At 40.0% G+C, this 72,089-nt stretch overlaps 1 protein-coding gene across 6 annotated transcripts; it reads right to left on the bottom strand.

Moving 5' to 3' along the window:
• Positions 1-16,639: 16,639 nt before the first annotated feature.
• LRRC28 (leucine rich repeat containing 28) lies at positions 16,640-68,242 on the bottom strand. 6 transcript variants are annotated; one of them, XM_032122594.1, is made up of 10 exons: positions 68,143-68,242; positions 65,672-65,889; positions 61,883-61,923; positions 59,256-59,293; positions 58,352-58,489; positions 36,303-36,509; positions 29,985-30,087; positions 26,366-26,541; positions 23,996-24,155; positions 16,640-21,133 (listed from the first exon to the last, which is right to left on the bottom strand). In XM_032122594.1, the coding sequence occupies exons 2-10, from the start codon at positions 65,852-65,854 to the stop codon at positions 21,061-21,063; spliced, it is 1,119 nt and encodes a 372-aa protein (XP_031978485.1). In that variant the 5' UTR covers positions 65,855-65,889; positions 68,143-68,242; the 3' UTR covers positions 16,640-21,060. The 6 variants fall into 6 exon arrangements, with proteins under 6 accessions (XP_031978485.1, XP_031978486.1, XP_031978487.1 ...); XM_032122595.1 differs by lacking the exon at positions 68,143-68,242 and adding an exon at positions 65,986-66,089; XM_032122596.1 differs by lacking the exons at positions 59,256-59,293; positions 68,143-68,242 and having other exon boundaries at positions 65,672-65,704.
• Between the last annotated feature and the right edge of the window lie 3,847 nt (positions 68,243-72,089).

Below are 72,089 nucleotides of genomic sequence, written 5' to 3'. Positions count from 1 at the left end.
TTTCCTTCCCAGGTACCTCAGAGATCCTTCAGTATTGAAAACGATGGTTTGCCTTTCATGAACTCAAGTCTCAGTGGCTGCCACCAACGGAGGAAAAAGCCAGCATTTACCACACAAGGGTTTTCCTATACTAATGGCAGGAAATACCACAAATACCAGGATGAAATAAAGATCCACAGCCCCTCCAAATGCCACATGAATTAGCAAGGTAAGGGCTTAGAATTTCTGGTATTTAGATGTCAATGCTCCTCTATGTGTTTGGAAATTCGGGGGTTTATTACCGCTTTTTATCCACAAATATAAATTTGGCTATTTTTGCCTCTTGATCACAACAGCAGTGCTCTCAGAATTAATATATTTCAAAAATATGCAATGGAAAGATATGTCAGGAAAGAAGAAAACACAGTTTTGGCTGTGCCCCTGCTCTGCAAGAGAGGAAAGAAAAATCCTTTCCTTTCTGTGGGGACTGAACTATGCTGGGATATTTGGTCCATTTACTTTACCAACTCCCTGTGTTTCTCTCCCAGGGCTGGGAGAGCAAAAACATGATGAGAAATTTTACTCCAATGTCAGCTGGCCTGAAGACAAGGTAGTACAGAACCCTCTGAGGGAAGGCAGTTCCCAGAGGCTCCACACCTAAGAAGTATTTCAGCTGTAAAAGCTTTGCTCTCCCCATCAGCACAGCCATGGCTACTGGACGTGCAGCTGGAGCTCAGCCCCTGTGAGCTGCACGGACAAGGATGGACAGACAGCCCCTTTCATTCCTCACACCCCAGGATTACTGACCATTTGTCTGGCTGTACATCCTAAAGATGGAGTCTGAACCCTGGTGCAGGCACCAAAAGCATAAATGTCCTCAGGCTAAACAAACCCTTTAGACCACAGCAAGTTTCCACTTTTTCTATTACTTCAAGACTTATCACCTAATCTAAATGATACCACCACCAATCTGATTTATTCTGCGATCACCTCTCACTTGGTCCAGGGGCCAAATACCACTGGAGTGTGACAGAATGTGCCAGCAATGAGTCCTGGGTCCACCCTGTCCCCTTACAGGCCCCTGAGAGCCCCTACTCATGCTGCCAGAGCCTGTTGGCCTAACCTGATACAGACATTGCTTCATTCCAAGCAGTCACTAAAACATCTCTTTGTAAGGGATTTCCAAAGTATATTCATCACAAGGTGTTCTCCAGTCCTTCACCCCTATGGGGACATTCTTGGAACAGCCAAAATTCAGTTCTCTCTACGCCTCAGAGTCCGGATGCAAGTTAGTTGGCTTGGAACTTGTATGAATAAATCAGCTTTTAGAGGGAATAAAAGAAAAGCGTGACAGAATTTGGTCCTTCTCATTCAAAAGACCTTATCTAGCAGCAGAGGGAGCGAGGAGGGCAGATTCACCTTCAACATGATAATCTCCTGCTAGCTCTACTTACAGCATTCCCAGCTCCTGCCCTTCACTGGATGCTGAGCACGAATGTAGGAATGAATCACTGCTGATCTTGGCAAAATACCAGTCTCCCTCCCTTTGCTCCAGCTTGGAATAATCCCAATTTTCCAAATGGCTTCAGTGAATCCAGGATTTAAGTTCAGCTATTAAAAAGTAGCGGGAACCCATAAATCACAGCTTTATATCAGTGAGCTCTTTGATGCATTTAAAACAATTACTGGGGAATATATGATCTTCCTAAAAATAACTGTTTACGTGAAAACCAAGAGAGAAGCTACTGTCAAAACAGAATACATGGACAATCCAATCTCCACCCTCAACCCTGAAGGCAGGCACGAAGACTCTCTTCACTCTATTTTGCTGCTCACAGCTGTATTAGAATGGATAATACGCCGAAATGACACATGCTTATGATGATGTTAGAGCAGCATAAAAATTATGCAGTAAATTAATGTATGCAGCAGATTAATGTATGCAGTAAATTAATATATGCCTGCTTTCAAGGCCAAGAGGATGGAGATCACCAGCCCATAGGAGGTCATTTTTTTCACCCATCATATTGCTCACAATATGGCTTGTAATTATAGACTTTTACACACCAGGCTTGTATCAATGGTGACATTTCATTCCTGCCATGCGTATGGACACAGGAGTGCTGGATCAGGCAGAAAGAGCTAATCTAGAAGCAGCTCAAAGAAGAAAGGAGATTAATTCATTCGGCAGTCCACACCTTGCCAGAAATTTTTACCAGCAGAACTTTCCCAGCCTGCAACCCACAACATTGCTCTGCCATATGCAGTTTTCAGCTTCTGCTGTTGTTGTTTTCAGGTTTCCACTAATGCTACTGGTCTGTCACCAGAGCGTGACAGGGTCTGTGTATCACATGGATGTGGCTCCCACAACAGTAGAAATGGGAGTTGCCAGCTCTGCTGCACATGTGGTGACAAAATATGACTTGTATTAATTAGGTTTTGGAGCAGAGAACAGGCTTTTATAACAGCTGCCCCACTGAAGAGGTTAGAGCACACCAACAACCGACCAGAGTTAGGACAGGGCAGGAAACCACACACCAGAAGTACATCAGCTCCAGGTCACAGGAAGCACCTGTGGCACCAGATGCTGCTCCTGAATATCTGCAGTGGCAACAGGAACACAGAACCTCTCTGCTCCCATCAGCTCTTTTGCAACAAGACAGGGCCAACACACAACTTCCACCACCAAGGTGACCCCTGTCATTAAACCCACCCAACCTGCACCTCAGCTCTGAAGCCCACCCCATTAGTGGTGGTGTGTGATGCCACAGAGCTGCTCTGGTCAACCTGCAGAGAAAATCCACACTGTCCTGGGGATCCTCCAGGTTGCAAATCCATGCTGGAAGAAAAACCCTACCTCATGGACGCCAGGACCACGGAGACACTCCAGCCTGCAAGGAAGGCTTTTTCCACAATGGTTAGAGCAGGCTGGGACAGGAAGAGGGAGCTCTTCCACTGTCCCCTGCAGAAACCCAAACACAAGGACCTTCCTGAGTTTTGTCCTCTCCTTCCCAGTCTTTTGTCTTTGCTCTTACAGCCCCAGATCCCTTCATCTTCTTTTGCTGCTACTTCCACCACCCCTTCCCCAAGAAACGGCACATTGCTGCCGAGCTGGCAGTGCTGGAATCCAGCGATTTGCACTTCTGAGCCTCCCTGATCCACCTTCCCAAGGCTTGCTCTGTGGTTCTGCTGGCAAGAGGCTACCAGTGAAAACAGGCATAGAAATAACCTGGTGGGGGGCATCCAGCTCCAATTGAACACAAAGCTGGGAGTAGGATTTACTGCACAGAGCATTGAAAATCTTTGGGTTTGGCTTCCTCATGCATCAAACTCTTGACTCTGCTCTGTGTGCACGAGATGAATGTTATTGGTACAACCCACTTAGGAAATCTCTGAAAAAGATTCAGCCACTGCAACATGATGAGGGAAGATGTCTTGATTTAAGAACACAGACATTACTAGAAAGGGAGAAAAAAAATAAAAGGGTCTCTTACTGTTCTGACATATCAAAAGGAGACTAATGAACCACCAGTTCATAGAACGACCCTGCTCTTCATTTCAGAGCCAGGCTGGCCTTTTGTGTTAAGGACACTGAATAACAAGAGCAAGAACAAACAGAAAGAACCCTTTCCCCCTGCCCAAAGTAAATCCTGAAATGAAATAATTTAAAAACTACACCCTTCTGCCCTACTTTAAGGTCCACATAAGAACAGATGAAAAGTTTTGTTCCATTGGCAAAACTGAATCAAGGCTTTTGATCCTCAAAGATCTCTTAATCGCTTTGCACATTGGTTCTTTTCATTATTTCAAACATACTTGAAGACAGACACTTTCCTCTCTCCCTTTTTTCCTTCTTTTTTATTTTTTTTTTTTTTAAAAGACTTCTCTGTGTTTGGGCCATTTCCCAGCCAACTCTGTCAGGATGGCAGACAGCTGTTTGTTCTTTGCTCCCTGTGAGTTTCAACATATACACACGTTGATCTGCATTAGCAAAGTCCAAAAAAGCAGGATCCTTGCCACCAAAAGTGTTCTAGCTCACAACATCCACCTCTTCACCCTTCTGGTGCTTAAGAAAAGTTCCAAGGAAGATTATATGCTTCTGGTTAAAAAAAGAAGGTAGTTGTTGGTGGGATGATTGCTGGGTTTTTTTTAAAGCTCGACTCAGAATTGGAGTCTCCGTCGCATCAAACTGAACTTAAATCAAGGTTTCTCAGCAATTTCACATCTCTGCAATTCTAGGAAGTCAAATCTAGCAACAAACCAGCAATTCTTAAAAAACCACAGGGATAGAATTTACATTAACACAGGGCATCTTAACACCCCTGTGAGATAAGTCCAGACAACTGGAGTCAGAGTTTTCCAACAAATATACATACAGTTACCTTTGGGTTTTTATTAAAGTCTTAATCCTGCTCTTGCACTCACCGCCCAGCTGAATGGGCAGAGACATTTCCCGAAATGAAGACCATTCCCTGCTTGTGAAAGACTTTGCAACGAGTAGGTTCCCAAAAATTAGACAATGAATTATGGACAGGAGAGATGGGAGGTGGAGTGAGAATTGCCCAGCTCACGAGCCATCAAGGGGGATGGATAAGATCAAAAACAAACTCCACCTGGAAAGCTGCATGTAGGCAGCAGAGTAGAGCAAGTTTAATGCGTTCAGAGCCTGAGGCATTGTTTAGCAAGTGGGTGGATGCTTTTTGAGCCAACTTCATCTACCCAAATGGTGTCAGAGCCATTGTAAACTGCCTTGTTAAATTATGGTCACAAAGCAATCCAGAGCTGAGGAGGGCCGGCAACAAAAGGCTGCACAACACAAAACAGGCACATGCCTTGTTGTGCTACAGGAGGCAGGTAATGGCAGCACCTGCTCTGCAGGAAACCTTCATCACCCAGTGCAGGCAACACAACCAGCCTGAGCCCCCCAGGGCTTCGGGAGGACACTGTCTCTATGTGATCTGGACTCACCTCAGCCAGACTTCCCTCCATGTTTTCTTGTCACTAACAAGAGGAAAGAGTCTTTCTTGCTGGATGTCAAAGATCTGACTTTAGACTTTTCATTGCAGCTGTCAAAAATAGCAGCCCTCCCTCAGCCTCCTCGTCTTGACTCCCTCTCTTTTTTTCTCATATATATCACCTAAAGGCAAGGGAAGTCCTGTAAATAAATACGGTACCTAGCCCAACACTGCTTGTACTGATTAGCCAAGCTTTCAGATTACAGCCACAGTAAAGCAACATTTAGACACTGCTCATTTATTCCACTGCACCAAATGAGTCAGATGAAACACAGCTGAGACCACACCAGCACCATTGGCCCACAAACCACTTCAGTGGCCTCAAAGCAGAGATGAAAACCCCAGATCCCTGCCTGACAAGTGTCCTGCCTGCAGCCCTAGGGGTGTCTGCAGGGAGAGAGCAGTGCCCAGCCCAGCCCACACAGACCTCATGGGCACTGGACACGTCCACACAGCCGGAGGACAAAGTAACTCCAGGGAGATGAGCTTTCCCCTCATCAATTTTTAGGAGCAAACCACTGCCCATCATAACAAGCATGTTTTCCAGTGGTTCACCAGAGTACAAAGCTTGACAAGAGAGGACTAAAAGGAAAACCAGGGATTCGAGCCACCTCCTGACCATAATGGAATGCCAGACATGGGTTGGCAGCCTGGAGCGTGGCAAGAGAGTAGCGCTCCGTAGTGGCCCTCCCTGAGGACACAGCTCCCTCACCTTCACAGCCATGGGGGTTTCTCACTGTAGGTGCCTGACATTTTGCAACACCTTCCTTGCATATCATGTCCCACAGCTGTCACCAAGCCACAGCCAAGTTCTGCACTTCATATGGATTCTAAATATCATACCTACAGTGTCCTGCTGCTGGCAGGGTTAATTTCCAGTTCTGCCCTTCACCAGTGCACGTTTGTAACATTAAACTTTATTTTACTTGGCAGCCAGAGCTCACTTTTTTAAACAGCTGTGAGCAAAAGACCCCTCAACTGGTGCAAATAAACATGGTTTTTATTTTTAATTTCGTAAATTAAAACAAACAACTTGTGTTCCAGTCAGTGCAGTCCACATCTATGGATCCATAAAACCCCACACAGAGCAAAGGAGACCTTTCTGGCCTCTCCAGTGCTCTGAGTGGCGCCTGGTTTTTACCCTTAATATTTGCACATTGAAAGGATAGAAAACTTCTGAGGCATCTCTGAGTCCTTTTTGCATAACCCCCTGAAATCTGAGGCCTGCTGTGCAGACTACAGTTTCCACTGAAAAAATGTCCAACTGAGCAGGAGATAGGAATTAAACCTAGAGGCATAGGTTTAGCCTACAGAGAACTGAAACTATGGAGTAGATTTTGACTAGATTTTGTCCATGGTCTTATTTCTCATGGTAAGGGCAGGCTTGTAAAGACCACATTTGGGAAACTAACTCCCTAGCAGCAGCAATCTGCTGTTTCTCCCAGGAACAGCAGGTCTGAATGCCCAGTAAATTTTTATCCTCATTGCTGATGGAAGTAGTTTTATTCCTGAAAAACTTAAACCACTGAAGCCCAGCACTTAAAAGCAAGTTGGTCATACCTCACCCAGCCTGGCTCCCTGGAAACACAGGAGTGACAGAGAGACTGAGGCAATGTCTGCAGGCCTGGCGTCACTGTGCTGCCACTCCACACCACAGCTCCAGGAGCAGGAGCAGCAGATGGACGAAGGATTGTTCAAATGGCAGAGCTGGTCCTTCCTTCGGAGACATACGGCTCTTAGCAACAGAGGAAAACAACCAGTGAGGAGGTTTGAGGAGAGCAGTTCTGGAACACATGTGAGAAACAAATGCAAGGCTGAGCAGAGGCTCTGGAGCTTTTGCTGTTCCTGGCATGGCACTGTGTTGGATACACAGGGTCTTTTTCAAGTAGGACCAAGTTTAAATGAAACACCTGATGAGTGAATATTTCAAACTACATCCTCAAGATAGAGGAGATTGCCAAAAGCCTGGGTCCTGCAGTCTCTGGCACGGCACAAGTCTCTGCCACGAAGTAAAACCCAGAAGGTGAAGATGCATCGAGCATGCACAAGGCTTCCAACCTAGATGTGCCCACACATGCTGCTGTACTACAGAGAGATGCCAAGAGCAGAGCTTTTTGAGTTAGAAAGGCACACAGGCAGGCAATGAAAGAACTTCAGATTTGTGCTAAGTTCCCTTAGCATATAAACTATATCTACTATAAATATACACATGGTTTATTTATATGTAGTAAAGGCAAAAGGGCTCAGGAGCACTTGGCTCAGTTTGAGTTTATGTCCCTCCCACAAGCTTTCTGCAAAGGTTTAGGAAACCTTCTGCTCCTGTCTTCCTCTGGGTTGGGTTGTTACATTTGTAAAATAAAAAAGTCAATCCTTCACCTGTTTCTGGTTCAGATCCACTAGCATCAGCATCGGTATTGACGGAGCAATTCAGATCACTAATTTCTCTGTGAGCTAAACGTTAGTACTAGTCCCACTAGAGCATGGTGAGGGGCTGCTATTCTGCTACTGCTCCTTGAGATTGGTTTGGGTTACTGTTATTGGGGAAAGAAGAGGAAAATCATACTGCAAAATTCACCAAGCTTCAGGATGTCACGGTATTCTGAAGCGATCAGTGTCAACTGGGTGGGTCAAACAGCTTCACTGTGGAGTTCGGAGATATGAGGCCAGAGTTTTCATTAGTTCCTCCTGTGGATGCTGTAACTTGGAAGATTGTTTTCCAGTACCTCTGCCCACCAGCTTTTCCCCAATTCAGCCCGTTACTTGTGGGAGATTTGGTGCAAGAAGCCAATCTGCTATTCTAATGCCAACTCAAAAGCCAACTCCTTTAGTGGACAAAATACAGTCAGAGCAAATTTTGTATCTGCTTTCCCAAGGTCTCTTCTCTCAAACAAATAAACAAACAAAAAAAAGTTTATTTTTATAGAGCTTGGCTTAAAAAGCCAGACTTGGAAATGTACTGAGTGGAGCAATTCTCCAGCACCACCCAAAACTAGCCAGCAAAGGAAATCTCGCCAAGGCCTGTTAATTTGACGTCTGGGGGGAAACGAAAACCTATTGCTGCCATCTGCACAAAGGAAACAGAGGCAAAGCAAACCCCCGCTGTGTGAGCAGAAAGAAAGGTTCAGCATAGCAGAGACAACACAAACCATATGAGACACTTGTTTAAACCTCCTTCCTCCGCTTCTTTTTCCAACACTAAATGCTTCAGGACAATGATCAATCTATTCAATAGAAGCTTCAAACAAGACCCCAGGACCATCAGTGGTGCAGGTCTGTTTCCTACAGATTCTGGCACATTGAGACCCTGCTCCCTGGTAAATCTTTTAAGACAACATGAATAGTTTGCATACTCTGAGCCCCACAGATGGTTTGGATCTAAAGACCTTGTGCAGACTGCAGGGTCATGAAACTCATCCTCACAGGGAGAATTTGGGATGCACCACATTTTTACCTGTTGCTTGTACTTGCTCAATTTGTGAAGCAGAATAAGTAAGTGAGCTTTTAAAAAATAAAGGTAGTTTGAAAAGAGCTTCATCTACTGTGACGTTCTGGTTCAGCTCATTTCACTCCAAAGATAAGCATGACTCTAGTGTGGGCTATTGCCCAGGTGAAGAAAACCTCTCCCTCAGTAATCCTGCTCTGGTGGGGGTTAATCTGCAATCACCTCTGTCTGTGGACAGGGCCACCTACAGCTGCACCAACATCTTGGGCTGGAAAAACTGGCAGGAATACCTTGGTAGTGCACCAGGAGACTCTGGGAATTTCATTACATTTTCCACTCACCCAGCGTGTCTCCGGAAGGCCATCTACGGAAGAGAACAGAACCAGCGTGTTGCCGCCCAACCCTCTGGAATTTCTCCTTTCACACCCACTGCCTAAGCACAAAACACCCTCACCCCAGGCCAGATTCTGATCTTCTTTTATATAGCAAAACCCACAATCTACTAATATCAGCTACAGGCTCTTGCTGCAACATCTACTGACCAGCAATCCCAAGGGGACAAGTCCTCCCTCCTGCCTCCAGCAGTGCTTAGCACTGATTCTCCACTGCTTCCAACTGAAGTTACAAGAAAAAAAACCACATCCCAGCACTGTGCCTGGAGTAGAGGGACTGGCACCCCCCTTTCCAGGCTGAACAGTGGCTCTGGTACATGTTCAGGCTTGTTGCAGCCTGTCCCTCAAGTGACCCTTGCAGTGGTGCTGTGGCACTCCAGCACTTTTCACTTCAGCTTTGGAAGAAGCTGCAATTCACAGAGCCAGCAGGGCAAGGGGTGAAGAATTTATCAGCTCTGCAGTTCATTTGGAGAGGGCACAAATGCAGCTCAGCTGGATGCATTCATCTCCTCATTTGAGCAGATGTGAGGATATCCAGTGACCTTGTTGAAAACAGACCTCACCTGGAGAGATTCAGACATTTGTACTGAAACCAGAGTTCTTCCAGAGAAAGTTTGCACTTGGTGATTGCAAAATTCTCCTTTGCAAGCAAAAATCCTCCTGCAAATAACAGATCACCAGCAGGGTCTCACACACAGAGACATCTCTGTGCTCACAGGATACACAGAATTTCCATAGGAGCCAGAAAAGAGGAAGAAAAGGTGTAAGACCCGGGAGTCCTGACTCCATGCCTGGTAAAGACCGTTCCCTCCTTACAGGAGGACGTATGTCACTTTTTCAGTATGTTCACAAGACCTAGGGGACAATCAAGCAGACATGCTGCCCCAGGCATCAAAATGTCACTTGGCAAACTAATGAGGGGTTTGGAGTGTCCCCTCCAGATCTGTCCAGGAGAGACGTGGCACCCCCAGGGCTGCGGTGCACGAGCAGCCTCAGTGCTGTGCCCCGAGGTGATGGACAGCTGTGGTGTGAGCAAACCTCTCTCAGCAGGACTAACTCCAACTTAAAAATTGAGCTTCTGTTTCAAGTCAGATTTTCCCCTGATGTGCCTCATCCTGCCCAGAGACAAAAATAGAGGAAGTTGAGAAAACAGACCCTTTATTACCAACTGCAATCCCCACTGCCCAGCAACCAGTTCTACGCTCCCCGTCAGCCTTGCATAAAGACAAAATAATAAAACCAACAGCCCGCACTACCCACAAAATAAAATATAGACAGCATGAGTCTTTATGCAGCTCAGTCACCACGTGTCTGCAAGCAGAGCAGAGGAGAGCTGCAATCCTTGTCCTACACACTGTCCAACCTCTGCTCCAGCTCTGAACGTGCTTCAGGAGGGGACCACAAGCATGTCGTTAGGTAAACTGGGTCTCCTGTCTGTCCTGCTGGATAGGATGATCCCTTTCCAGGATTCCTCATTATTTATCTATACATAGTAGACCATTTGTAATTTATTTTTTTCCCTGCTGGAAAGGAAAACAAAAGCCAGTGGATTCAGTGGTGAGGATAATGCAATGGTTCCATCAGGGTTAGGCTGCCAGGCTGTGTGCAGTTGTGGTGGGGAACATGAGGAGGGCTGCAGGCTGCTCCTGGCACTGCCAACCATAATTACCCCTGACCAGATCATGGTTACACCCTGTTCCCTGCAACACTTGGGACTTCCAGACTGAAACACATCTCAGGCAGATACAGGGGCTGTTTCTATCCCTCCTAATGTCCATAGTGAGGCTCCAGGGGTCTCAAGTCCCCACAGGACTGCTTATGCAAACCTGGTATTTAACAAATGATTTGGATGAGCCAAGGTAAATAGGCAATGGGGACACCATGGAAAACAAAGGAGCAGTTTTAGCTGAAGGAGCACGTTATGCCTTCACAGTATTTTATGAGGAACACATTAGCCCTGAGAGAAAAGTGTGAGGAGACAAATCTCAAGTCACTATATAAAAAATACATGAACAGCTCCCCAGGCCATCAGAGACACCCACCTTCTCCACATCCATGGATTTTAACGAGAAAGGGCAAAATGTCTTTAACTGTCTCCCATCCCTTCCCATCTCCTACTTCTCCCTACCCTGCAACAGCCTAGGGCAGCACTGCAGTCTCCAGCGCTGCAGTTCCCTGGAGGCAGCCAGGAAGCACTTGGACGAACAGCCACACTGCTGGATCTCAGAACATCCCCGGGGACAGAGCAGCACCTCCCTGCTGGGCACTTCGTGCGACACTGGAGCCCCAGAGTCTGGGCTCCGGGGAGCACGTTCAACCTCTGGCATATAACCCTGCAATCCGATCTCCCCTGTTCCCATGTGGGCCATCCCTTCCCGCCCCCCAAGGCTCCCTACCCGGGGCACCAGCTTAACCCACCTGCTCTGAGTGGTTAGCTGGCCAAGTGTGCTCCTCTAACATGGAATTTATCTGCAGTTTCTGGGATGCTGGCACAACCTGCCTGCCTAGAATAGGCAAGGTCAGTAGGATGAGAGCCTTCTGGAGCTGCAGCAATAACAGGCCACAGTCCAGTCACGCATTAACCCCCAGAACCGCTCCCAAACCCAGCAGCAACAGTCCAGCCAGGAATTTGAAAGGCAGTGAGATGTTCCCACAAACAGGCCAGCCCTTTGGCAGATGGGGGCAGGAGGGCTAGGGCAGCACACAAACACAAGCTCTCATAAGGCCATAAAGAGCTTCTGTTTCCCGACATACTGCAACAGCGGGAAGGCGGAGGCAGGGAAAGCAGCAGTCCCGGGCCACGTGGCAGGTCAAACCACCGCCCAGTTTGCTGGCATCCTCCAAAGTTTAAATATGCTTTGAGCCAGCAGTGAATCATCCCTGGCAGGTAAGAATGATATTAATTTATGACATGCCAAGTGCATGCAGATCTTTTGGTGTCAGTCCAATGGTTTTAGCCTTATTAACACACGGCGACGCTCAGGTTGCAGCTGTGCACATTAAACTCTGGCAAGTGGCATTTTAAACAATGACAAACTTCAGAACAATCACTCCACACATGGAGCCAGGCCAGGCAAAACTGAAGGGTGGCAGAATAAAGGTCAAGGGGGGAACCTGTTTGTCTGGGAGAGAACAGGTGGCCTGCTTGGGTTGCTGCAGGGTCTTTAAACTGTCTGAAGGACACAGTCAGGGATCATTTTAACCCATTAAGCTGCTTAAGCCTTCCCTTACACTGGTTTGAACTTCGAGAAAGCATTAAATCTTAAACAGCTTGGTAATACATCTTTAGGAAAGCTCTCCCCTGTGCTTATGCATCCAGAGTGCACATGCTGCACTGTGGACAGGCACATCCTTCCCATAACAGCAGGACCCCTCTCGCAGCTGAGCCACATCCGAGCAGCTAAAACACAGAAAGCTCTAAAGTAAAGCCCTGCACCAGAGCAGAATGTCACACTGGGACACAGACAACAAGGGGAACATGTCCCCATCACCACTGTGCCACTCAGCAGGTCCAAGGACACTGTCAGAGAGAAAAACATCTCCTCACCAGCTCCTCCCTCACCAGCCTCGCATGGGACATGAGCGAACTGCGGCTGCCAAGACCTTGCGTTGTGCCCGTGGAACTCAAACCACATCCAGCAAGGAGGGCTGTGACAGACAGTGACTTCTGAGGATAGCTTCTTACCTTGACACCCAGGCAGAGCAAAGTCAGTCCAAACCATTCCAGCCAGCTGTGCTTGCACCAGAAAATAGGATGATGGAGACATAAAAGATGTTTTCACGGCAGGAAATGTAAATATTCCAAGCCATGTTTCAAAGCTGTACTTCTCAATTTGAAAAACATCAAAATAGATTTTTTTAAAGTGTCAAAAGCCAGATGCTTCAGAATAAAGCAGCAGAATAAGACCTGACATGTAACAATGTTTTCCAATGCAGTGCTTCCAAACCAGTTGTTTTCAGATTTTTTCATTTGCCCCCTCTCCACCCAATCTTATCCTTGCAAGCAGAATTTTTATTTTCCAAACAGGTACTTCCCAAAAGAAAGAATTTTGAGCAATAAATCAGATCTTGTTAAATAAATACTAGAATTTAGCGACAGATGAGATCTCATCCAAAACAGAACAGGATGTAAATTTATAAAGAAACAGTTCCCTCAGATTTAAATACCAGGTGTGTGGATATATTTATTCCCAAACGAAATTAATGGAATTAAATTCTTTCGTAACAAGGCACTTTTATTCTGGAATAGGAGCATCCACATATGAAATTAATCAAGAATAGCTAAAGCCACAGTAAGGTCTCAGGCTACTGACTCTTAAGTGAAAACAGTAAATTCATTCAGCCTCTTACAGTTTCTTCCTACATAACACACCAGATCCCCCTGGATAAATGTTCTGTAAGTAAACAACCAGTCCCAGCATGGCTGCAAACACCTCATGATAATACTTCAATGAGATGGACTGGAATCAATATTTTTCATCTTGGCAGCTTGGGGCCAGTGAGCAGGAGCTGGGCAGGGCTGGCAGCCAGCGTGACACCGGCGCAGCAGGGAGGGCAGCTGGCACAGCACTGACCTGGAAAGACATTTCTAGCTAGGAGGTATCAGTTCCGGCACCATCTGAGCCTCCTGGAAGGAGGTGGGAAAAAGGAGATAATTAAATAGAGGTTTTCAATTTGAACCTTCTCCCAAGTATCTTTATAGGGATCAGACAGAAGTTTGGCTACAGTTTAGACTGAGCTACTGGAGAAATGTGAGTCCCCATGTTTCATAATGGAGGCTTAAGAGACAGGATTAGATACTGCTAGATCTAAAAACCTGATACGACGTACTGATTTAATATACATTAATTAATTCAAGTTTGATATCCCTAAGTTCATCTGCAGCCAGAACAGAACACGTATTTGTGATCCAGATAATTGTGCAGAAATGTGATTAGGTGGTTTTGTCTGATGGAGCACAAACCTGTGTCACTGTGCAGGTAACAAACTGCTTTAATATTGGTCATTACAGGACCACAGCAAGGGTCTGTTTTCCAACCAGAGAATAGAACAACATTTTCTGGTCAGGAGTGAGGACCGAGGGAGGAAACAAGGGCTGTTATTTACAACTATACAGGCAGAGAAACACAAGAGGCATTACACTGTGAAGAGTAATGAGTGTGTCAGAAGTATAAAATCAATCTTAATTCTACAAAGATGTAAGACAACTCCCTATCGGGCAGTTACTCAGTTTTTATAGAAACAAAGATATAGAACAGCAAGGTGTGAATATAATTAATCTTGGCACTTTTAGACATGGGGTTCTCTGCTGCCTGGACAACTGTTTTTCATCCTACTTTAAAAGGAGCACTTACCTGGAATTCATATAGGAGACCTTGCCATCCCTATTCTAAGCCAGGCTTTCTGAAGAAAGTTATAGCTGTTTTTCTTGGTAATTCTTCTCTTCATTATCATCTACATTGATTCAGCTTTTTGCAAAATGAAATTGGAGAGTCAACAGAGACACGGCAAAAGCAAAGGCAGCCAAATTCAAGTCCATGCTCAGACTGCTTTGGAACTTCAGTGCCAGCAAAGCAATCGCAGTTATCACAAACTGACCTACAATATTCAGCCTGATTCTTCTAATTGGTTTAACAATAAAAATCAATGGTTAGAACTCTGTAGTATAAAGGAAACGTAGTAAGATTGAAATAATAGCTACACGTGCAGAATTTTAGGAGTTCAAAGCAGAAAAAAAAACCAGCACAGGGCATATTTGATACAATTAGTTAATATTCATCCCAGAAGAAACACTGGTTATCTTCTTAAATTTATTCTTTCATGAAATCTAGGCAATGTCGTCAGCATCTTCAGACCATACCTGCATTTTATGATGAATTATGAGTTCTCTTTCTCATTCCTAAACAGAATGTTAGTGTTCCCAGTGGACCCTACCTGCACCAAAATGGGATTTAACAATGCATTTTCTTGCTTTCTTAATAAAATAGCTTGATTTGCTGCTACAATAGTGCACTTACAGAACATTCATAGTGCTGATCAATAAACACAGTATTGCATTTTTTATCACAAGAAAGCTTCCTCAACACATCTTGAGAAAAAAAAAATTAACCCTCCCAATAACTTTGTGAGGTTCACAGCAAATGACAGCAGAACACCTTGGGGTGTCCTGTGCCAGGGCCAAGATTTGAATAATCCTGACAAGTCCCTCCCAGATCAGCATATTCTGTGATTTCATGGCCAGTCCTCATCACATGACCATAGTCATATTTAGCACCAGGACAGGGCTCCATGAGCGGCAGCTTTCTCTGGCAGAAAGAGCCAGTCAATATTTACATTCCCCATGAACATACAAAAGAGCATCAGGGTACTTGAGAAATTAGCCCTTGATTGCCACTTGGAAGGCATCATCAGAAAGTCAAATCACTTCAGCACTTCCAACAACAGAACAGCTTTCATTCTTGAGACTCCCGATCTCTCACAGATGTGTCAAGGTCTTTTCCTGGGAGCAGGAGATGTCTGAAGGGCATAATGGGTGCTGAAAGAGCCTGATGTGAGGGGTTTATTATTTAAAATGTGAAAAGATAAAAAAAAGCATATGGTCAGCTCTTGCTTTCTTTCTTGCTGAAGCAGCAGACAGAAATCTGATAGTCCTGAGCCAGCTACAGGGAATACTGGTAGGATTCTTCAGTGCAGGACAAAGAGAGTTCTGCTGTAATATTAAATGATTGCTGAAGTTGGGGGACACAGATTCAGTGGGTTCAACTCGGCTCTCGAGTTCCCAAAATGTCACCACATCAACAGTCCTACATCTTGGCTTAAAAGTCACAAAACATCCAGTGCCTTTCCAAGTGAGCTCTCAGCTCCTCTCATTTCCTGCATACAATAGCATTATTCAGTCACTGAAGTTTCCACTTAGCCTGCATTTATGCCAAGTACTTTTAATTGCAAAGGAAAAGGATGTTAAGATCTCCCATTTCTTCTTTCTAATTCATAAGGGACACATCAGTGGTTGGTAAAAGTTATAGGTTAAGGGTTGTTCTCCCATTTATTAAAGGACTCACATCCTCCTCCTGCTGCCAGGCAAGCAAAGGTAAGCTACCTCTATTGCAAGGGTAGGAAAAGTTACTTGTAAAATACAAAAAAGGTGAATCACGGTAAACTAACTGCCAAACACGCTTCAGGCAAGTCTGGACAGCACCTAAACCTGCAAGGTTTACAACTGATCTGAGTCACCTCGACCACCACAGGTCTTAGTGCAAAACGGTTAGTGAGTATTCACTCAAAACACTTACAGAAATCCAGACAGAATCCAGCTCAAAGAACTCATCACAACATGTAGAGCAGCAGCTTTGACCGAAGCAAAATGCTGCATAGCAAGGACTGGAACAACTGGAAAAACAGATGCTTAATTTCTACTTATTTTTGGCAGCCTTGTTCCTATGATATCTGTTAGATGAGGAAAAAAAGCTGCTGAATGGTGCTTAGTAAGAAAGCTATGAACCACAGCCTCATCTATGGATTATCAGGGTGGCAATACAGCTCTACTGAAACTTATTTTCCTTTTGATCAATCCGTAGAAGGGTCTCAAGCAACGTTCCCATATGGATTTTGTTCCTATTATGCAAGATCTGATGAACTACATTGTCTGAGACAAAGGGATTAAGTGAATTGAAGTGGTGTTTTGGGCTTGGGAGTGTTTTAAGTGTTTTCACCCCACCTCTTCAGCCTTGGGACAAGAGACTTATTAGCTAGTTATCATGCAAATGAACTGAAATGTAAATTAAGTGCTACATTCTAACATAGCTTAATAGTCCCAGGAGCAAGAATTTAGTTAATTTTAATGAACGGTAATTCTATCCAAAAATATAGTTTATTAACAAGCACATACAATAAATCGCACCACTAACTTTAAATAAACGATCTAGCAAGCTCACCTTCACACTAAGTGACATTTGGTTAATACAGAGCAAGAAAGCAATGCACATGTGCTTTCCACAGACACAGAATGGACTCAGTTGCAAACCAAATTCAAGTTCTAATCCAAAAAAGGGCACATAAAAGCAAAAGCAATGAAGACTTAACATGAACATTGCTATTTCTTTCCACCAGACCTTCGTTCTCTTACAAAATAGGTCTGTAATACAAAAAAGTAATAAAAACTCTGGATTCAATTTATTCAGCCTCTTCCATCACAAGTTAACTGTAACATTTTGCAACAACATGAGCAGTATTAAGAGGGAGGTGAAGAGGCAAAGATGGTTACATTTTGGAATTATGGAAGCGCAGCTACAGACAGAGCAGCAGCTGTGGATTCTGGTGTCGTCTCAGTTTTTGCAAGAAATACAAAGATAGTAACACACATTCTTCCCTCTCATCAATTAAAACTTGACCCAACGCCCACTGACATCAGAGCAGAAGTTCTTCTCTTATCAGTGGTACTCTGGTGGGGGCAAAGGAGCCTTTGAAAACCAGTTGTCCTCTCTAGTGACAGGTTTGTCACTCTCCAGTCTTCAGCTGGGCTGTGATGTCAGTAGAACCTGACACACTGCTACCACACGGGTGTTAGAACAGTCCTGTGCTCCCTTCATGCCAGAAGAAGGGATTCAGCAGAATTCGATCTGCAGGAATTGAAGCCAACTTGGCAATAAACAGCACCGCTCTGCTCAGAGCAACATCTCAACCTCACATCACAACCAAGTAAATAGAAGGTTTGTAACGAACCTTGGTAAGAGCCCAGGAGAAGCATCAAAACAGAAGAATACACATTTCTTTATATTTGACATTGCTTTCTGCATAGGAAAGTGCATTTCTAATCCTCTGAGGGATGATCAGGAAGGTTCCCAAGAACAGTGCTCCAAGTGTAACAGCATCCATGGCAAAACCACTCAAACAGGATTTTTAAACAAAGCCAGAGACTCCTCCATTTCCTTCATGGCAGAACAAAAAGCGACCTCTATATAGGGTTCGAATTTTATTAGCATGGTGCCTGTTATCACAACTTAGACAAAAATTATGCCTGTGATCCCTAATTATTACAGGAGTTAATCTTGGGAAAACTTTATAGCCGTATCAATGGGCTCAAGACTTACTTTATCTCATTCCCCTCCTGCACCTTGCTCTTTATAATGACTAGAAGAAAAACCCCAAAGCTTTTCCTGCTCCCACTGTTAAGATCTGCGACAAAAAATTTTTTTAAATGGCCATTTTTTTCAACTGCTGGAAACTGATTTTTTGTAGTACACAGAAAAAATTACCTCAGTGGGAACTAACCTGACAAACCAGAGCAAGCAATCAAAAATTACCCAGAAATAAACCCACTAAAGAGAAGTCCAAGCGTTGTGGCACCTTGAAAAACCAGTGATGCACAGTTCAATCAGCAACAAGCTCCCTCTCCCCTCTGCAATTTGCATAGCTGGCTCTCATGCTTGCTCGTTATGAAATACTCTTACAGCAGAACAACTTTAGAAAAATTTGGACAAGTGAGAATGGAGTTATTTTAATCTAGAAGAATATCACCCAGAGATATAGATGAATACAAACACTGTTCATATAAAAAACCCCAAAACATCAAATATGAGTTTAAGCTGCATTCTCAGTGTATATATTGGCTTTCCCCTTCTTTGTTTTATAAAAATAGGGTATGACATTTCAGCTTCAATTGCATGTTTAAGTCATTTATTTATTGAACATTCCATTCTTGAAATATCATCTATTAAAGTGTTAGATAAGATTCATCCTGCTTATAGAACAGGCTAAATTTCTTCTGAACTGCACTTGGAGATAATAATAAAGAGACTGATACAGACTCAATAAGAAATAATTAGATTATGGGAAGAAGAAAGAAAATAATAAATAAATAATTATAATAATAAAATCAAGCTTCACTCTTCCTATCTGACTCCTAATAAAACAAATGCTAATGTCTTTTAGGTGATCACAACAAGGTTTAACTCCAAAATAGTATTTACAGACTGAATTCAGATATAAACTGTGATTTCAAGTCTACAACTTGCTATAAAAAGAGGACAAAAACTTCCAAGAAAACATCTCCTTCAAAGACAGAGGAAGCCACAGTAAAAATAATACTGAAAATTCCTTATCAGAGTATCGTATAAAAATTAGTATTTGTAACACTACCATAGCTTTTACCATCTATTTTTTAAAAAAGTGGATTCTGTCCTACACTTGCACATTTCTGATACAGATATAACTGTACATGGGCAATTTACATCTCAGCTCTGAGGTACAGAAGGAAAAGGAAAAAGCTGAAGGTGGATTTTGCTGCCTCAGCAGTGAACCCTGTGGGGTTGCTGGGCCTGCTGGGATTCCAGCATGGAAACAAACCTGGGAGACGACACAGACAGAAATCCAGCAGCACCAAGGCTGCTTGGACATGGCTTTCCCCTACTCCAAAGCAGATTTAATAAATAGGATTTATTTTAGAAAGTTTCACAATTCTTAAACAGTAGATGATACTTGCATTCCTAAAGGATTAAGTTCTACATTTCTTAATGCTAATTCAACTCTCCAAAACCAACCCAATAAAACCAGGAAAGATTTTTACAAGTAACATGCACAACCTAAAAATTCCACCCTCAAAACTGCCTTTTTGGTACTCTTTTAAGCTCTTAAGATACTCTATTTATTGAAGAGATGCCAGGAAGCCTGCAGAGGGAACAAATGCTTCTTTGGCAACAGGAAAACATTTTAATGCCTCCTGCCTTCAAAGTACGCACACCTCACCACAACATATGCTAATATACTACCAAGTAAGTCTCTTTATCTTGCCATTTTTATAACAACTGTTTCATTCATATCTATTTCAGCTTGTAACTACCTACTGCACAGAGCAGCACACTGTGCTAAATCAACAAGTGGTTTATTACCTAAGAAATAGAAAGTAAAAAAACAACAAAAAATTGTATTAAAAAATATATTTAAAAAAAAGTCAAGAGGGGCTAATCACCTATAAACTGTTTCAGTATAAAATCAAAATGTTAAGTCACGTAGGCATTTTGGGCCTTTTTTCCATCCTTTGTTCTTTATTTAAAATGAACAAGATGTAACAAAAAGAGATTCCCACGAATATGATAGTGAGTGGAAATTTGCACCAAACCTGCCATTAATGTATGAAAACAAATGCCCCAGCCCTTCTGTGCAGATATCCATGTGTGCAAATATACCTGTGCATGGAGATACACACCTGCTCCTGGATTTCCAGCCTTCTCCAAGGCACACAATCCACTGACACACTTGGACAAATCAGCCAAATGCTGTATCTAGAAAAAGATCAAGACCGGCTCTTTGCAGATCTATAGTCTGCAACCGTAAAAATATAATAACTATAAAGATTTTCTATCATATTACTAGTTGGGTTTTTTCCAAGGGAAGTTGAAACTTAGAGTTGTCTTCTTCCTGAAGAACTCAAAGGAACAAAAGGAGACCTATTTCTGAAAATAAAAATCTCAAGCAATAAAAATAAAGAAAACACACCCTCAAACATGCTGGAGCAAGACCCCTTAGTATAGGCATCACTACCAGCCTTCACTGAAACAGGATCTTCAGTCTCCAGACATATCGTAGTTACTCCAATTAAATCACTGTGGTATTTAATGATACTAGAAAGAAAAACCTGCTTTTAGTATGTGGATTTAAATACCACAGAGAACTGTCAAAGACTTGGTATACAACTGGGATAACTCTGCTGGGGTAAACATTGAGATGAGAGGGAAAAAAATAAGGCAGAATTCTATGGAAAAGTCACTGGGATCCATCAAAGGTTTCTGCAGGCTTACAGCAATATGCTTGATTCCAGCTGTAGAGGGGAAGAGGATGGGGATGAATAAGTGAAAACTTGTTTGTCATAACTGAACTTCTTTCTCCTGTTAGAGGAATGCAACTGCCTCAAATGATGCAACGGGTCAACCTGAAATCAGGCACATTTGAAAAATACTGGAAATCCTGAAGTCAGAGCTCGTGAATGTGTTTGGTTTGTGTGCTGCCTCGGAGGAGAGAGAAGTTAATACTTTTAAAAGCTCGGTATTTACACTTCTGAGAAGTTCCTGCAGTTCATCCAGATTTGATAGGGCAGGGTTTAAGTGCCTAAAGAGTGTTCCTTACTGGGCACTTCTGCTGCTTTGGCACACGCACACACGGTATTCCAGTACCAATGGGACACAGCATCGAATGCAGCTTTACACTGGCAGCACTCCTGAGGAGGTGGAAATGTTTATCAACTCAGTAGGTCAAAAGTCTGCAGACACTGGGTGGAGCAGCAGTATGCCACAAAACTAACAGTTGTCCTCCTAGGAGAAAAAAAAAAAGGGGGGGGGGGGGAAACAGTTGTCAGAGTTGTCAGTAAAGATTAAAGCTCTTGGCTCCATCCCACACAATGTGCTGGTCTGTAAAATACAGGATTAGCCCATCTCCACAGTCCAGAAAAAGCACAGGTTCATTTGCTCTCTGTGAGGGCCTGACACCAAGGCAGGAAAATACTGCGGGTGTTCTCTCAAAACGTTCCTGGTTTCTATGCACTGGGTTTAGAGCAGCAGCGTGTGGTTTTTCTCTCTGAGCAGGGTGTGGCTGAGTGTCACAGCCAGCAGGTTTAGCAGCTGACAAGAAAATAGCTGGGCAGCCTCAGCCCTGCTCATGTGTTTCTTAAATTACTGCTTGTAGGCATGAAATGACTGAAGGCCAGTGTCCTCCCTGGTCAGCAGAATGAACAAGCAGATCTTCAGAAAGGATGAGTGACAGGCAGTGATGTCACACCGTGCCACGCGGTACAGCAGGGATGGCACTGTGCAAGTGGGATCCAAGCCTCACACCCTGCTCCTGGCCCCAGCCTGGCAAGGGCCGACATATCTGCCTTAAAAGTGTTCAGATCTATTCTTCACTAACCCAGAAATCACACTTTACCCAGTGCTCATGGCATCTGTGCTTTTTCAGATACAGAAATCCAGTCCAACACTTAACTCCCCTTTCCTCTAAGAGGATACAGAATGCGATACGGAAATCCAGGCAGGAGTTACTGGCATGGATGTGGCATGTGCTAATCAGTGCTGTTCAAACACCCAGGACTCCTACCCTGTGTGTTTTCATGGTCACTTTAAGCTCTTTAGAACAGAAACCCTGTACGTCACATCTTTCTAAAGCAGCTATCATACCTCCACAATTCCACATAATCTTACCATGTCAAGTGCACGAGCTATAGAGATAAGGATGACAGGCTGCCCTGTTTAGATCTCATTTACTGTGGATTTGCATCAAATGTCAGCTACTTAAGACTGGATTCATTAAAGGCATTTTGCACAACATAGTACATTCTTGCCTAAGGGAAGGAATGATAACTGTTTTTGAAACAAGTGAACACCACGCAGAAATAAGTATTTTTAATTATTATATTTTAGAATGTTAATATAGTGTTCTTCCAAAACAGTTCTAAAGTATGTTTTTGTGGAGTCTTAACTTTAATAATTCCTAAAGGTGTCTACTGATATCATCTATCATCCTGTAACTGTAACTTCTACAAAGAGCAGTGCTTAACAGTTAATTGTAAAGTAGTCCAAACTGTCACACTGTTGAATTATTTTGGGTAATATATTGATTTAGTGACCAGCAAGTAGTTTTCCATCTTTTTTTAGAAAATGATACTGTTGAATGTTTGAAAGAAGTTCTTTATAGCATGATTATAACATTTTATGCCACTAAGAATATTATGACTGTAATATGGAAGCAAATTATTTCACTCAACATGAAATCCACTGAATTTCAACATATGACTGCAGTGTAACAGAGTGGCAAATTGAAGTGTGCAATCTCTGCAATCAGAAAAGATGGCTTTTCCGAAATAGCATTCATGCAGCCCTCTGGCTGTTGCCCAGATTTGGCATACCTAAGTTTTTCATTTCATAAAGCTGAATTGCTTACAAATCAGATGCTTCTTAAGTCACAAACTCACAGCAAAACAGGCTGTGATACAGCTGTGTAAAACAGGTACCATCAACCTGAATCATCCATTAGTCTGTCTCATTAAAGATCTTCCTACTGAAAAGCAGTTTCTTGTTTTTATGGAAGATAGCTATCAAATCAATGGATTTCAGCAGAACAGGAACCAAGTGGTGTTTCAGCATTATATAGACACCAATAAGTAATCTCAAAAACATAACTTTTTAGAGCATTTGTCTTTTCTGCTCCCCACCTTCAGGTATATGCTTTGTAATTAATAGCTTGACTTTAATTCTCTAACAAGAACCTAACATCACCTTTCTTGCTTAACTCCAAGTAACTTAGCTTTAAACCTCCTTTATTATTTTTCAAACAGTACAAACTGAAATTTCTCAGATGATGCTTTTCCATTGCAGAAAGTGGATTCGTTGATATTATGGCTCATGGAAGGCTACTCAAGACTAGTAGGTATTAGGGAAAGAATCATTGCACAGCAATCACGGCTCACCTTAAAGGTATTATATATCTTTATCTACATGAGAGCAACATTCCCTAAACCATATCCCCGTTCTGAGTCCCTTCTATGACTGTACTGTCCAGCAGGTCAGGAAGTCTGTGTGGTCTTGTTTGCTTGACTTGTGAATCCTGCAGACACTTTCACAACTGCTACAACCATAAAATGGAAGTAGTATTAAAAACATGTATTGCTACAAAATGTATGGTCCTATGCAGAATGCTTCCACAGCATATCTCAAGTTAATTAGTGTGGAAATTAAAACAAGAGTATTTTACTGCAGAACATTTTAATTAAGCTCCAGATTTACAACTTTTCTCCATCTTTGATCCTGAAGCACTTTTTGTTTGGTGGTGGCAATCTGAAGTCAGGGTTGAGACCATCAGGGCAACTACTCGTGTTAGGTACCACTTCCTTTCCAGGGCACAGAAGTGCTGCACTACCACAAACAGGTCAATCCAATCCTAACCAAACCCCTTCCTGTCTTACACCAGGCTGAAACAAGCACATCTGAAGACCCTTTTAACAGTCTAACAGCAGTACTTTGGTTGACTCATGAATAAAGTATTTGTCAACTTATACATGCAATCACAGGCCAGGAATTTTGGATATGAAATGCTAAGTTAAAAAAAAGAAATCTAAGAATACGCTTTGTTCCATAAGGTGTTTTCTTCCTAATGAAACCCAGTGCAATTTCCTGTATAATTACCCTTGATGCAATCCTGCCATTGGAGTTTCCCTCAAGGGAAAGAGCTTTGGGTAGACAATGGTAAACATAGGCTGGCTGCAGCGGTGGCAATGTCCCAAGGGACAGTGCAGCAATTCCAAGAGGCTTTTGGGTAGTGAGATTGGAGTCAGAAAGTTTACATCTAGAGAAGAAAAGAAACAAAAAAAATATTTATAATAAAATGATTGCACGATAAAGTCAAACAGAACAAGCATGATCCATGAACAATTCAGAAAACAGCTGCCTCACATTCTTAAGGCTTTGTCAAAACAACGAGGTAATACAAATTACCACAATTAGAGCGAGGCACATGGTGCTTTCCATTTCTAAGTTCAAAAAGTTGAAGTTAAATATACAAGTTTACCATCTGTGGGCATAAGTTTAACAGGGCTAAAATACCCAGGTGAAAATATTATAGCTTGAGCAAATATTAAAAAGGATTAAAAGATCATGAAGGATTTTTAGACACAGATAATCTAGACAGATGTTTAGTAACTAATAACAATACAACATTTTGAAAAGGACATTGGTAGTATTTTACTAAAATATTTCAGCAACCAATGCAGCAGGATAGTTAACCTCACTACAAAGCCCAAACTCCACCATCAGCAAAAAGGGATCTTGCGATATTTGGAATTACTTGAAATTCAATCCAGCCCAGCATAATTCTCACAGGTCCAACCAAAGAGACCACTCTAAAAAGATCAATACATTCCTCATCTGTTAAGTGTTCCCTCACCGCCTACAAGATGCCATCATTTTCACCAAAAGAGACTAGGGTCATTTCCTGGGAAAGAGCCATCATTTTCCCAGGCCTGGCCCAAGCCACACAGTGTTTTATAAATTAAACCCCACATGCTAATCTCCATCTAGAAACTGAGAGACAGCCAAGACAGGTGAGTGAGTTTAGGTGCTGAGTAATCAAGACAAGATGCAGTACCTGATAAATGAGTTTTACGGAATCACACTGGTTTCAGCTTTCAAACACTGCAAGGTTGAACCCCAGACACAACGTACCACAACAGCCCCAAGGAGGGGACAAGCAGGACATTTGCGTCAGAAAGAAAAGGTCACACTCTGCAGCCAAGCAAGGATTGAGAAAAAGTAGTCCAGTCACTTCTGCCACTTCCCCAGCAGCCGCCAAGTATTTAACATCACTCTTGAAACTGCAAATTTAGGCAGTGACAGATGAAATCTGCTACTTTAACCATATGTGCCACCTGCTTCCCCAGCACAGCATTATCGTACACCTGTCTGACACAGGCACTGCTCCTGCCTCACTGAAATGGGGGTGTTGCTGGTGGTAATGACTACCGTCTTTAATAAGGTCACTCAGAATAGGACATATCCCCATATGTGTGTATATGGATATATAAATCCATCCTTTTCAGGTTCTGCATCTTGGCTGAAAATAGGTATAATCCTCACAGCCTTGTATAAAACCATTTACAAACCAGTCCTGAAACTGATTTTGCAATACCACCTTTCCATTCCCAACCAAACTTCACTGGCATCTTCAGGAACCACATTCACACAGTTGGGATTTCAGAAATTACGGTACAAGTCACAAGTGGGTGAGGAAAGACAGACCTCCTTGTACACATTTCCTGGCAAAGCAGTGAGGACTTACTCTAGTGACCAAGGTACAATAGACCCTTTCCATAACCCCTTCTAATCTTCCCACTGGTGCTCTCTACTCTTCACTTTCTCCTTTTGACTTTAAAGCTGAGAACTCCCAAGATAGCATCAACAGTGGGGAGTCACAACACATCCATATCTGAGAGGATCTGCAGGTTATCATCAGATATTGCTAACTCATGTGATTGCACGATGCAGAACCAGATGAGCCAAGGGCCACTTTAGAGCAGAGAGCCTGAACTGGGGCAGAACTAAAGCAGCTCAGCTGTCACACTGTGCTGAAATGGCTGAGGGCCGCTCGCATTTCTTTTGCCTTATGTATAACAAGTCTGTGAGTTTAGGAGTGTGCTGCCTGGCAAGGAGTTGCATTGTTGGCTGATGCATCTGATCTTGCCTCAGGAACTGTATTTCTCATCTCCTATTTCCATTAAAGAGTTTCTCCTGAAAAAAAAAAAGGGTCCCTCTTCATACAGGCTTCAAGTAAGAAACCATTTATAAGCACCACTTGACCTTAGAAATAGTCTTTGGAACTCTCATTTTTGATATTGGACATTTTTGTTCTAATGCAGCATTTCAAACATAATTTGATTAAATAAATCTTTTAAAATATGAATCCTTGTCCAAGCCTTTGAAGAACTGTTAGAAATGTTCCTATCACTGCCAGAAAACACTTTCACTCTTTTCTGTAATCTGAAGAATGCAGAAATTTCATACCTTTCAAAAACCTGTAGTAGGTGTTATAGAGGGTCCTCATGGCCAGTTCTTGCAAAGGCAGCACATGATCTGTTTCTGTCCCTATAGATTTCACCTCTGCTGGCAGGAACACAGTTAACTGGCCTGATGAAAAAGAGAGCAGTTTCACCTCTGAAACTTGAATTGGAGAACCACAACTAGAAGGACACAAGACATTTAGAAAGTGGTTAGAAAAAAAAATAATAAAAGTAACTTTATGGGGAAACCCAGATGACCAACCCACAGTAAGCCTGATACTGTTCTGCAGTGCAGCACCCCTCAGGGATTCCTAGCAGAGAGCAGTGCATGGTGGGGTTGACCTTTAAAGGTCCCTTTCCATACTATTCTATGATTCTGTTTCTACAGATTCCCACCTTCTGTGATGTGCTAGACATGGGACATTTGGCGGAATTACTCATCAAATAACATAAAGAAATGAGAACACAATCCCAAGGGGGTGAACCAAGTATGCTATGTGCCCATTACTTTGCCCAGTGACAATCTCCTTTAGCCTCTGAATGCCATTGTAGTAAATACTTTACTGAGGGGAGCCATTTCATACCCAACAGTTTTCCTTCTCGTGTCTTGGATCAACGAGCTGAAAACAATAATGGAATTACTCAACTATAACACATGAGGCAAATTCCAGCCACAAAAAAAATGTATTTTAAGTGCCACTGGGTGATTCTGTACTACACCTTTCCCCATCCCACAGAGCTCCCTTGGAGGGTATGGGGGGGAGGTGAAGGAAAAATAAAAACAACAGCCATGCTGTAGTGGGAGGATATCCTAGTAAGTCTGCTAGTCTTGCCCTTCCCAAATCATATATGGAAAGGGAAGGTTATTTGGATCCAAGGAGAGAAACTTAGCTTGTAGTAAAAATAATAACTCTATGTGATCCCTGTTGCAAGTGATCATACCAGAGAGACACGCATAGGAAAATTCTACTAAGAGGTTGGGGAAGTCAACAGGGGAATTGGAATTGTTTATGACAACTGAAATTTGAAGCCAAGAGCAACTTGTTGGGGCCAGTTCTAACAAATGGAACAGAAACACGAATTTGTCAGCCGTCCCAGACATTAGACCTAAAACAGAGGTAACCGCTCTCAACCTTATCAAATGTGAAAGAAATCTCATAGTACTTCTCTGACAACAGAGAATCTCATCTCTTCTGATTAAAGGAGAAATAGCCCAGAGAAACAACCAAGAAAGAGCAGCATTAAACAGCAAGTCAATAAGCCTCTTGCTACATATTTAATACTTTCCCACAACCCATTAGTGAGGTTAAAATATAACTGGGAATTCAGAGATCCAATATTCCAATTCCATATCCAATGAGTTAGTTATCACAAGAAATAAATCCATAATGTTGTATTTTCAAGCTGAATAACCCCTTACCAACCCCACTAAGGAAAAAAAAACCATAAACTCACTACAGTCTCTACAGTTCAGAGCTGGGACATTTGGTCTACTTTATGTAAAGGGTGAGGCTATTAATGCCCACACACAAAATCCATGGAGGTTAAAATCTGGAATAGAGGATGGTCTAAACAGCTGGGGAAGAAAATGAGCTGCAGAAGAAGCCTGGTGAATAAATAAGTGAGGAAAAAAAAGCTGGGACCACCTATTGGCTGACTTCAACAAGACTGACAGATCCCTAACTGGGGACTATGAAATCCAATCTGCAAAAAATAAGATCAAAATTTATTTTGAGTACTGAGATCATCACCTCTCATATAAAAGACTTTTTTCAGTCAGTCTGACTGCAGGATGCCCAGACAGAGATTCAATACTTACACAAGGCAATTTATATTCTATTTTCAGAAATCAAGCTTTATGTTAGTAACAGCAGCTTGTCAGATTTTATTCTCCAGTGGAGGACCAGACAGAGCACTAAAGCCTGATCTTCAACTCTTGCCTGACCCATGAAACCTTAGCCTGGTTACTAATGCTTTCCTTGGAAAGAACACAGAAATTCTTCACATGACCATTATTACACAATTTTAAAGTCTCTCAGCACATTATCAGATAAAACCTTTAGTTTCTTAATAATATGTATGTGCTCTTCCCACACTTAAATTTTTTCTTAAAATAATCTGTGATGTTTCAAGACAGTTTGACAACAAAGACAAGGATCTGTTTGGTGCAAAAATATTATTTTTCTTACTAAAAATTATATTCTTTTACTATTCATTACTAAGGAAGAAAATAACTTTCATTCCACAGAAGCATTACAAGAATCGATTTTCGTCGCAACACTTGCAACTCTTTAGTCTCTTCTATACTAGATTTTTAAGACTAGATTCTATAATTCTGTACTAGATGTATAATATCAGAGATACTAGCAGGTGGTCTCACCAGCACTGTACATGTAAGAACAGCAAAAAGAACTGGTAGGATCTTCACAAAGGTCAGTGCAAAGATAAAATTATTTTAACTGAGTATAAAATGAAAACTTAAAAAAAAAAAAAAAAAAAAAAGAGACATGGTTGGTTGTATAAAACCACCTGAAATAGGCAGGACAGTTGGACCTAACTTGATGGACCATATCCTGCATTATCATTAATGTTTTTGGTAACAATCAATACAATTCTGTTAAATTTAAGGTCAAATTTAATGTCTGTCTAACAATTTACAATCAGTTCTGAAAGAAAAAACAGCTAGAATTTATCTCTCCTGAAAACCAAAATTAGTAAAAGCTTGCAAGTCACACAGTTTCAGCAGAACTGTAATCCAACTGCAAGTATTTTAAATATCACCAACCAGCTGACACGGGAATATTAGAAAAACCTTAAAATGCCAAGACTCAGCATCTCCCATATTGCAGCAGAGTGCAGGCTGTAGAGAGAGAATTTATATTTAATGCAAGATCTGCTGAGAGTGAGCATACCAGAAATTTATAATTAGATGGTAATGGGGACAATCCTCTTCTGATCAGTTTTACACCAGTAAGGCTCCACTCATCAGGGGCGCTGATCCTAATTTATGCCAGTGTCAGGGCAGAAAGAATTAAGCCAGTGTCCTACACAGACCACTTTTTTCTTGCATCCTAACCACAAACATGAGACAGCCGAGGATATTTTTAAAATCCACATGTAAAAATAAACCTGTCAATCCGTAACTCCTAAAAAAATCACTTTAGTTAGTAGGTACCAAGACCTACAAGAAGCTAGTACTGGGATTAAAATGAGTGAAGGAGGTGCACATGACTTCTCAAGATATAGCCACAAGTTACAGAAATGTGATCACTTAGAAACAAAGAGATGCTTCAATATATTAAAAATTATTTTGTTCTTTAGTTCTGGAAACTTCGTGAAGCCTACACTTTTGGCCAACTTTTATATTCAGCTCTAGGCCTTACATTATTATTACAAATTCTTTCAGAGTAACTTCATTGTTATGCCTTAATACTAAAGTAGTCAAAAGTTAGCAATTAACACAGAAGATTTATTACAAAAATAGAAATGTGAGCTGGAGTAATCCCCTCCAAGTAATACCAGCTCTGAACAATCACAGACACAAAAAAAATAACCAGTTGTATCATACAGGAGAATTTTTACAAGGACAGGTACACAAGACATCTCAATTAATTCATACCTACCCACTGCAACCAATGACTTTATTATACAGATAAGATGGTAGGCCTTTCAGGTGAATATTGTTATCCACATAAACATACTGGAGCTCTCGAGAACGACCTAAATCTGGGTTTAGAAAACAAGAAAAGTCAAGGAGAGAAGGGATGACATAGTGACAATTACAAGCAAAGCAATTCTCTTTAATTATAAATAAGCTAATCAGACTCAATGTAAGCAAACATAAATTAGTACTTCTCAGCTGTAAAATTTTAGCCAATGGTTTTCTTATAGATGAGCTGAAAAGCTGTTTAGAAGCAAGCATTTCAAATTACTGAAACAAAACAAAGCCCCCTTTCAGAAGCCCTGAAAATCCCATTATAAATAATTAAATTTTAACATTGACAAACTCTGAAGTCAGTTTGAAGAAGCAAAGGGACAATTGATTTCAAATCCTCAGTGCATACTTCAAGTTCACAAGGTCAAACCTGCTTTCATTAACTGGTCTCACATCACTGAAATCACAGCTTCTCTATCTTTGGGAAAGTGGGCAAGACAGACACAAGAACGTGCTCTGTCCCCCTCTTTCTCTTCTCCAAGGAGGGATCCTTGCTGGGATTCATTAGCCTTAACCAAATACAAGTGCAGTCATTCAGAAACGAGTCCGTGTGATGCAGTGAATTACAGAGCCCAAGAAAACAGAAAGCATTGAACTGCAGAATGTTAGACATCAAAAGTTGTGGCTGCAATAAATGATCAATACTTCTGGAGGTGTGCTGCTTGCATTATTGCTCTTAAAATATTCATGGCTGGTAGTCAAAAGAAGCAAGCACAGCATGATTAAGTAATGCCTTCATGGACTAGAAATCTATTAAGATACCTCTAGATAGAAGCACATCGGTATGGAACTATTTTATTTTGCTTAGAAAATTAAAAGGGAAAATTCAGATTTCTTGGAAGAATTTTCAGAAATAAGAATTTTGCTTATTTACAAGATCTAGTCAGTGGTAAAACTGTCTGCTATTAAAAGAAGTGAAAAACATACTAATGAGAGACATTTAAAAAGACACCAAACTGAACTAAATAGAATGGTCTGAAAGAGTTTTGGACTAGCAAGAAATATGATGTGTAGGATCAGCTGGGCAGCCCACCTCATCTATCACTCCCATGCCCTTTGAGCCACTGGGACAGGAAAAGATTTCTGAGTTTAGTGAAAAGGACAAACCAGTAGAACAGTCTGAAAGCCTCTGCCTAGGAGGGGAGAGCTGCAACCCGGACAAACTGCATCATGAAAAAATACAAATAATCTGTGTGCCCCCCACTTGTTAAACTTTCATGAGTACTTCAGAGAGACTAAGATAAACAAACATTTGGCTGCATCAGCCACAGCAAGACCATACTAATATTGACTAATTCTGACTTCCATCTTTATCAGTTACCTTGGCTGGCAGAAAGATAAGGGTAACTGGAGAAACAGGCACAGCTTCTGTCCCCTTTGTAATCATGGCAAAGAACAGAATAAAAATTAAAACAACTTCCATGATATTTCTATTCAGGAATTCTATTTGGAATACTGATCTCTTCTCATTCCCTACTACAACAATACGTAATACAAACCCTTCTTTATTACTGACTAGCTTTATTATGCACAAGAGCTCTAAACACCACTTAGTCCAGATATTTTGAGTGATCCCTCCCCAAATGTGTGTCCATCTTAAAATATACTGAATGTCTTCAGCTGTCACCCACTTGAATGGCAGCTGTGAGTACCAGAAACCTTAAAAGTTCATGCTGAGGAGTGACACATTATCAAATCTTTGATATAAAGAACAAGTGATGATATCAACAGAAAACGAATAGATTCCTTTTCTAAAATAAGAGTGTTAACAGAGAAAAAATGAGTTTTGGGGTTTTTTTCCTTTTAACACAGGCCCTTGCTTTGCAACAGTCTGTGGAGGTTTCAGGGACCATAATCTGGGCTTTGTTCAAATCAGAGTCACTGGACATCAAGGGACATGTTCAACCATCACATGCTGCTTTGACCCTGTCCCAGAGACATTCCAGTTCAGAGAACTATCTGCTGCATCCATCAAGTGTCCTGCCACAGGATGGGAGCATAAATGCCTCTGCTGACTGATGGGCACTGCTGGAGATGCTGCTGAGCATCACCTCAATGAGATGATTTATTTGGGCTCAGTATTGCAGGGCTGAAAATAGTTTAGTAAAGTTCTGGGATATTTTTAGATGAAACAAAACCCCATTGTTAGCCTACAATGAATAAAAATACTGCAACACTGTAACACCATAAAATGTTGTAAGGCTGCTGAGGAATCAGCCAATACAAATAAAGCAGGTAGCAGGTGGATGGGACATCTAATGTTCAGAAAATGTTCCCTTGTGTTGCAGAAGCCAGTTAGACTAAAAGCAGCAAAAAACTATGGGTTGCTGGGGTAGCTTGAATGTGCCACCGTTTAACTTATTAATTTAGAGAATGGCAGAAAATTTTTAAAAGAGGCTCATCTTGCTGGTTTCTACACAGATGTATGCAAATGGGCTGAAAATCAGGCAAGTCAAAAAAAGCCCTAAAGCTGTTCTTTTCATATGCACTGAGAGGGGGGAGTGAGGCTGCATCTCATCTCTTCCCTCTGTCTTTATCTTATGCTATGTTTAGATTCTAAGTTCTGAGTTGACTGCATTTCCTAGGTAATTAAAGCAAATTTTTGGATGTTAGACAAAATATCTCAGTAGGAAAAATTGAATTCCCAAAGCCAAATAGCCTGTAACTATAAATGTTCCTTTGATATAGTTTCTTTGCATTAAATAACCAAGCATCTTCTAGACTCCAAAAGACTTCTTCCCAGTTTCAAACGTTATCCATAAAGTTTAAATTTAAATAAATCATCACTTTGAAAGGCTCTTTGTATCCCATCCACATTAATTTTTATGTCTTATATCAGTCAACAAATATTGTTAAAAGTTCTCTGAAAACCATGCTTCTGAAGAACTTTGTGCAGTAAGGAAGCTGCCCATCTCTGAAAAGGCTAAAGCTACAAAGAAGGTTTTCATGTGGCTTTTGCAAGCACTGTACTGTGTCTAAAACATTTCCACTTTCCTCCTTCCAGGCTCCCAGATCAAAGACCTTTCTCCCAGAAAGGACCAAATGCCATGAGTCCTGAACAAACCCCAATTCTATTTTTTTTTTCCTCCCTCTTTTTTTTTCTTTTTTTTTTTTTTTTAACCTCAGGGCCCTGGCATATGCATTCCACATGGCTGAAGATGGAACAAAAGCTCTTGTGTGGCTGCACTGATGCTCTTTTAACCATACTGTGAGGGCAAGGACACAAAAGCAGCATATACTGAGGTAGAATAAGACCTTTGTTTACTGTGCACTGATAATTACTAGACACATTTTCTAAAGAAAAAGTGCACATAAACCCTCAAATAAAGTGATATAATACTGAGTATTTGCTGTCATAACATCCCCAGTACTGCCAGTACGCTTGAGAATTTATGGCCTATTTTAATTATATTTGGACTTTATTACATAAATGATTTTTATTTTTGCAGTGTCATCAGATTCACATTTCTGCTTGCAGTGAAATTTGTTTTCAGGCACTGGAGCATTCGCTAATGCTAAAAATTTAAAGTTAATTTTCTGTCAAAAGATAATTTATGTTGTATGTGGATTGATATACAATGATCAGCAGATTTCCCAAGACCATCTACTAAGGGAGCATGAAATTACCATGACAATAATACAACTGTTCAGGATGCAGCTTCCAGTTCAACTTATAGGTATAATTTCTGGAGTTACTCTTAAAAATTATTTTATGAGGAAGGCCTAAAGGTTGAGATCCATGGTGTCTCATTTCTTTCAGTATAAACTGTAATACAGCTGAAAAATAATTTTTATAAAACACTGGCATATCCAATAATTACGTGTATTCTGCAGAACAAATTACTATTTCTACAGAATAATTCACTATTGTTTACCCATCTGCTTGTTTATCTACCAGTTCTGAAAGTCAGGGAGTGGGATCAGGTATTTTTACTGTATTTTGTACAATTGATTAATAGTGTTACATTGTTTTTCTCGAGACACAAGAGCCTGCAAACTTCAAAGAATGTACAGGGCAAAGAACTACCCAATCCCTGTTCAGCAGTGCTGTGCTGCTGCTGGAGTAAACCTTGCACAATCCCTGTTCAAGGATCCTTTCCTTGTTCAATCCAGGAACAGTAAAATACAGATTTCCATTACACTTAACAAGAGGCTCTGCTGGCAGCTACAAGGGACAAACTTGGACAGGCAGAATGGATTCCTTGTTGACATAGTAGATGTCACCCATCATGTGAAATAAATGAAGTAAATAACACTTTAAAAAACATTATGCAATTTGTTTCAAACGTATTTCTTTTAACATGGACACATCTAAGAAAAAAAGAAAAAAACCTCAACCATTCTGCCAGGAGATGAATAAATTCTCTGCTTTTCAACATAGCTCCCTAATTGCAAAAACTTGTTTTGACAATATTTGCTTGACTATCACTTGCAAGTATTTCTGCAGTGTTTTTCACCATTATTTAGCATCCTTACTCAGTCATTAACTGGTAAAGTGAAGTTGATGTAAGAATACACACAAAAGACCCCACCAGCCAACATGTGCAGCAAGCAGAAATAATGCTACAATTATGCCTTAACTTCAGCAATACTCCAAGAAAAATATTTTCCCAAGCAACAGAAGATAGATTTAATCTTTTTGCTTTTCAATACACTCTGTCTTCTACTTTATTTCATCACATCTTGACCACTCTGAAGCCTTCTGATTCTTCAGAGGAAGGATTAAACATTTACATTTATACTGTGCTGCTTTTCCTCTGAACTCTAGGATTTATGATTCAGTTTCATATCCACAGATAGCAAATTATCTCCAAATGTTCACCAGTGAGTCACTATTAAGAACTACTGAACAAGGTCAATTGACAGTCTTTGATGTTTCCCGTTATTTTAAAAGTTCCTTTTGAATGTTTTGAATTTGAGTCTAAAAATAAAGAAAAAAGAAGGTGTGTCATTATATTAAGAGATTTATTTCCTCCTTTTGAACTTAAAACACTTTGGCAGATCTATGGCTCATCCAGGTCATGGCTTGCTCACAGATAAGCTACTAGTGCAAAAGTAGCAAAAACTTTTTATCCTTTAAAATTTCCCATCTCATCTTACTGAGTTTTTGCAACATTAAAAGTATTTAACTTCCTCTCTCATAGGAGTTAAAAATATTTGCCAAAATAAGGGAAGGCAATTTGCTTGGTTTAGTACTGTGGAATCTGGATGATGCATCCTGGAACTCGTTTTCTCATTTATATAATGACATATGCTGGGACATAAGTGTAACACTTTGTCTGGAGACATTATTTGCACTTACTTTCCAGTAATATAAACTAAGGTGATAAAAAATTCAGAAAGATCAGTAAGTTCTTTAAAAACTGAACTGCTAGTACTGAAAAGAATAAGCTAAACCTATACAATGTAATTAATTTAGAAATTTTGATCTCATTTTTAGCCATCTCAATTTCCAGCTTCTTTCCAATGTGATTATCATAACTTAATCTGCACCTAATTAACACCAAACTCTCTATTCTAGAAAAACTATTAACGGTTATTCAGATGGCAGCAGAGATTACCCCGTGGCAGGGCTGAAAAGTGACAAGTTCAGAGAAGAGGATTTGCTTTTCCCTAAGAGAACACAGTGACTGCCCACAACAAACCCCCACACACTGACTGCACCTCCTACTCCTGACCCACCTTCCGCACTTCCAAACTTTCACAGGGTTGAGAAAAAGGCACATCAATTCCTCCCTGGGCTACCACTGTGGAAATTTTGATGGATGCCTATACACAGCACAAACTAAACCTGCACTGGATTATGTGGTACTGACACTCGTAATGCTGAAAAGTAATTTATATGGAGTTACTGGGACTCCACAGCAAGTTTTAAACCCTAGCTGAAGAATCTTAGTTAAATCATCAGATCCAGCAAACAGAAACAGATCATTACCCAAAGTGGTGGAACTCAGATTACACAGTACTATATTTAAGCACATCATTTAAACTTTTTCCCCTCAGTTAGCTAAAAATAAAGCAAATTTGATAGCTTTAAAAAAACCATGAAACCTTAACCTGCATTTTTTTTATTAACATATTTTCCAACAATATGATCCCTGTGACAACTCCATAAAGAGAGTCTGTGGAGACCACCAAAGAAACTCACTTGTTGCATTTTTTTTTTTAATTTCTGGGGGCAGCCAGTTTGTTTTGCTGTGTCTGACCCCCCCAGGTGGGGACTCACCGAGGGGCAGGAATGCCAGGCGGTTGCCAGCCATGGAGAGCTCGTTGAGGCAGGGCAGCTGGCACAGGTGGCGGGGCACAGACCACAGGTGGTTCCTGTCTGCAGTCAGGTACTGCAGCGAAAGGCACATGTGCAGCCTCTCGGGTAACGTCATCAGGCGGTTCGTGGAGATGTCCAGAGTCTGCAGCTCCCGCAGGTCTCCAACCTCTGCACAACAGGAGTTAAGAATGATAACTATTTTCACAAATAACATCTCAGAAAAAACCCTCACATAAATTAAAACCAAAATTCATCAGCAGTGCTGCTTTTCTCTTATGATACTGTTCTATCAATCCATGTTGAGAACTGATACTGATATAATCTCCATCATCTTCATACATCAAAAAGATTTGGAATATGAAGATGATGGAAATTCTTAGTATCAGTTAGGAACCTTTATCAGTATGGTCAAGTATGAGATCTTTCAGAGAGCATTCCTGAATTGTGACAATTACTACTGTCAAAATATCAAGCATTTTCCAAGTCCTAAATCAGAACGAGGGAAAAAAAAAAAACCAACCCAAACTAAAATGCAAACAAAAACACATTACAAAGCTTGCTGATATTGAGGGTGTTTTACACAACCTCAAAATCTGGAAAATCAAATGGAATTAATTTTTTTAAACATTGAGGATGAAATGAGTGACTACTTAAGATTCTCTTGCAACAAGAGTTACAAACACGTGCATAGCACTTCTTGCTTAGTGACAGTCTTTCACCCAGCATGCTTGGGAAAAACAGCTCTGTCTTCATCATACAGTTCAGAAGGTCTAGTTTAAATTTGAAAAGAAGTTTCTTAATAACCTGTGATATTGTTCTACTGTAGGAAGATATTTCACTAAGTTCTAACCTATAGTTGTAATAATTACAGCATCTAGAGATTTTATTTTTTATTATTTCAAGAATTTTAAAGTAAATTTTGTGTTTCAAATAGTAGTGTACAATTTTTTAACATAGGTAACAAATTAGATTCTTAAAAGCCTGTAAGACATGATCACACAAGCAGTCTCACTTGTGCAACAGTGTTTTTCCTTGTGTCTGGCCTGTGAAACAGGATGCAGGACTGACTGACAAATACATTCAAAATATATTAAGCAGCTCTGCAGGTGACCTCAGTGTTTATTTAGTTATTCTTTTACAGTTACTCTCAAAACTGGATAACTCTATATATTATTTTCCTCAAACAGGGGAAACCATAACATTTTCCCCAAGTTTTGTTTTGTTTTTAAATACTTCACAGCAATGCAACCAACCCATGAAGTGCTCAGTGCCCCTAAAACTTGCTGCAGTTCTCAGCGTCTTGCAGACCCAAATGTACTTTGGTCTCAGCTGAATGAAACCAGCTCTTACATCTTAGAGCTGCTAAAACAAGATTCACTAGAATGTTCTACACTGAAAACACCAGACAATCCACACAATCCACAATCTGTACAATTTACAGCTCTATCACCCAGATTTTTTACAAAGATATAAATAGGGCAACACTGTTAAAGTTAAACAGAACCTGTTGTGCCCTTAAACACTCTGCAGCAAGAACTAGAAAATTCTGTTCCTTGAGCTCTAAGGTTGCACCTTGTATACTACACACAAAGAAGGAAACAAAACACTAGGTTAACCCAAGCTGTTTTCTACACAATGGGAAAAAGAAGTTCACCTTGGGAAAAACTGCTATAAATGTTACTTTCAAGACCGGAAACATGAAAAGGAAAGAAAAAGAAGTTGTAATTCAGTATTAGAGATTTTCACGTAAGTAATAGTTAAGCAAAATACATGTGCACATTTAGAAGGAGTTTCTGCCCACTGCAAAGAATCCCAGCATTAACTACAATAAAGACTCAACAACACAGTTTATGCATCCTTTCAGAAATATTACTGACAGAAGCAGCTGCTATACACAGATGATCACTCTTAGCTTTGATGTCAACAAGAATAATAAGCTTTACTTGAAAAGGGTTTTTTTTACTACAAGATTGAAAATAAATGACAAAAGCAAAATCATTACTACTAAATAGCACAAGACTACTGTGCAAAAAGAACTGCAGCAGATCTCATGTCGAAAGAGTTTTATATTCATCACAAAGCCATATGCTTGAAAACAGTGACAGGAAAAGAGCCACCTACATTCAGCCAAACCACTGACCACATGCAGTCAACAATAGGCCCAGCTATTTTAATGCACTAACCTTCTTCTCCGCCACTAAAAACAGTTCTCTAGTTCAGTTTAGGTCCAAAATCCCATAAATGTTACGGTTGGCAAAGCTGGCAGAGTTTCAAAGGCATTGCTAGAATGATATGTTTCAAATCTAAGAGGAAATAAAAGTATTCTCACTTTATCCTTCATCCAAAAAACACATACCCAAAACTTCATCCTCTCTACCTTAATCTCCCAATGCATACCAGATGTAAACATCCACTTTCAACATCTAGTGCCACATGTTACACAAACACCCACTGACCCACAATGAAGTTTCAGACTAAGCCAAACAACATAAAGTGCCATCATATTAAAGATATAACCCCCAGACTCCCCACCATAGTGCTCAAAGCTCAGTTTGAAGAACATGCTCAGACATTTACTAATGACACTAAATTGGTTTTCATCTCATTAAAGCAAAGGGAAACAATAAAGAGGAATAACAAAAATATATAAACAGTTCATTAATAAGTTTTTCAAGTTTTTAGTTACTAAATACTATTATCCTTGTTTTTAAAGTCTTGCAGCATAAATACTGCAGGAACCCGTGGCTAACAAACACAATGAAAGACTTGCAAATCTCTCTCTTGCTGTCACCTCATCAAGCACTAGGATACACCAGAGGTGAACTTTGGAAATTTACAGCAGATCCAGAAAAGAAAATGGCTATTCGCAAACAAAAAGAGCTGACAAAGGGACTTTCAGATTCTCCCAGCACCCCCAAGGGTAAGAAAGAGACAAGCATTACACATCACCATTAGACCATATTGAGGAGTTCCAATTACATTTAAATGAAATTCATAAAAGCGTAATTTACAATTTATATTAGCTCTAGGATTAACACTATCAAAATCAACGTGGCAGAGCACTGAGCTCCATTCCGATATCAGAAGCCAGAAAAAAACCAAACTCCTCGGTAGCTTTGCAACCCCCCAGCTCAGAAGGACACAGATTTATGGAAGCAGAGAGAACCCAAACGTGATGTTCCCGTGCTGGTTCGTGGACTCAAGTGTTTCATCCGTGTCCATCTGCAGGGACCGCTGCTGGCACATGGAGCTGGGCAATTCCAGGGCCATATGGTCCCAATGTGTTTGCAGTGCACACATGAGGGGCTGACAGACTGGGAATCCAACACTCCCTGACCCCACAGAAACTTCCCTCCTCCAGCCTCTGAGGGGCCGTGCAGTGCCACAGACCCACACAGGCTGTGCTCTAAAGCTGCCAGCCTCGTGGAATTGATTTTACCCCTTTTCTTCCCTGATAACATGCAGATTCAGAAGGGATCACTGCAGCTCCAAAAAGCAGCCTTTGCATCCATTGTAAGAGCTCTCCCTAACTACTTGAAAAAGAGACAAGTGCACTGTCCTCTTGTGTGTTGGAGTTTTCAACAAAAATCTGCCAAACAGATCTGACCCCAACACAGTGAAAAAGAAACATCAGCATACCTTTAATATTTTTCTTTAAAAAAAAGTGAAACCTGCAAAGAATTTCAGGGAATGTCCAAAATTATTGACCTTCTAACAAAACTGTTTGTATAAACATAAGTAGCATCAAGAAAAAAGAAAAAAAAAATCTCTGATTCAGATGGTTTAAATGCCAGTTTTTAAAATTAATTCCCATGGTTTTACGTGAAGGAAACAAAAAAATCCCATCTGGAAATAAGCAGCCTATACAACATACAGTAATTGCCAAAAGCAATTCAAACTTCCTTAATCTTTCTAGGGTACAGGCCTCACCAGCTGCATGACCCAAAAATAACTAACAGTTTTTCTTTACATTTCAAGAGTAATCCCACCTTTCCCTGATGGGCCATAAACCAAAATTTCATCCAAAGATATATGAAACACATACACAGTTGGATTTGAGTGTATGGGAGGCATGGGTTTACTTTAAATCTGAGTCCTTATATGCCAGTAAAGTTAAAAAGGGGGACAGGAAAGGGCTACAGACCTACCTGCATGAGAATGCACCTCAAAGCAGGATATTAAGGGAAAGTAGAGAACCTACAAGGAATGGAAAAAGGGACTGATCAGCAAAGAGAGCTGGCACTTAGAGGTCAGGCTGCAGAAGTTAAATGCAAACTGCCAGGAGGCCAGGAAAATGGGAACTCACAGACAAACAAAAGGTTTCTCAACAAGAAATTAAGAGCAAGAAATGAAGAACTGATGTCAACAAGGAGTAGAAATTAGGAGGACAAACCAAATATTAAATTAGCTTTTTGCATCGTTTTTTCCTGTAAGAATAATGCTGTGTATGAGGACAGAGACAGAATACCTCATGGGAACAAGGACAAAGCACTGCAAATTACCACATCCATTACTAAAATGAAACGAGGCTGCTTAAAACAATTTGCATCCCAGAATACTGAAGAAAAAAAAGAAGGGTTAAAGGGTTATATATCAAAATTGCAGACCTGGGCACAAGGATTCTCAATGAATAGGACATTTTCTGGGATAGCAGCCTAGGGCTGGAGAAGAAATGTAGAACCTGTGTTCAAAAAAGCCCTGTTAATGTGAGCTCAGTGCTCCTCAACATCTCAAAACAACTGTTTTAAGGGGAAAGAGCACGCAAGAGTAACCAGTGACTGGAACATAAACAGAAAGCAGAATGAAAATGCAGCCCAGATCTTCTCAAATGTAAATCAAGTCATACTGGTTTATCTTTCTTTGATGAAATTTCTTGGTTAATGGTAACACATGAGTATCACATCTCATGGTAAATTACTGGGATGGAGAAAATATTACTAGTGGTGGTATTCCTCAAAGGGTCTACTTTGTTTAGATGTTCCATTTTCCACCTGGGTAAAAAATAATATTAGGTTTTGGGTTGCTGTTAACCCAAGTATTTAAAGTAGTAGTAACATGGTAGAGAACCAAATTGTCATACAGGAGGAAAAGCAAGAACTTTTAGACTTAAGGGATAGAAATAGAAAGAAAAAGAACAGAAAATCAGCATGATAAGGTGCTGCAAGTCAAGGCTCTGCTTGAAGCAGTTGAAGGAAGAGAGGGACTTGCTATGCTTGTTCACTCCCTAAGGGCAATAAGGCAATTTCTATGTACAGCCACCATTTTGTTAGGAGAAGGGAAGTTTGTTAATATTCCTTTGAACTGCAGGCAATAATGATGGTCTTGCTTTTATCATACAAACCTTTAACAGTCTGCTACCCAAGAGCTCTAACAGGAGGTGATGGATCCTCTCTGTTCCAAGGCTGCAGCTGAGGACTAACAAATCTCTGCTGTTTACCATGGAGTGATGTTTTCCAGCTTGTGGTACCAGAGTGACAATTTCTTATGAACAGTTACAAAATTGAGCACTGTGAGGACTGGCTGTGATTGTGAGCCCAGCCATCCCTCCCATCCCAGGAACTAAAATGAAGGGTGGTTGCTCCAGGAAAGGAATAGAAGGTGCTAAAGTGCCTACCCTACTTCACCCTTGACATAATGTTTTAATCAACTTCTATGAACCTGAGCAAAAGATGCATTTCCCTATTAGACCTGTAAAACCACGCACTGGTGAGGAAGAAGTGTTTGAAGTCTTCCACATTTAACAAAACTACCTGTCCCACTAGAAAAGAAATCCAAGTCTATACATGCCATGAATTTGAAGTGGATACTATTATCAATTTAAAATTGTAACAGACAGGAAGTGTAAGTTTAAATTGCTGAGAGCTTGATGGAAAAGATCTCCTTTAGATCTGCTCCAGGATGTCTCAGGAGGACTTAAATAGACTTTAAGGATGGTTAAAACAAATTAAATGCCTATTATATATCACATTACATTTACTGTCCTACCACGCAGCTCACATTTCACAGACTATAAAAATTAAATTTCCTAGCACAAATCGACACTTAAGATAGACCTGTGCCATCTTCAAACAAGGAAGTTTGACCATAACTGAAATTGGTATCATTAGATTAAAGGACAATGAAAGAGGCAGGCAAACTGAATCCCATTTACATTTTGACACTGCTGCATGCAGCTCTTTTTCTGTATTGCTGGTGAGAGAGCTTGAAAAACGTTCTGTTTCACAAGTCCAACAGACCCGAAGATGATTTTCCTTATATTTTTCCCATACAGGCTAACATTTGTTTAGTTTTTTAAAGGGGGGGGAAAAAAAAATAAAAGAGATACTGGAAGAGATCTTCTGATACTGCAACAACTATTTTATGAAAAACTCACTTTTAAATAAGGTACTGAGTGAGTTCAAACCCATAAAAATTCTATGGAAGAAGAAAGCCTCTATCTCAGCTGATCAAACTTCAATCTCTTAATTTCAAAGCAATACTTATGGCTGCATTTCACACAAATATTCTGTCTGCAAAGAACAGGGGAAAAGATTTTTCTGGGGCAGGATAGTCTTTGTGAATGAGCATAGTCATGTAACACCCCTCAAAGCTGTTCCCAATTCTTGGTTTCACCTACTTGAGCCATAAACTACATCGACTCTTCTCCAAAACACTTAAGACGCAGACAAAGCCCAAAACCAAGTGAAAAATACATACTTCTACTGAACATACCGAAATAGAATCTTTTTTTCCTCAACCTTGCTAAATGTCACATGCAAACTTAGTACCAATCCTTATTTATTTTGTGCCATCATTCACAAGCAAAGGTGAGAAAAGTGGCTCCATAAAGTCCAACCTTGCTAAACAGTAATTTTAGGTCAGCTAAAAATGGCTGAAAATAGACATCAGGCATGAGAGTCTCATTAAGTCAAACTCTTCTAAAGGTCAGTGGTTCCCCATCTTATACCACAATTAAACTTCAGTTAACACAAATGGCAGCTGTCTGAATGCCATGGGCCCAGCACTCTGTGCTTCCCTCAGCATACACACACACAGAGCACAGATCCACAGTGGTTATTAGCCTGTATTTCCTCTCAGTGCAGGTCTGGAATTACATTTTTGTCCACAATTTGATGGTTTCAATGAGAACTGTTAGAATAAATCAGATGATAAAAATACCAGAAATTATCATACACGAGAAAAGTGGACAAGGTGGGAGGAAGGGCAAGAGTGACAGGGAGAGAAAAAAATTGTTTATGCACAAAGGTAACTCAAGGCCATGAAACGATCAGGTTTGCTGTTTTCTTGGTTTGGTTTGGGGTTTTTTGTTTGTTTGGTTGGTCTGTTTTTTCAGAAGACAACCTATCCTTTCATTTTGTTCTAGTGTGCTCTGCCTACTTCACTGCCCCCACAGCAGGTACTATTGCTACACAAACAAGCTAGAGATGTGAAATTAATGCATTAATATTACTCTATGGTTTTATTAAATGATAACTCAAATTTTGAATAGAGCAGCCAAAATGAAGTATAGAGAGTCAGAATGGTACTTTATCAAATATATTGCATGAAAAGATCTGTTAGCATTCTACAGGAAAAAGTCACTTATTTAAGGAGTTTTCTTGCTGTTGTCTCTCCTTTGAGGAGCAGCTGTTTTCCTTTTTCTGGGTGATATGAACATAAACAAAAGTGACATGAATAAAGCATGAGACCTGTTATATTTCTCTTGTTTTGTTTATGTCTGACTATCTTTACTGCTGCACATCATCTACCATTCACTGTGCACTAATATCAATACATGGAAATGGGGGGGAAAAAAGCCTTCCAGAAAAACTTTGTGCATAAAATACAGAGTTGATGATTTGAACTCACGATGCTGGACAGCTGAAGATGGCTACTTGAGTACAACAAACCGGTACTGAAATCAAGGCAAACAAAAGGAGCATCCTAAGGAGAGATTAAGGACAGCTCAGGAAGCCACACAGACAGGGCTAGACCTGGCTGTAAATTCTAGGACAGCTTTTTCCTTTCTTCTTCCAAGGAATAACTTGGAAAGAGAGATCAACACAACAGAGTGGCCTCTGACAAGCACAGATTAGTGGCTTCTAACCGGTTACAGCACTGGTGTCTAAATAATCCACACAAAGACCAATCTGTTGTGACTGTTTGCTATCAACTGTTCCAACCAACTCACAACAGACACATCTTTCTTCTTCTTGAGGTTAGTTGGGGTTTTCTTCTTCCACTAAATGCATAACAAAAGCAATAGGTCCAGGTTCAATTTCGTCTTTCAGTGGAAAGTACTGTTATATCAAGGCGAGTTATGGCTCACTCATTATACTATTTGGGAGACACCACAGAACACCCTTCCCTGAGGGTCAAATTCAGCCTTTGTAACAAAAAGATGCAACTACAAATTTGTGTGGGATAGGAAAAGAATCAAAGGGAGATCTTTAGCTTGGAGCCACGTTTACAGCAGTAGAGTCTCTGTATTTGTTTTTTAAATGAACGCTACTGGATGGGACTGTCTTATCTCAAGTCCTATGAAAATAAGACTTCTTCCAGGCCACTGGAAGTTACTACAAATTGCAACAGTAATTACTGGGGACGGACTGGCTAAATGTTACAGGAAATATTCCCACTATAATAGACATGAAAAAGATAGATCCAGATAGATCCAGCAGCACCAGGAGATTCTCTTGCTCCTCCTCACTGTCCCAGCTGTCTCTGCTGAACTCAGCAGCCCAGAGAATTCACCAGCTGAGGAGACAGGAGCTGCTATAATGACATGGTTACTACTTGAAAAATGGTATGGACCAACTACTAACAGTTTTAAACTGAGATTATCAGTAAAAAAAAGAGAAGACATCTGACTTCAAGCAACACTAGCTTTGTCCCGATTTTACAAATGCTGAGAGCAACTGCAAGCCTTGTCTTAATCAGTGATAGTTTCTGATGTTTAGTGTTTCAAATCAGCACAAAGTAGACAAGTAAGGCTTGCAATTACATTCCAACCCCCTCACTCAAGTAATTCTGAATTGCATTCCTTTACCTAGACAAATAAGTAGTCTTAGTTCATAAACCTCTCAAATGTTAAATAATTACCAACTAGAGTACACTTGTACTTGCTTAGCATCAAGCCTTCCATCTAGAATGACAATTTAATGCAGATTTGGGACAATGCTAAGGAAAACACAGGACTTTATTTTAAATAAATACCACTGCAACAACATTAAGTTAACTGAAATACAGGTATCAAACTCTGTGTGTGTGACATGGACCACGGGAAGGTTAATCTCACATCATACCTCGAGTTCTACACATTCTCTTTACAGGCTTTTTCCATTTAGATTTAGTGTCAGTAAATGATGCGTTTTATTTTGCCCCAATTCATTTAATTCATTTAATAGAACAGCTGAGTAAAAACAAGGATGTCAATAACAAGTAGTAATTTAACTCTCTACAATGGTATGCAGAAAACTAAATTATACTTGGTCAATAAGGTCAAAATGGAAATCCATACACTATAAAATTTTTCTATTGCACAGCATTAACAGTTTGTGTTTGTTCCCTCTCAAAGACTGAATAACTCTGTTCTCCAAGCTTCCCTGAGCACTCAATCCTTACTAGTAAATTGCATTTGCTTAATGCACAAGTAAAATCAACTACCTGTTAATATTGCTAATCACTGTACATAGATTAGGGAGAGCTTAGGGAAAGAAAGGAAAAAAACCAAGGAAACCGAAGAGACAAAAGTACATTCATAGATAACTTTATAAATAAAGACTTTAGAGTTAACAGGAAAACATGTTAACTTTTAACACCTAATCCTAAAAATACAAAAATAAGCTTCAAGAGCTAATTTTTTCCTGTCAATAAATGTTAATTTAGTGCAATCAAAAAAAAACCTCACAAATTTCAAATCAGTAGGAGCTTTTACATTAAAAATTACTAGCAAATTAGTTTAGTTTAGTTATAGTTAACAGATAAACTTATTTTAAAACAATGCCAGTAAAGGCAGTAAACACGGACGTAATCCCCGTGAAAAGCTGGTTTTGCCTGTATGGATTACTTGAGCTTGTCTTAGGACCCTCCCAAAATTAGTCAGTGCAACAAAACAAAGTTAGAGCTCCTTGGCAGTCCAGCACACTGAAATCACTAAGTCCTTCCTGAGGTAAACCTGGAAATGGCAAAGCAGTTACCACCATTTTTTTTTTTTCACACATTTACAAACTGATGAAAAATTTCTGAGAAAAAACACCTGCAGTTTAGTATCTGTTCAAAGCTGAGGTTCTCTGAAAGCCTTAACTAAACACCACTGAACAGATTGTTGGTATTAAAGAAGTTCTCATACTACAGAAAGCCCAACACCATCTGTATGGGAAACATCTTTCTCAAAATATCTCTCTACCTCTGAGGTTTGGTCTCCGCCTTATCAATTACGTATCTGTCTTCACCCGTGTGAACAGCTATTGGCAAACGTTTACAAGAGACACCCTTAAAACTCCCTTGAAGTTCAGTTTTACTTTTGGGTAACAGCTCTAAACCAAAGACTTTTACAAGTATTTTGAGGAGCATCTGTTTTGAAGTTGCAGAAATGAGGTTCCTATATCTCACATGTGTTTGTGCCAGGCAGTCAGTAAATGCTTTACTATCAGATCCTCAGCAGAAGAATTCAGTGCTGACAGATGAGTTACAAACCAACTTTTCCTGCAATTCCTTTACTTAGGAAGCCGGTCTGATATTAGGCACTATATGACTACTTGAGTTGAGGTTAATTTCTCAGAGTATGCCCTCAGCAACAAGTGATTTCTGTAAGAACAGTCAGAGGGAGAAGACTTACTTAGAAGTCCCGTCCTGCTCCTCTCATGATAGAGACAAGCTGATACACGCATTGCGCAAGGAGGAGAATCCTGACAGCCCCGGGGGTGCTGTTCAGAACCTGACTGCTGCCAGCCCTAACACGGAAAAACCCTGGTATCAAATTCCAACGAAGAGGTTTTGCTGTGCTCTCAGTAGAGGATTCAGCATGTTGAGGGAAGAAGTTTCAAAAGGAGGGGAATGACACCTTAAAAAAAGTTACAGTAACTTACATGAATTTTCTTTTGATGTAGATTTTTTTCCTAAGGTAAGAACAAAGTTAAAAGATCCTCAAGGTTCCTTTTTGGGTTAGGTTGGGTTTTCTCTAAAGCACAAAAGCAAACTGAACCCCTCACATTAACATAGATCCAAGTACTTTATCATAATAAACACAACAGTGATTACATGAATTTTCACCAATCTTGATGACAGTTGCACAGTAAAGCAGCCAGTAAAGCAATAAGCCATCACACCTTCTCATCTACCAAGATTATCAGAGATGCCACCATGAATTTTTGGGGTGGGAGGGGATTTGCCAGAGCTATGAACAGAGTAATGACCTTTTAAGCTTCAGAGCCTACTCTGGTAACCCATAAAACTAAAGCAACTAGAAATGTTATGTTTTATAGTCTTTATGGATTGCCAGATACATTTATGTAACACTTTCAAACACTCCAAGCAAGAAAACAGAATTACATCCCTGCAAAATGAAATTCCTGGTAGTCTCTTTTTCTACATAGATTAGATTCAACTCCACAGGAATAAGACTAACCAAAAGCAACCGAAGACCCTCCACTTCTTCCTCATTTGCTATGCAGACAATAAACTCACATAAAACAAACACCACAAAAGGAATAATGACCAAATTCAAACACATCTGTAGCCACTTCCAGATTGATTTTTTTTCTGTGGTATATAACTGTCACAATGAGTCCTCCCCATAAATTTCAAACCCAAGTTTTCAAACAATTGAAAAGCAAAAAAACAAATAATTCTATTTGACCTTCATTATTTAGGTCTGTGTGCCAGGTCTAATCAGTTCTCATGAGCACATTCCACTTCTTAAAAACCGACTGTAGAAATGCATTTTTCAAACTAAAAGGAACACAACGCATTGTTTTGATGCTACAGCCTGAAGCCCTTTATCTGAGTTTTATCAAACTATACTCTATCACTGATCGAAGCAGCAATGACAACCTAATGTTCTCTAAAGTTATATATATTGCTGTATAAACTTCCCACTTTTGTCTTGTGGCCCCCGGCTCAGCATGACATTGGGGGGACATTCAAAGGTCAGCGAGACTTTCTTTTCGAAGCCTTCAGTTCCCAAATTGCAGCTCTATCCATAGCAGGAGTGGGGAAAGGAATTCCATCAGGGCTCTGTTCCCATATACCCTAAAAACTTCAGGTTGTCATTTCTTCTGTCAGATGTTTGAATGACTATTTGGTATGTTAGTGTATAAACTATCTGTCTGTCTAGCAGCATTTCCACATCACCCTATTACTCATTTTATTGTCAACTCAAGACTGTTTCTCACTAGTATTAAAATCAGTATTTAATCTTAAATTTCTTTCAATTTATTACTTTGCATAATAAATTTCTTTCAATTTATTACTTTGCATAAGTAGCTTTTTAAAGCAAAGCTTGGAAGTTACTTGGACATGCAAGTCTTTAAAAAAAAAAAAAATCTGTATTTCAACAATTCACTGAGAAATCTCAAATTGAGTTTACTAGAGAAATGTTACACAATTTTATGTTTAATGAACTGTGTTGAAATGAATTGTACTTAAGACTCCTTATTTAATAAAAAGGCCTAAGAACATGCAACATTAACTACCACGTTTCTACAGTCATATGAAGACCTCCAACATCTTCAGAGTTTTAAGCTTCACACAAATGGCTGTCAGGATTACTTGAAGCACTCTCAACGTCTTCAAAATTCTTGTCTACCCCCACAAACAAGAGGAAAACCCCAGGAGAAATGAGCCTTACAGTCACTTAAGGAATCAAGCACTGCTGAGCAGAAGAACGAGCCAGGATTTGAGAGGCAGCACCAAGTCTCTGAACAATAGAGAATCCAGTTAAATCTGCTCCCATCCTCTCAGGAATTCGAGAATCATCCAAGTACCCACCATTAGAAGCACCTCCAACTCCTTTATCTCCTATCTGAGAGCCCTCGAGGGGAACAGCTAAAGGGGAAAGCCCATGGCCCAGAGCTCAGCAACAGGCATGTCCCTGCAAGGATTCTGATTTTCAGGAGCACTGCTAAACCAGAAGCTCAACAGGCTTGGGAGCACTACCAGGAATAATTAGTTTGGCTCTTCCTGCTCCATCCTGGTTTCACCTACACCTCACCAGGTTTCTTAGTAGCTCCTCTTCAAAGGATGGACGGAACGGGCAGCGGCTGGAGGGAGTAATTCTGTGAGTTTGGTGCACGGAAATCTTTCACTACGATCTCACACAGAACAGAAGGGAACAAATGGCAGCACTGGCCCATCCTCAGAATCCAGTTTCAAAATAAAAAACATGGCGATCTAGGATTTGGAATTGAAAATAAAAATATCAGGCAATGGCAAGTCACAGGCAGCTTCACACAGACACAGTGCTATCCTCTACAACCAGGTTTGTTCAACAAACTATTAATAACGTATTTAGTGATCAGAACTCAGGTGGTGTCATTCTGAGATGTCTCTGTCCAGACAGATGATGCCACCATAACTGTAACAAAAATCTGGTGGCCAGAAAGAATTGCCACATAAAAAGAGAACATTTACAAGTCAGTCTCTGCCCAGATCATACAAAGAATTCCAAGAAAACAAGGATGTCTGAGACACTGATGCACAGCACCCTGCTCCCACACACCCCTGGATCTATTAATGAACTGAGTAATTAAATCAGCATACTGCTCATGTTTAAATACAGTTAAAAATCAGGCACAGATTTTTTTTCAAGTTAAAGCATTACCAAAACTAGAGGCCAAAAAAAAAGTGTGATTGATCCAAAATCATTATAATCTTGCTAAAATGCACAAGAAAGAAGAAAAAAATCAAAATCAATAGAGTTATGTTACAATTTTGAGTGGCCTTTAAATATTGTAAAACTAGTATTAGAAAACTCAGAACACTTGGTCATTACCTTGTGCTACAATAGGATTTTAGGCTTCCATTTACTGACATGAACCCTCAGTGCCAGGTTGTTTGCGCCTAGTATTTTTTTCTGATATGGAATGACCACAGAAGTTAAAATCTGTTTTATAAAATTGCACGTACTTGAAAATGTAATGCACTGAACCATAACACAATTGATTTTTTTAACTAAACCCATGCTCATTAAAGAAGTGTAATTTCCAAATACTTTTTCCAGTGATTGCTCTAAATTAGAATAGCAAATTTTAAGATGGAATTTTCTAGTCCAATAAGCCTGGTACACAAAGCAATATTTGAATCCGTAATTTAAATGTTACAGTGAGAAACACTGATGGCTTCCTCCAACTGGTTCCCATTAGTTTTCAGATTACTGAATTACAACACATACATACTCAGCACATGCATTTCTGAGGACCTGCTGTGCAGCACCAGAATGAGGAATACCAGGAATACCGCAGGCCATTGTTGAAAGAGATAGTTTTGTTGGATTTTTTGTTTCTTAACGTCATTTCTGCTACAGTTACGGGAAATATTTCAGTTCCAGTGCACCCAATAGACGCCCATCTGGAAGAAGTGTTGGAACAAAAGCCTATATTGAAACAACATTTTTAAGCATAAAATATAGGTCTGGAATTTTTCTGACTATGTTTATACTATTTTTGTTACCAGCATCCAGTGACATTACGAACCTTCTGTGGTACACTGAAAAATCTTGTATGATAGTAACAAAGAGGCTTTTAAAAGCTCCTCAACAGAGGGGGAAGTGGGAAAGAAAATAACACTAAGAAGGGGCAAGTAGACAAAGACAGAACAGTGAGCAGCTCTATGCACAGATGACTCATTCTGACATTCTATACAGGTGAGGGTATACAGGAAAAACTTCAGTTAACGAAAATTTCCAGGAATTTAGTGGAATTCTTTTATCCTCTGTCTTCACTTCCCTCCCCATAAATTTCGAGCACTCAGAAGTACTAGTAGTCCTCCTGAGATTTTAACCCAAACCAAATGTTTGAGCAAGGCAGACTGTTATAAAATCTCAAGCAAGCAACATCCTTTAATTAAATAGGTACCAGTGTGTTTGGATATGCATGGAAGTTAATCCATAAGGAATACCAGCTGTACAATACACTGCCCTGTGCTTTGGTCACCTCTAGGCAGTTCACTAAGTCCAATCCCAGTCATTAACCATCCACGGTGCCATTTTTTTCCTGACTCCTCCCTGCTGTAATTTCATAGGAGAAATTTTTCTTATAAAAATTTCAGTCTTTACAGGCTGCCTGGATAGGGCTGTATTAGAGTTTATACAAAACCAAAACATTTAAAATCTTTTCCTCCTAGAAATCTAATTAATGACTTAGAGATCAGGTATTTTTATTGTGCTTCTAGATTAATACACCATAATTACCAAAGCTTACTAATTCTGATGTGAAAAACGCAATACAGTTACAGGCAAATATGGTTAAGTTTTGCATTGATTTAGGAAAAAATGTAATAATTAATTGTGGCTGAACCCAAGAGGTAATATAAAGCTTAGTGTGCTGACTCTTGGTTTTATAAAACAAACTGAAGCTAGAATTGAATTATTAAGCACACCATATATTTTACAAATCTGTGCAAAGAAAACCTTATTTTTAATAATTAGGCATCAATTCCTCCGAAGAAAACAACATATTATTATAATAATTAACATATTTTTTTTAGAAGGCCATGCTTCTTTAAATAGTCACATACTTCCAGAGTCCAAAGCTCATGTAACCTAATCTGTGTTTTCCTCAAATCCCCACAAGTCCATTTACTTAAAAACACCACGCTCCTGGATGGGTGCCTGGCGTACCAAACCTGTCCCGTCGTGCATATTTTTATACATGTTACTAAATTAGGAAAGCAGAGTGGACTAAGGTTATGCCAACTTGAAAAAAAGAACAGAGTCTGCATTAGTTTGTGCCTTTGCTTTTAAACTCACAACCATTATAAAAAAAAAATTTGAACTTTATTAAGTATCAAAGTGATCTGCCCTAATCAGAGACAGTAATAAAAGCAGAAGGGAAATCTGGGGGGAGCAGGTAAGAAGCCAAATTTATTCCCCCTCATTTTGAAGCCTCTAAATCAAAATGTGGAATATAATTTTAAAAAAATGAGTTAGGACCACATATTTTCATGCCAGGGTCTAGAGTAAGAACAGAATTATTGGCATGCTGTACCCATCAGTGGAAATCTACTGTGAAAAGAAGGGAGGGAAGAAATCGTGTTTATGTGCCTTTAATTAAGATTTACCAAAATCCCTCATATTGAGCCCTATTCAGAATTCTAAGTTGGGTATTCAGGAAGTCTTTACCAGTTAAATACTGGTATGAATAGTAAATACAGATATTGTACTTTACAGCAACATTTAAAAAAATGAGAGAAATGAATATGCACTTTTCATATCTGGAAGTTTCTCCTGCCCCCAATTAGTAAAGCAAATTCCAAAGCAAAGCAGACTGCAATAATCACTCAACATTCCAAGGGTTACTGTATAAATAGACAAAGCAGCAATCAACAATTACAGTTTGATTTATAATTTTAGCAATGACTGAACCCTCCTTGTCATTACACCGAAGTTACATAGGTAAGAGAAAATTATCTAGTATTTATCTATAAAAGTTATATATTTCAAAATTCATCTTCCTGAACTCTTCCAGCCTTCTGGAAGCACAAGTTGTTTCAGTTACAAAAAACTCACTGATCTTACCGCTATTAATTTCCTATTAACTCAGAGGGTTATTCATTATGGAGAGATAATTATTAACTTCCTAATAATGGGTGGGAAGACTCAATCCTCCCTAACATTAAATATGATCAGACTCAAAAAGGTGTGGTCTTAACAAATGGAATGGGAACACCCAAGTTCTATTTCTGGCTAACACTGACTCCTGCTGTGGCCTGGAGCAAATCACTTCTGTTAAAAACACTTTTTTTTCCACTCTGTAAAATGAGGATAACACTCCCTTATCAGCTTCACAGCATCTTTCTCAAATGCTTTGAAGATAAAGTTTTATAAGCCTACAAATGTATTTTAATGAGTCTTAAACTGACTATATTTCTAAGCCAATTTGCCTTAAAAAGGAAAAGGATTTGAACTGAAAAGAAGGGTCTCCATGCTGTTAATCTCCCTTAATATTGCTGCAGTTTGCACTTTAAATACACCAAAGGCACATGAATTCATTTTCCTTCAGTCTACCTAAAGGAAGCAAAATGGCAACAAGTGGATGCAAGATGCAGGAGTCCCCAGAGACTACACGTAAATGTGGATGTGCAAAGAAAGCCATACATTCCCTGTCCTGGGGCAGGAACCTGCCCAGGACTGTGGCAGAGACCTGCACCCCTGCAGCAATGGCTGCTCCCTCAGCAGCACTTTCCTCTAACATTCAAACAAACAGCCTCCCACTTTTGGCAACAAATTTGCTATTATTTGTTCACTTCTTTTTTTTTTTCCCTTTGCTTGATCAATGCACTCAACTCTTAAAGTTCCTGAACAACAAACACAAAGGGAACATCGGTCTAGTCCATGTAAAGACAACTGCTGATTTTTTTTTTTCCCCTTCTTAAAGGGAATTTTGCCAAAAGATGGGCTGGGATCATAAACCATACCCTCTTCTTTAATTACTTGCTTTTGCTCTTGACTTGGCAAAACATTAAGCTTTTCATTTCAGTAAATCTATAATTAACTCCAGCATGTGCTGAGTAAACATGACCTCACTTTTAATTAAATCTTAGAACAAGATGCTACAAAACTTGCTGTTTCTAAAGAGAAGTAGCTCTCAAGTAAGGGGCAAAAAACCCATCTAATCCTTGTCACGTAAGAAACTTAAATCCGAATTTGAGTATAACCCACCCTCTTTTAAGTCATCTGTTCCCCAAACATACATTCCAGCTACAAGATCAAAATGTAAACCTGAAGAGCCACCACTGCACATCAAAAGATTCTGAGGCTAAAGTCAAACCAAATCTAAATGGTAACAGCAGAACAGAGAACCTTGGTTTTGGGACGCCTCAAGAATAATTTTTATAATGCATCTCACTGGATTTTTTTTTTAAACTATGGAGTAGTTCTTACACAAAGAGAAATAAGATTTCTCAAGAATGAAAGGAGCTGAAATATCATATGCATTATAACCATCAGAAACAAAGGGGAACTTTCTAGTTAGTCATTTATGAGCGAGAAGATTCAGAAAATTTCCTTCTGACAGTACGTCCATACAGAACTAACTCTACAATTCGAAATTAAAATATCAATTCACTGATTAAAAGGAGAAATCTCTGAAAAAATAAAGTTCAGCTACTGTGAAAACAATGTCATGACTAAGTCAAGTTCATATATGAACTAATGGAATAATATGAAATAACCGTCTTCTGTTTATGCTGATTTTTTCCAGTAACATCTTTGGTGTCACACATTTCCAAATGGCCCTCAAGAATTTAGATTATTTAAGTGCTACATTTAAATAGTAGAAAATTTCACAAAACTTACTTCATGTTCAAGAACTGCATTTACCAGAGCCAAATAAATGAACCAAGAAACTGTTAAAGACAGCAGCTACAAGATTTACAATCTGCAGAACAAAACAATGTTGTGCATTTAAATGAAAACATGTACTCAAGAGAACTTTAGAGCATTAAATCTCCTTTTACTTATCTGCAACTGTTTTAATCAGCTCTTCTCTGAAAGGCAAAACCTCTCAGGGATTCTGATTACCCCCAAATGCAGATACTGATGACTCTGTATTAGGCAGAAGCTGGTCTGCTTATAAATCTTATCTAAAGTATATCCAAAATATGACATTAAGAGAATTTCACTAAGTATTTTCTTCCAGCCATTTGCTATTGTATTTCAGTTTCAACATGCTTATTCTGGACAAATTCTTCCCTTTAATTCTCAAAGTTCAGCTGAGTCACCTTTGAGCAGTTCTCACAACAGCTGAAAGGAGGCTGATGGAAGCCCCCTCAGCAGTGGCAGATCAAACGCAGAGCCTTGAGGCTAAAGCTCAGGATCTGATCCAAGGGCAGCACCCATTTGGGGAGTGTTTGCTGAGCGCAAAGGAAGGACTATCACACTACCAGAGTGCCACTGCACATAAAGTCCTTCCCCACCTCCAAGGGACACCATTTCCATGCTTCACCTCATGTCCATTTCCCTCCTCATCAGTCCTGTATTGCCTGATTTCCTCAGGAAGCTAAAGCTTATGCCTCTACACTGGCTGCATGTATTTTATCATTCTCCCCCATCTCCTCTCTTAAAATAATTTTTAAAAAATTCATTGGACAATCATGACCAAACCTGAGAAAAGCAAATTGCTTGTTATTATTAAACTGTCACAGGTTTTATTAAAACAGGTACTTAACAGATTAAAACCCTGCCCATCCCAGTGAAGATAAACCACACTACAGGCTCACCCTCTATCAGAGTCTGAAGAATCTCTACAATCAGACTAGAGGCTTAAATCTAGATCTTAAATGCACACTACTTCAATTGGTTTAAAATTTGATTTCTATAAGGCAAATCTTAAATACTAAAAATTAAGAGCACAACTGTGGAACAAAATCATTAAAAATGCATAATGAATCAACATATGCTATTAATTGCTTTGTTTCTTCTAGCTCTTAATCACAATTAAGGAAGACACAACAAAGAATCATTCTTATGAATTAAAATGCAATAGAACAGTGGGGGTGTTCACACATAATAGCAAACATTTACCATCCAACTGTTCTGCAGCTGCAATGAAGATATTTTCTAGCAATTCATTTAGGATGTTACTGAGTATCCTCCTAGATATCCATGGAATTTTGAAAAAACCTGAGGATACTTTTAACACCAGACACTGGGAATGGAGATCCAAGAGGAATGACAAGGCAACGACTCTGAAGTAATTTCCATAAATGACTGCGATCTTAACCCAAAAGCTCTTTTTTAATGCAGATCTTTAATTTCAGCACAAGCTGCACAGGTAGAAGCTAACTTTTATCTTCAATGGTTCCTTATGATAAATTAAGAGCCATTAAGAGCTGTCTTTCCCCAGAAATGCAGGGCAATGTCTGCTGTACAGAAAGCAGTGAACACACAGTAAAATGATGCACTGCAGTGAAATCACATCCCATCCTAGTTCAGCTGAACTTTGCCAGTGTTCCCAACAGAATGCTAGCTGACACTATAATGAAGATTCATGCTACCAGTATAATTAAGGATGAAACAATTCATCAGAATTTATTATTTTTCTCTCCTTTTTCAATTGTTGAACGTAAGTGTTATTTTGAAACTCCTAAGGTTTTTTTTTTTTTAAATGAAGTCTTTGAAGTCTTCACAATTTTACAGAGAACATCTCAGAAAATATGCTTGGAAGCCCTCTTTGGGAATTGTTTTGTTTAGGAAACACTGAGCGCAGTAGATTAACTCTCCAGTGGGCAAATTATGCAGTGTGAGTGAAAGGCTAATCCTGCTTGGGCTGGTAACACTTGTGTGACATCCCGTCACATTGACAGTGACAGGATTAGCACCAGCAGCAGTAATGGCACAAAGGACACCACCACAAACACACAAAGACCACACACTACTGGATTCTCCAATGCACAAGAAGGCAACACAAGTATTATTTCTAAGCATGCAAACTTTTCATGCACACAAACCTAAACACACGCAGGGACAATGCTCAGGACCAAATTTTGTATAAACTTCAGGAGAAATTTAATGCAGAAAGTCTCAGCTGATACCAGTTCCTAATCAAATGTGGTAGACTCCAAATCAACTCTTCAGTAATGTAAATTATCCTTTTGAAAGTCTTTTTTGGAACCTTTTTAAGTTAATGTGTGAAGTTTTGCAGAAAATGTGTCACTTTCTCTTTGAACAAGTCTTTCTTTCATGGTACAGCACCATAAGGTAAATTATCTTTGAGGAACATAAAGCACACTCAAATCACTCCTTTCTTTTGAATGTAGGACATCTGAAAATTGATGGAAATTTTATTGGCCCTGGGTCATAATGTTTAACAGGTTTATCTAATTTCATTCCAGAGCATTTACATAGTCATATATTTTTTTTTCTTTCTAATCATAACCATCCTTTGACTTTTTTAAGCAGCCTAGAAAAGTGCAAGGAAAGGACAGTGAGATTTCTGCACCCAAAACTTCAAGGAGCATTTGCAATACATTCCTTGAGACTAAACAATATGAACTTACAAACACATGAAGGTCACACTGAGAAATTAGTTAAAATAGAGCCAAAACCTAATCCTGTTAGATTAAGTTAGACCAGTTTTTTGAAATCATAGCCTTAAATTTTTATCATCTCTGCAGATGAGAAAATGCAAATACACCAGAGAAAAATTAAAAACTGAAATAAAAAAGAAGTATTTGAAAATCACCATCATCTTCTCTGAACAGATGTAAGGGGGATGGAAGAATAATAATGTTACATCTGCTTATCAAAGTATTTAGAAGACAAAAAAAATCATTCAAAATCTGCCTATGGCCAACTTTTTCTGACTTTGTGTCGAATTTACTTTGAATAAATTTTTCTATTTTATTATAAACTAGCAAGACAAACATTTGTTATCTACTGTCACAATGAGATAGAACTGCCATAGGCAAAGCTACTAGACACGTGTCTTTTTAGAAAATATGAGATTGGGGCTGTTGGGTGAAAAGAAAGGAAGGAAGGACCAGAATCCTTTATATTACGGAAAATTGGAAGAAACATCATTTTATCATAATGACAGTTGTCATTGGCATTTTGTGTCTTCTCAAAGAAGTTCAATATTTTCTTGATATGATGGCAAAAGCTGTTAAATAAATACATTTTTCCCACTTCAGCAGCATTTTTCAGTACTCTGCAAGCACACAGCACAGCTTTTTTCTAACTACAGAGCACACTGGGAGGAATACAAACAGCAATCCCTGCAAGTTGCACCACTCAGTAAACCAAGAGCAGATCAGTTGGCAAGTGAAGTTGCAAGGCTGTGTCAGTGCTGTGACCCCTCACACACTGCACTCACCTGCAGGTAAATATTTCAGCTGGTTGTTCGCCAGGCGAAGGTGCCGCAAAGACCTCAGGCGGCCGATCTCTGGACACACAATCTCCAGGGCATTGTCACTTAGGTCCAGAAACTGCAGCTTAACCAAGGAGCCAATGGCTTGTGAAAGAACAGATTAAAACATGAATGTGACCCAAGAGCAACATTAAAATCTTCACAGGACTGTGAGAGGAGAACAAGCCACAGTACCCGCCAGCTGTGTCTGAGCGCATCTCGAGGTGTTAAAGCCGGTCTCACAACTCAATGACATCAACTGTGGAAATGGTGCTCTAGCTAACAAATAGCTCTGCTGGCAGTGAGACAAGGGATAACAAGTACAGTGGTGTACAGAATACTCCCATCTGTAGATTCTCCTCAAGACAATTCTGCTCTGAAACCACTTTCTCCATTCTTGTCCTTTGAGTCTTATCCAATTTACATACAGAAATAGCATAAATTGAACACAAATTCCTCAAGTTGAGCACATAACTCTGCAATTAAGACAAGGAAAAGAAACTAGTACAAGTTCTTGCTCCTTTGGGTTTCAAATCTGTCATGATCTAAACCAGCAGAGTATTCAGTGTGGTAACTGCCTGAAAGCAGCAGACACTCTGGATTTTTGTTTCTGTAGATGAGTGCCATTTAGCCTTTTCACTTTCTGCAATTAGAACTGCAGCAAACAGCATCTAGGTGCATTTGAGAATTCATTAAAAGAATTTAACATAGCATAAACAAGGATATTATCAACTAAAAGCTACACTGGTATATTTTGTATTAAAATCTTAAATGTTTTATGGGAAAATAAAGGAAAAATAGGCCTCTTCAAAAAAGAAAAATGAATATTTTATGATTTCTGCCACTTATCATGAGCTGGTAGATTACTTACCTTCAGGTACAACAACTATGTTATTTGAATGAAGGTACCTGGGGGGAGGAGAAAAAAGCAGAGGACACCACCTGTTACCCTCAAGGACTTCTGCTACATATTCAGTTTGCAAAATATCCAGTTTCAGACTGAACGAGCACCCTCAAAGCCATTCCTCCCTATGACCACAAAAGCTGTGTAAACTATAAACTGGCAACGGACAGGTACTTAAGTTGCACTTGGATTATTAAATGATTAGCATAAAAATAAAAGAAAATTACATACCACTATGTAAAACAAACTATTCACAGTTACAATAATAATGGGCTTTAGTTTTGAGAGTCATACGGAGGAAAACAAAAAGGGAAAAGAATAAGCAGAGAGAATAACCAAAAATGAATCATTTTGATCACCAGGTTATTTGACACTAAATGCTGGCCAAGGAAAGAAAAAAAACCCACACCCACACAAGTTATACAATTACAAACATTTTCCCCTGCACATAAACTCTCACACCTTTACTGAGAAATAAGCACATGATCTATTCACTGCAAGTGGGTTTTTCAAACTTAAAGTACCTTTTTCAAAAGAAAAAAACAATCTTGCACACGGTTATTTATGCTGCTACAGAGGGTGGCCAGATCTCTCACTAAGAATATTCAGCACCCTCCAATGGAGCACTTCCAGTACTTCTGGTAACATAAACACTGATCATAGATTTTACACATTTCAGATTTCAATCATCATTGCTGGAAAAGAACAATTCGATCTTGTAGTAAATAACAGTAACAAAATTTTCCAATATTAACATCCAACTGTAAAGGAATATTGAGTACTCAGTGTTCAATTGCTTAGGCACACATGGAATTATTTTCATGGCATGTTTTCTTCCACTGTATTCCAAGAGCATTTCCTAAAGTAGGAGCCCCTCTTTGCAAGGAGACAGAACAAAGGAAAAGACACATGAACATTTCAACTGCATGGGGCATCTGAACCTTCTCTTTCTTTAAAAATTGTAGTTTGCTAAAAACTTAACAAACATAAGAATAGTATACATATCTGTAGAAACATAGGATGAGAATTCTCCTACCCATTTCAGCTGCAGCTCCTGAAAATATTCGTGAACTATTTCACTTAAGCTAAAAAAACTGTATTATGAGGAGCTACACCTCATAGCCCAGCATCAGGGGCATGATATATACAAAGAAAAACACATGAGTCAAATAACTAAGGATGTAACTTTTAGGAAAATAAAAATAATTTAAGCTTGTCTCTCAAAATTGAAAGCTACTGTAACAAATTATTCTTTAAATAAATCCTTGTTTTGTGGTCTCTTCTCTGACAACAAAACACCTCTTACTCTCTCATCAAAAATTGACTTGTCCTATGAGAGCTACACAAACACAGCCCATTGTAGCTCTCTCCAGACCACCAGAATGTGTGGGGTAATGGTGAGACACCTGAGCTTGCTGAACACCAAATAATTAGGTTTGACTCCTATAAATCAGTGTTTGTAAGAAATTATTTTAAGCTGTAATTTAAACAGGTTTTCCTAAAAGCACCATCAAATAGCAGAGATTTCCTGATGCCCAGTTGCAAATAATGATATCAAATATAAAAATATTTATTTTATTGCTTCAGAGCACGAAGACTCTCAAGACAGGGGCATGATGAGATAGGATTTGCTCTTGAGCGAGTCAGAGACTGCAGTGACCTACAAACCAGTTGAGTTATACTGTGGCCACAGGCACCAGAAAGGTGAGGTTACAGGGCCAAGATGACAAGATCAGACAGCTGAAGGCATTGGCTCCTCAGATAAACACCTCCTGTGTGGAGCTAGCCATTACATAAACACAATCAATGCTCCATCAGTTACTCATCTGAAACTCAGACAAAGAACTTAAAATGGGAAAAGAGGATGTCCCTTTTAACCCCCCACTGCCAATCCTACCACACAAGAAAATCACAACTTTATAAGAAAAGGGGAAGGAAGAAAACATTGTCTCAGGGGCTTAAGTCTTAAATTAATTGTCAAAATAATCCAGTTCATGGGACATCCATTTTTTGGACAAGACTGGATAAACTGCTCTGCCCACAGCAATCACCATTCCATAGTCACCACCTGTACATGCTCACCCCTGCTTCTATTTGACAATCTCTGACTTGGTTCCAAAAACTTATTACTACAATCAGCAGGACTGAGATCATAAAACCCCTGGGAGCTGGGGTGGGAATGAGTAGCCAAGGATGGGCTGGAGGCTGTAACCTGTTACTATGGCTCTGCCACAACCCTCTGACCACTGCACTGGGAGGTTCCAGGGCTTTATCAATGTGATAAGTCCACACAGAATTTAGGGGGTAAGTATTTTTTCCCGTAGCGGTATAGACACTTGTATAAAGGTTCTTTTCATACAATAAACAAGAAATTAAAAAAAAAATTAAAATGGGACTGAATACACCTACTTTAAAAAAAAGTCCAACAACAAACAAAAAAAAAAAATCACACAAAAAAAAATTACCCTTTCTTGCCCTCCAAGAAAGCCCTTCACACTTAAGGGAAGTTATATGCAAGCAATACATTCTAGATGATTTTAAGATGAGATGGATAAGCATCATAAAAATATATTAGAACTCCTACACAAACTCACAATTCCACGAGGTTTGGAAGCTTCTGTGCAAGGTTTTCTGGCTGAAAGAGAGTTAGAGATTTTTTAGGTTTCAAAACAAAAACCAGACACACATTTATTGTGTGCCCAAGTCATTTTAATCGCTATACTATGACACATCAGCAGGAAAAATGGCAACAAGCGTCTATACAATACTGTTTCCATACCCCCAAAAATCCATCAGGGCAATCTCGGGTGTATCCCAGGTGAGCAATACACTACTGAACAGAACTACAGCCCAGAAGTGACATTATCATGCCCTCAGCAAAATAGGAGTCAGATTTCTGAGACTGAAAAGATGGATCACCTAATCTACTTTTGAAAATACATTCAAACAAATTAGTTAGTTGAAGGCAAGAGATTGCTAAGAAGTTGCAGCCTTTACAGACTTAAAGCAGAACAAGAACTACACAAGATGTCTAACCAGAATGTATTGTATAATGCTGCTAAACTGGGAAATGACCTACCATCTTTGTGTAGCTTATCAATTACAACCAAGCCAGAACTGCTGAATCCATCAAACTAAGATTTTCATATTTACATATTAACATGCATATCATTTCCTAAGTGCCAACTGATCCCTAGCTGTAATTCTCTTCCCTGGTGGCATTTATAACCATGAACGCGTATCACAAAACTGGCTTCACAAGTTTCAGATGTCATGTTGGAAACTGTACTCAAAATTATTCAAAGTTAAGACAGTTTTATTGCTTAAGAAACCTGCTTAACGTAGATTTGTTTTACTGAAAAAAAGGGATTACAATACTGATATATGCAGAAACTACTGCTTTTTAAAAGCAGCTTGATCACATAATTAAATTCCTGTTAAAGCTAGAAATTTTCATGTAAATAAACATGATGTGTGATAGCTTAAATAGATATATTATCTAAAATATATAACTTTGTGTTCGTAACCTGATGATGGAGGAATATGCTAACCTATGTCATAATAGTCTCACATAGAAAACATGCCCCACGCACGATCTGAGTAAAAAGCCCCGTTTGCTTAACTCGGGAGCAGCAATTTATGGGTCAGGTCAAGAAATGTCGGGTGAGGTCAAGACAGCGCTGCGGTGACGTCAAACCCAAAAGGCGCTCTCGCTGATCTGGGGCTGCCACCTCGCGGCAGCTCCGCCACGGCGCAGTCATGGCCCCGGAGCGGACTTTATCTGGGCAAACATCAAAGCTTCAACTGGGAAAATGTGCTCAAGCACAAAAACAATTCAAGCCTTAACTGAAAAAAAAAAAAAAAGTGTGGAAAAAACCAAATTCACTGCCATCCTGCAGGCTTTATTACAATAAGGATGTTAACCTGAACCACAAACCATTGTCACTATTCCACCTGCTGCTCTATCAGAACAGCATCACATTCTGAGGTAGTAAATTAAGAACAATTATCCTCAGTCCTGCTTCTGACAGAGCCAACAAGACAAACACCTATTTCCTTTCAATAGAAGGAGAAACTGAGTACTGGAAAGCTCATGTTATCAAAGATTAACTGAGAAGTGGAAGATTTGATGCTGGGATACAGGTGTGCTGCATGGCTCCTTGATCCATTCATTATGTCACAGCACTCCATCACTTCCACCTTGCCAATGAAGACAAAAATGAAATTATTCTTAGCCAAGGTAAATTCTGTCAGCGTAACTATCCCAGACATCTCATAGGAGCCATCTATCAAGGACAGGAGTCACTTGAGAAGAGCAAGGAACAAAAACTGATTTAGTCATTTATTTTCAGAATTCTGAAGGAATGAACCAGTGGGACAAAAGTACCACCTAATTTTAGAGAAATATGGTGCAGGCTTAGTTTTGATGGATGTTAATGATGTTTATGCAATTTGAAGTGTTTATCGATGAGCTATTGCTCATCACCTTGCATCAGAGAAATATAAGGAAGACCCATCTTCGTTCAATAATTGTTTTCAACTATTCTCAGATGGGATTTCCACTCCCTGCACTGCCCCCGTGTACCCAACTCACAACAACTTTACTAAAATTAAGAACACTACTTGTCCTACCTGTAGTGGACATCAAAAAACCTCATTATGAAACTCTGCTTTGTAAAAATATCGATGATTTCTGTTTTCCCCAGTTCCTCCTGTTTTTTCCTCTCCAATCTCACAACCTTTTCTCTCATGTTCTCTAAAAGTCCCTCGTTGCTGCTCTCTAAGTTCTCTCCAATTCACCCAGGCTGTCCATGAGTATGAAACCCTCTGCTCCAGCTTGTGCTTTAACAGTATCCAATAATTACTTCCTTCTGCTTTTAATGGAGATTGTGAAACTTTCCATGTTCCAAAAAGACATCTGCCTTTTTTTGTAACATGCTGCTGACTTGATCTATTTTGGTCCACTACAACTTCCAACATCTCTTCTGTGGAACAGATGCTCAGTGAATGACACCCAAATTTGTTTGCCTAGTTCCAACAATAGCGCTGAGCACTTGAATGAGATCCCAACAAGGCACATTATGAGCAAGTTATCCTGATTGCTGTGAATCTAATCATGCTCTGCTTCACGCTGTTTGAAAGCAATTTTGTCTAAGTATGACCTACATTTTAACTTTTGTTTCAGTTTCTTTATCCAGGTCTTAACACTTAAATGCAAAACTCTCCTTATTGTTTAATCTTTTGAGCAGCGCAAAGTTTGTGAACCTTACTGCATTAAATAATCACTGAATTTCACAAAGTGTCAAGACAGAGCTGTTTACAGTCTTTGGCTGATTTTATAGCAGGTTTGATTTGGAACCGTGAATCCTATCCTCCTGTTAAATTATTAACACATTATTAAATTACTGCCCAAAACCAGAGTGTTAAAATAATTCTCTGCAGTACATGTCAACTTAAGTGACTCATCCAAGATGCAGAAAAGGCATAAAATCTTCAGAATCCTTTCTGCTTTTGGCCCTTAAAGTGGAATACTGGACTTGTTCTAGGAAACCCTGAAAACTGTACAATTTTGGTGAATTTTAAGTAGTCATGCCCTACAGCTCCTCTACCTTTGCTATTATTTTACCTCTCATACCATGGAAGAGCCCACCAAAAAAAAACCCAACCAACAAATCCAAACCAATCAAGCAACCAAAAATGAAGACTTGGAGACTTGAACCTATTGACAGTGGCAAGTTTTGACTCTATAGAATAGAGTCTTAGCAGCTCAGAACATCTCTCACAGTTATTTAACTACCTCACACTGAATTCTGAGGTCACAACATCCACTCAGGGAGAGAATTTCTTCAGTCCAGGGAAAAATAAGAAGAAATCCCAGAAGAAAATCCCACATTAACTGTGACATTAGCTGACATTAACTGTGTTCTCCATCCTCAGCAGCCCATAGATACAAGTTTTTACTGGCACCTTAACAGCATGTTTGGAAGTAGACCCCAGGATTGACGTTGCCTTTGAAATTGGGCACACACCAAGGGAAAAGTCATTCAGCCTAATGAAGAAATGTAGAATAGACTGCATAGCATCTACTAACACTTATGAGAGTACAATGTATAGGTTGAAAAAAAACCAACCAACAGAACAACAAGCCTGACAAGAAAACCCCCAGAAGATCTTCAGAGCTTCAAAAGGGTAACCATAAAATGTCATGAACTTCCATTTATTATTCTCTACATTACCCACGCAAATTCAAATACTCATATCTTATAGCTGATGACATTATTCAGGGTCAGATTATCTATCATATTATCATTTTTTTCCTGTTTCAAAAATCAGAATTCCTAAACACGCAGACAGTAAACATTGCAATGAAGAGGTTGTCATACCAATGTGGTCAGGGAATTTCTTTTCATGTAAAGTCTCTCCAAGTACTGCAGCCCCTCATCTTTCAGTAGCTCCAGAGGGAAGTGATGGAGATTTCGGTAATTTAAGAACAAGTTCTTGTGCCTTTCCAGCTTTGCCTCAGAGATTGTTTTACACAGTTCTGATGCCATGACTAAGCACCACATCTACTGCATCGCATCTTCTGAGAATAGACCCATTTCTAGGAGACAAAAAGAGGAAAAAACCCCAGTATTATCAAAGTGCAGTTATGCCTTCTTTTGCAGGAAGAGTCATTACAGATTATCTGATCATTTACCTAAACACTCTTGTTCCAGTTAATACACAAAGTCCCCAGAACATCCACACCATAAGCTATGTTAGAAGCAAGTCTTTGACTATTTTCTGGATCAAACTTTAGTGCATTACAGGACCTGAAATAACAAAATCTTTAGGTATATTTAATGTTTTTAGTTTCATCCACATTCAGTGGGCCTTTCAGATTATTTTGTCAAAACTGCCACCACAAGAAGAAAAAAAAAAAGCAGCCTCTATTAACCATTATTGATGTCCCACATCTGTCCTGTGACATGTGCTAAAAAAAGAATCCACAAATAAGAAAAACACACAATTAATAGAGGATTTTAGTCTCAGATGACTAAAACACACCAATATCTTTTAAATCAGTAAGACAAAAGGTAATGAAAGCTTAAAGTGCTTTCCCATATAAAACTAGTGGAATAATTTACCAGTTGGGAGAGAGAATTGGGATGGATAACCAGTAAAGCCATTTAAAAATAATACACTAATATATGAGAAATCTGAAACTTACAGTGAGGAAATTTATAAAGGGTTAAATAAAACAGCAGATTTTCAGCTCGCTCTACTAAAAATAAAACCAGAAAGAACAAAGTGTCAAGCTTTAACTGACAATTTCAAAACCAGAAAACAAAAGCAGGAAGACAAATTAAAAATTAACTCGTATCTGAAACCTGACTTTATTCAACTGGTTTTTCACATATAACCAAAATTCAAGTCAATATTATGCTGTCTAGATTTACACAGCAGCAGCAGCGCTGCATCTTTTTAACTATCTCAGAAAAATGTAATAAACCCAGACTTTACTAATTTAAAGTTACCATTTTGCTACAGACTCGTGTATATAAATTAATTCCCATTAACAAAAGGCAAGGACTCAGAACTGCTTCCCACCAATAACTATTTTATTTTAGTTCAATCCCTCATTGAAGGAGAGGTTTTTAATCGTAACAGATATTGGAAGTGAAGGTCCTGAATCAAGAATCCCATCTGATGACAGGCACAAAACTCCAGCTGAAGATTGACAAACCAACCATACATGTAAATCAAACTACTTCATTAGTTTGAGTAATTCCCTTGATTTGCAGATAACAGCTCTTTGCAGTGATCTGTGTCCTTCTGGAGCAATACACATTTGTGGAGTTTTTAACAGTTGCCTTCATTAGCTGTTTTAGGGAACAGGGCACACACACTGCCCCTTGGCACTGCTAACATTAAAGCTCTCTTAGTCCAGAAGATCAAGGAAATTGAAGCCATTACAATTCCCAGCTCCACTTCTGTGATCAGCATAAAAATAATTAATGGAAAAGCATTAACATTTTTCATGTGCATAGTCTGAGTATTTATTATTAACTTCTACAATATATGACATCGTAAAGGAAAACTCATCTTTCTCTGAATCTTTTTTAATCAGAAGCTGAGAAATGACGAAACATATGCATAAACATCCAATAGCCTTCCAATTTGTCCAGAAATGGTTTTTAGGTATCCTGCACTTGTGGGCTTCTCTTCAGAGTTTTGACTCCATGTAACAAGTACCCATTTAGCCATGGCACACACGGATACACAGACATCCAACCCCACAGATACAAAGCCCAGTCACAACCTACTTTGGCTCTTACTTCAAAGGAACCTCCTCCTACTCCCTTCCACCACCAGCCAAACTTTTCCTCTCTCAATTATCTTTTTCCAAGGATGAGGCGCAGCCTTACCAAAGAGGAACAGCCACAACCATGGTCTTTAAGGGAGGTAAAAAAGGAGGATGAGGGCTGATAGCACCCAGTGACGATGGCCCTGTGAGGAGCCAGGTCCTTCGGGGAAGAAAAGGGCGAGGAGGAAGGGGCAGGGGGCACGGGGGAGATGGAGGGAACGATGGGAAAGAGAGGTGGGAACGGGGGGAAAGGGAGGGAAACAGGGGCACCGGGCAAGGGGGACACGGGGAAGAGAAGGAGGAACGGGGAGACACGGGGGGAACGGGAGAGACAGGGAAAAACGGGCCCGGCCATAGCGCGCACCCCCTCACGGAGAGGCGCCGTGCCCGCGCGGTCCGACGAGCAGAGAGCAGGGGCAAAACACCGAAGACAACCCCCCCACCATCAGGACCCGATCGCCCTGTCCCTGTCCCCCCCCGACGCCTGGCCGGGTCACTGCCACTCACCGGGGCCGCCGCAGCGGGAGCGGCGCCGCCGCCGGCCCAGAGACCCGGGGGCGGGACGGGACGGACCGCGCGAGACCGCGGCCGCCGCGCGGCTCTCGCGAGACACCACCCCACCCCACCGCGGGCAGCAGCCAATCACAAGGCTCCGTCTCTCCCGCCTCCCTCCGCCAGCCAATGGGAGCGCGCCGCCCCTCAGCGCCTCGCCCGTTCCTCGGTGTGGGCTGCGGGCGTTCCCGGTGTTCAGGTGTTCCCGCTGTCCCGGGCCCTGCTGGTGCGGCTCCTTGAGCGTGTGGGCTCCAATTGCCTCCCCGCGTGTTCACACAGCCCCCCGTGCTAACAAGTGATCCCTGCTTGATCGCTGATAAAGGAGGACATAATTTGCTGATAAAAGCTGTGGTCAGGGACCACCCTCTCAGCTTTGGTGCCGCTGCCGCTGCCTTTTTTTCTGTGTTACGAGCAGAATGGAGACCCTCAGGCGATCTTGCCTGCACCCACAACCTGCCCATCGCGGCCATTTTTTTACCCCTGATAGCTGGCCTTTGGAAACGTTTTGATTTTATGTGTATTCACACACATTAAGGTGACATATAAAGGCTTGTTTGTGTCGTGTCAGTTCTCTGCTGACAGCAAATTCCCTTATACTCAGGGTATTTTACATGACCGGGTATTAAAAAGTTGCTTTTTGCTGAAGATAGCTCTACAGCTGGCTAAAAAAGAATCTCAGCTGCAGAAATCCTCTTTCTGGTTTCCACAGACTAATTAACATAAACTGGTCCTAACAAAATTTATACCGCAATTGTGCAGGGTAACCAAGATGAACACCTTGTAGACAACATTTCTTCTTTATATTCACATAACTTTCACTTGAAATAAATCAACATGCAAAAAAGCTTAAGATCTTTTCCCTTGCAGATTCATTTGTCTCTTTTTCAGTTCTAAATAAAGAATAGCAGCCCTTAATGGCTCATTTGTCATTTTCCTGCACTTGAAAGGCAATAATTGATTGTGACAACTACACTTGCTCCATCTTAATTTCCAGTTGCGCTGCTTTTGGAGTTGTTTTTTTCAGAAAAAAGTAGATTGCATTTTGTTCAAATAATTTACCCTTCAAAATTCAACATCCTCCATATTTATCATATACTGCATACATTTTTTCTTACTGTGGTTGATAGCACTTGTCTTTTTTTCAACTGATGTTAAATTCCAGGAAGTGGTCTGCTTATAGACCAACATGGTTTTAAAAGGAGTAAATACATCACACTTCTTAATGTCACTTTGGTCTAGCACTATAAATATATGAGAAATTAAAAGTTAAGCATATTTCAGACCAAAGTGGAAGCCAAATATGAGGACTGTTAGCAACGCGTTCCTCAGAGAGAATTCAATGTGTCAAACCAAATGTACTTCTCCAGGATATTGAGTCATTGACAGGACAGAAACTGTGTTTCTGTCTTCTTGGACTGAAATAGAAAAGGAAAGATGAAGCTTTTCTTCCTGGGAGACCTGCTCTTAACAGAGCCAGGATACTTACTGTGTTTATTTACACATGTGTTGTAACAGTTTGGGGTTTTTTGGTTGGAGATTTTTTTGAGAGAGTAACAGGTAGGAGATTAACACTGATATTTTTGAGAGCAATTTTTGTCTCTTCTTTTCTGCTCACACCAACACACATCACTTTTTCTTGTGTCTTTCCCCCTGAAAGGTCACTCGGGATTCTCTCTTTGTTGTTTTGTGTAGCCTGAATCACACGCTCATTCATTCTCTGGTTTTTTTCCCCCTTAACCAATGCCATGGTGATCTCTGAAAATTGCTGCTCTCAGATCCGAAAGCTGATCCCCGAAGCTCTGATCCTGCACAGCACAGGTGTTCAGTCTTGCTGGTGTAGTCACAAGGCTAAAAATGATGAGCAGAGCACGGATATTGGAATCTGATCTTCTGTTGAGGAGAGCATTTGCCTCATGGTTGCCAAGTCATTCTCATCTAACAAGTCAGACTAGTGCAATCTCCCTGCTAAGTAAATTTTACTGTTTCTTTACCCTAATTTAATTCTTATTTTTATGCTTCTGAGAGCACAGGGGGCTTGACTTTCCCATTTTGCTAAGAAGGATGGCCAGTCTTACCTGGGCCTACATAAAAAACCTAATAAAACTTGCTTTGAAATGCCAGTTTAAAGTAGATCTATTCAAGTAGTTTTCAGTTGTCAGTGACTTGAAGATCCACCATCATCCAGTGGTTTACTGGAACAAATCCAGTAACTGGAGCAAACAGGCACAGCTTCACTGGTGATGCCTTGTGGGTGCCAAAATCACACAAATCTGATGAAGATAGTGTGAATAAAAAGAGATGATGCTATACCAGATTTATTACACAAGGTAACTAATTGAGACTGACAACTTTGGGAAGACACAATTGGAAATACCTTTGCATAGTAAAGGTTTATGCAAACATTTTCTTTTGTGTTGCCAAGTGAAACGTGAAGAAATTATTTTTATTGAGGTTTTTATGATGAGTTTCCTAGCTCTCAGTGTCACAGACTTACAAGATCCAAAGTGAACTTTGGAATCTGAGTTTGAACACTGTGAGGTTCCGCCTCCCTAATAATCCTTCCTGCATGAGTCTTTTCCACCCAGTGCTGTGGATACCGCTTACGTTGAATCATGTGCATTAAATTAGACTTTGTAAGTTTGGAATATGATAAAAATACCCACTTAGCAATTAAAGGTCAGTTTTTAGCAGCAGGAAAATTCAGTGTGATTGATGCACGACAGCGAGAGAGTGTTTCTCCTTTAAGGTCGGGTAATTACTAAGTATTTTTATTCTCTGCTTTTCAGTGTGTTAAGTAGCAGCAGAAAATGGGCTTTCTTGGATGTCACTGTGTTCTGAGAATTACAGTGAGGCAAAAATCCATCAGTAAACACTGAGCTCATGCAGTTACCCTTGGTACAGAGAGGTCCTGTGGGCTGGAGGAATCTTCTAGGCACAAGGAATCAACAGATCAGTCCAGTGATCAATAGATGCAGTTTCAGCTTTCTTTAGTTTCTGGTGTGTACGAGTGTTAGTACAAGTGTGTAAAGCAGTAGTAACCCAGTGGACTGCCTGGTGTATCTCCCAGGTCTCACAGACAGTGAACATATTTTCCGTGCTGAGACTGGAGAAGAATCTGCTTAACACATGCTTGGGACATTTGGAGGGGTCTAGGAGAATGGCAGAGCTCTCCTTTACATGGCAAGATTCCAGCACAGGGGCTGAAGGGTTTGTGCTGTCCTATTGTCTTCTGCTTATCCCTAGAAAATGAACATTGCCTGGAATTTTGAAAGCTCTTATGCAGTTGAATATGCAATTTCATTTTTCTGCTCTTACAGACAGCAAGGGGTGGCTTTCTCCCTCATCAGAGGACTAATAACTTCCATTTCTCTTTGAACAAGAGCCAAGGGCCTTGTGTCATGATCCGGTTCTGCAAACTGAGATTTGAAGAAGCAAACAGAACATTTCCAGTTTGCATCCTTTCTTGTAGAATTTCTAATCTTAATTCTTGTTACCCTTGTTTTCACTTTACAGTCTTACGTAAGATCTTTTTCAGTCAATCCAGATTTCATATACATAATGATACAAGATTCAGTTGGTAGAAATGTCAAGAATTTTGGATCTGTTCTTTCCACAGGAGGTTTATTTTGCATCATGCACCATTTGTTGGTTTGTCTCTTGTACCAGAAAGAAATAAACTGTCTAAAATGTTCAGTCTTTACTAATGTAGAAAGAATTCATTCTCCAGAAAGTCCTCATTCTTCTTAGGAAGTCTTTTGTAACTTCCAGTTAGTAATTTTGGTTTAGGGACAAAGCTCTCTTATTCGAGTGGAATAAAGTTACAGTGACTCATCACGGTACCGCTAACTTTGATTCCATAAATGTTTTATCTCTGGCTTCTGCAGCAGTACAAAAGTGGGAAG

Source organism: Corvus moneduloides, chromosome 13, assembly GCF_009650955.1.
Source record: "Corvus moneduloides isolate bCorMon1 chromosome 13, bCorMon1.pri, whole genome shotgun sequence".
NCBI lineage: Eukaryota > Metazoa > Chordata > Aves > Passeriformes > Corvidae > Corvus > Corvus moneduloides.
The sequence above is the reverse complement of the archived record's forward strand: the minus strand, read 5'-3'. Positions and strand labels throughout refer to the sequence as shown.

Coding starts and splice junctions, on each gene's coding strand:
- LRRC28 (XM_032122594.1), bottom strand. CDS start 65,854: ATGTGGTGCTTAGTCATGGCATCAGAACTGTGTAAAACAATCTCTGAG. Junction 58,490..59,255: donor CATAGTTGTTGTACCTGAAG/GTAAGTAATCTA, acceptor TTCTTTCACAAG/CCATTGGCTCCTTGGTTAAG. Junction 24,156..26,365: donor CTACTACAGGTTTTTGAAAG/GTATGAAATTTC, acceptor TTTCTTCTCTAG/ATGTAAACTTTCTGACTCCA.